Source organism: Triticum aestivum, chromosome 7B (genome assembly GCF_018294505.1).
Source record: "Triticum aestivum cultivar Chinese Spring chromosome 7B, IWGSC CS RefSeq v2.1, whole genome shotgun sequence".
Taxonomy (NCBI): Eukaryota; Viridiplantae; Streptophyta; class Magnoliopsida; order Poales; family Poaceae; genus Triticum; species Triticum aestivum.
Genome location: NC_057813.1, coordinates 79416735 through 79488823, shown reverse-complemented (window position 1 = coordinate 79488823; position 72089 = coordinate 79416735). Strand labels below are relative to the sequence as shown.

The 72089-nt window shown below is 47.6% G+C and overlaps 1 long non-coding RNA gene across 1 annotated transcript; it reads left to right on the top strand.

Annotated features, from left to right (window-relative positions):
• Positions 1 to 35136: 35136 nt before the first annotated feature.
• Positions 35137 to 39939, top strand: LOC123157511 (uncharacterized). Its single transcript, XR_006479018.1, has 4 exons — positions 35137 to 35394; positions 35488 to 35885; positions 36099 to 36244; positions 36750 to 39939. It is a non-coding gene; the product is annotated as an uncharacterized lncRNA (long non-coding RNA).
• Positions 39940 to 72089: the final 32150 nt, after the last annotated feature.

Sequence of the window (72089 nt, the reverse complement as noted above, 5' to 3'; positions counted from 1 at the left end):
AAAACTACAAATGGTTTGCTTATAATTAAATAATAGAAAAGGAGGGATGGAATCTCCCTGTGCGGCTGCCGATCTATACTCCTATCGGCCGGCTCGCATGCGCTGCTTCACAAAGGCAACATGCTTGCGATCTCCTTCGTTTTCCAAGTCCTTCACGGTCCGCGGGGTAGCTCACATCCGAGGTATCATTGGACAATGGATATGGCCACCGTCGCCAAAAAGTTCTGGCCCGATCTGGCTGCGAACAATATAGCACAGCGCGATAGCACGGATTTTGCAAAAGAGAAAACATACACAAAATAGATCTAACTGAAAAAATATCACCTGGTCATCCCGTCGATCTATGACGATCATCTAGCAGGCTCTCAATGAAAGCACCAATGTCGGTTCTATATTTGGCATATCTCGTAGTAGGGGTCCTAAGCTAGGCGTCTTGGAGTGATGGTAACATGGAAACGGGATTTTACCCAGGTTTGGGCTTTCTTGATGGAGGTAAAACCCTACATTCTGTTTTTGATTATATTGATATGGGTGTAGTACAGGGTACATGTGTCTACCACACGAGATTGATCTAATGAATATGATGTCCCCCTCCCCCCTTTATTGACTAGTCTGGCCTCAGTTTATATAATGCACCGGAGGCCTAGGGTTTAGGAGAGCCCTTGTCTTGGGCGCCAAGTCTTGTGGAAACCTCCTTGTATGCGGCATGGGCTACTCGAAGTTCCCATGATTCAACCGCCCTGGGGGTCCTCGGCCCGATCCAGCTGGTCGGGAGACGACGTGATGAGTACGCCTTAGTCGAGGACGCCGTCAACATTCTCAAATAGTCTAATTATTCATCTAGACCAAATGCACAAGTTGTAGAACAAGATACCATGTCAAAGTGCCCGAAAACCCTGTCTGTGAAGATTTAAGTTTGAACAACTCCACATTGCCAACTGCCTCCTTTTGGTCTCAATTTTTATGAACATGCTCAAATCCTCAAATGATGACACTACACCAAGTCGTGCATCAAGGACAAAGGATTTGCATGACTAAATCTTGGAAAACTCATTTTTGTTGATTTCTAGGGTTTACCAAAGTTACATTGTAAACTTTCTTCAAATGGACACAAAATCGGTGATCAACCTTACTTTCATGGGCTATTTGATCCTGTTAATTCTCAAGTCAAGGAGGGTCCATTTTCTTTCCCAAATTTGCATCAAACACCTTTTGTCATTTTTCCAAAATCACCATTTTGACCACTTACACTGTTATTCTTGAGCTCAACTTTTTACCAGAGCTTCATCTAGTCACCCTCTATCTCCAGTAACTCCCTCCCAACTAGAGCTCAGTGATTGAGGGGTGAAAACCCTCACTTTACCCCTCTGGACAGCCACTGTTCACCTCTTTCTCCACCTCCCACTACAAAAAAAAGACTCATCCGTGATATTTTGGGCCGAATGAATTTTTTTTCTGTCATGCTTATGACACTTCTATGACGATAATTGTGACAAAACTCGACATCATCATAGATGTGGTGTGTCCTACTTCTATGACAAAAAATAATGATAGAAAATGGGCTTTTCATCCCGGTCGGGCCGAAGACGCAGCTGCATGACATTCTTTGGGCCGTCCATGACGGAAAAAACCGAGGTAGAAGCAAGGGCGAGGAAAATATCAGGGAGTTCCCGACTATGGTGGCTGGTCGGGGGCCGAGCGATGCGCGTTTCTCTCGTACACGTACACGCGTGGGTGTGAGGCGTTGGGCTCTAACTAAACCCGAGTGAGGCATTCACCTAACTGAACCCGAGCGATTCCACTGCGGGCTACGCGTTTCTAAACCCGAGCAATCGATCGATGGCTGTTAACTGAACCCGATAGAGCGATTCGTTCGCTATTGCTGCTAACTGAAGCCGATCGATGCTGCCTCTGGATGAACAGTGAGCATTGTTGGGGGGGGGGGGTGGGGGTTGGATGAACAGTTCCTGGTGGGGGTTGGATGAACAGGACCCTGTGGTGTTGCCGCTGGATGAACACGACCCCGATCGATCGAGCCGGTTGGGCATGGTGAAGGAAATATGGCCTAGAAGCAATAATAAAGTTATTATTTATTTCCTTATTTCATGATAAATGTTTATTATTCATGCTAGAATTGTATTAACCGGAAACATAATACATGTGTGAATACATAGACAAACAAAGTGTCACTAGTATGCCTCTACTTGACTAGCTCGTGAATCAAAGATGGCTAAGTTTCCTAACCATAGACATGAGTTGTCATTTGATTAACGGGATCACATCATTAGGAGAATGAGGTGATTGACTTGATCCATTCCGTTAGCTTAGCACTTGATCCTTTAGTATGTTGCTATTGCTTTCTTCATGACTTATACATGTTCCTACAACTATGAGATTATGCAACTCCCGTTTATCGGAGGAACATTTCGTGTGCTACCAAACGTCACAACGTAACTGGGTGATTATAAAGGAGCTCTACAGGTGTCTCCGAAGGTACATGTTGGGTTGGCGTATTTCGAGATTAGGATTTGTCACTCTGATTGTTGGAGAGGTATCTCTGGGCCCTCTAGATAATGCACATCACTATAAGCCTGGCAAGCAATGTAGCTAATGAGTTGGTTACAGAATGATGCATTACGTAACGAGTAAAGAAACTTGCCGTTAACGAGATTGAACCAGGTATTGGATACCGACGATCGAATCTCGGGCAAGTAACATACCGATGACAAAGGGAACAACATATGTTGTTATGCGGTTTGACCGATAAAGATCTTCGTAGAATATGTAGGAGCCAATATGAGCATCCAGGTTCCGCTATTGGTTATTGACCGGAAACGTGTCTCGGTCATGTCTACATAGTTCTCGAACCCGTAGGGTCCACACGCTTAAGGTTTTGATGATAGTTATATTATGACTTTATGAGTTTTGATGTACCGAAGGAGTTCGGAGTCCCGGATGAGATCGGGGACATGACTAGGAGTCTCGAAATGGTCGAGACGTAAAGATCAATATATTGGACGACTATATTCGGACTTCGGAAAGGTTCCGAGTGATTCGGGTATTTTTCGGAGTACCGAAGAGTTACGGGAATTCGCCAGGGAGTATATGGGCCTTATTGGGCCATACGGGAATAGAGGAGAGAGGCCAAAAGGAAGGAGGCATGCGCCCCCCCTCTTGTCCGAATTGGACAAGGGGCGCAGCCCCCTTTTCCTTCTTTCTCTCCCCCTCTTTCCCCTTCTCCTACTCCAACAAGGAAGGAGGGAGTCCTACTCCCGGTGGGAGTAGGACTCCCCTTGGCGCGCCCCTCCTAGGCCGGCTGCCCCCTCCCCCTTGCTCCTTTATATACGAGGGTAGGGGGCACCTCTAGGCACAACAACAATTGATCCCTTGGATCTCTTAGCCGTGTGCGGTGCCCCCCTCCACCATAGTCCACCTCGATAATATCATAGCGGTGCTTAGGCGAAGCCCCACGACGGTAGAACATCAAGATCGTCACCACGCCGTCGGACGGAACTCTCCCTCGACACTCGGCTGGATCGGAGTTCGAGGGATGTCATCGAGCTGAACGTGTGCTAGAACTCGGAGGTGCCGTAGTTTCGGTGCTTGATCGGTCGGGCCGTGAAGACGTACGACTACATCAACCGCGTTGTTCTAACGCTTCCGCTTTCGGTCTACGAGGGTATGTGGACACACTCTCCCCGCTCGTTGCTATGCATCACCATGATCTTGCGTGTGCGTAGGAAATTTTTTGAAATTAATACGTTCTCCAACAGTGGCATCCGAGCCTAGGTTTTATGCGTTGATGTTATATGCATGAGTAGAACACAAGTGAGTTGTGGGCGATATAAGTCATACTACTTACCAGCATGTCATACTTTGGTTCGGCGGTATTGTTGGATGAAGCGGCCCGGACCGACATTACGCGTACGCTTACGCGAGACTGGTTCTACCGACGTGCTTTGCACACAGGTGGCTGGCGGGTGTCAGTTTCTCCAACTTTAGTTGAACCAAGTGTGGCTACGCCCGGTCCTTGCGAAGGTTAAAACCGCACCAACTTGACAAACTATCGTTGTGGTTTTGATGCGTAGGTAAGAACGGTTCTTGCTCAGCCCGTAGCAGCCACGTGAAATTTGCAACAACAAAGTAGAGGACGTCTAACTTGTTTTTGCAGGGCATGTTTGTAGGGTTTCATAGTAATTTCAAAAATTTTCCTACGCGCACACAGGATCATGTGATGCATAGCAACGAGAGGAGAGTGTTGTCTACGTACCCAACGCAGACCGACTGCGGAAGCGATGACACGACGTAGAGGAAGTAGTCGTACGTCTTCACGATCCAACCGATCAAGCACCGAAACTACGGCACCTCCGAGTTCGAGCACACGTTCAGCTCGATGACGATCCCCGGACTCCGATCCAGCAAAGTGTCGGGGAAGAGTTTCGTCAGCACGACGGCGTGGTGACGATCTTGATGAACTACAGCAGCAGGGCTTCGCCTAAACTCCGCTACAGTATTATCGAGGAATATGGTGGCAGGGGGCACCGCACACGGCTAAGGAATCGATCACGTGGATCAACTTGTGTCAACTTGTGTGTTTAGAGGTGCCCCTGCCTCCGTATATAAAGGAGCCAAGGGGGGGAGGAGGCGCCGGCCAGGAGGAGGTGGCGCAGGAGGAGTCCTACTCCTACCGGGAGTAGGACTTCCCCCCCCCCCCCAATCCTATTCCAACTAGGATTCCCAAGGGGGAAAGAGGGAGAGGGGTGGCCGGCCACCTCTCCTAGTCCTAATAGGACTAGGGGAAGGGGGGAGGCGCGCAGCCCCCTTGGGCTGCCCCTTTCTCCTTTCCACTAAGGCCCATGATGGCCCATATGGCTCCCGGGGGGTTCCGGTAACCTCCCGGTAACCCGGTAAAATCCCGATTTCACCCGGAACACTTCCGATGTCCAAACATAGACTTCCAATATATCAATCTTTATGTCTCGACCATTTCGAGACTCCTCGTCATGTCCGTGATCACATCCGGGACTCCGAACAACCTTCGGTACATCAAAATGCATAAACTCATAATATAACTGTCATCGTAACCTTAAGCGTGCGGACCCTACGGGTTCGAGAACAATGTAGACATGACCGAGACACGTCTCCGGTCAATAACCAATAGCGGGACCTGGATGCCCATATTGGCTCCTACATATTCTACGAAGATCTTTATCGGTCAGACCGCATAACAACATACGTTGTTCCCTTTGTCATCGGTATGTTACTTGCCCGAGATTCGATCGTCGGTATCCAATACCTAGTTCAATCTCGTTACCGGCAAGTCTCTTTACTCGTTCGTAATACATCATCTCACAACTAACATATTAGTTGTAATGCTTGCAAGGCTTATGTGATGTGTATTACCGAGAGGGCCCAGAGATACCTCTCCGACAATCGGAGTGACAAATCCTAATCTCGAAATACGCCAACCCAACATCGACCATTGGAGACACCTGTAGTACTCCTTTATAATCACCCAGTTACGTTGTGACGTTTGGTAGTACCCAAAGTGTTCCTCCGGTAAACGGGAGTTGCATAATCTCATAGTCATAGGAACATGTATAAGTCATGAAGAAAGCAATAGCAACATACTAAACGATCGGGTGCTAAGCTAATGGAATGGGTCATGTCAATCAGATCATTCTACTAATGATGTGACCTCGTTAATCAAATAACAACTCATTGTTCATGGTTAGGAAACATAACCATCTTTGATTAACGAGCTAGTCAAGTAGAGGCATACTAGTGACACTCTGTTTGTCTATGTATTCACACATGTATTATGTTTCCGGTAAATACAATTCTAGCATGAATAATAAACATTTATCATGATTATAAGGAAATAAATAATAACTTTATTATTGCCTCTAGGGCATATTTCCTTCAGTCTCCCACTTGCACTAGAGTCAATAATCTAGATTACACTGTAATGAATCTAACACCCATGGAGCTTTGGTGCTGATCATGTTTTGCTCGTGGAAGAGGCTTAGTCAACGGGTCTGCAACATTCAGATCCGTATGTATCTTGCAAATCTCTATGTCTCCCACCTGGACTAGATCCCGGATGGAGTTGAAGCGTCTCTTGATGTGTTTGGTCCTTTTGTGAAATCTGGATTCCTTTGCCAAGGCAATTGCACCAGTATTGTCACAAAAGATTTTCATTGGACCCGATGCACTAGGTATGACACCTAGATCGGATATGAACTCCTTCATCCAGACTCCTTCATTTGCTGCTTCCGAAGCAGCTATGTATTCCGCTTCACATGTAGATCCCGCTACGACGCTTTGTTTAGAACTGCACCAACTGACAGCTCCACCGTTTAATGTAAACACGTATCCGGTTTGCGATTTAGAATCGTCCGGATCAGTGTCAAAGCTTGCATCAACGTAACCTTTTACGATGAGCTCTTTGTCACTTCCATATACGAGAAACATATCCTTAGTCCTTTTCAGGTATTTCAGGATGTTCTTGACCGCTGTCCAGTGATCCATTCCTGGATTACTTTGGTACCTCCCTGCTAAACTTATAGCAAGGCACACATCAGGTCTGGTACACAGCATTGCATACATGATAGAGCCTATGGCTGATGCATAGGGAACATCTTTCATATTCTCTCTATCTTCTGCAGTGGTCGGGCATTGAGTCTTACTCAATTTCACACCTTGTAACACAGGCAAGAACCCTTTCTTCGCTTGATCCATTTTGAACTTCTTCAAAATTTTGTCAAGGTATGTGCTTTGTGAAAGTCCAATTAAGCGTCTTGATCTATCTCTATAGATCTTAATGCCTAATATGTAAGCAGCTTCACCGAGGTCTTTCATTGAAAAACTTTTATTCAAGTATCCCTTTATGCTATCCAGAAATTCTATATCATTTCCAATCAGTAATATGTCATCCACATATAATATCAGAAATGCTACAGAGCTCCCACTCACTTTCTTGTAAATACAGGCTTCTCCGAAAGTCTGTATAAAACCAAATGCTTTGATCACACTATCAAAACGTTTATTCCAACTCCGAGAGGCTTGCACCAGTCCATAAATGGATCGCTGGAGCTTGCACACTTTGTTAGCTCCCTTTGGATCGACAAAACCTTCTGGTTGCATCATATACAACTCTTCTTCCAGAAATCCATTCAGGAATGCAGTTTTGACATCCATTTGCCAAATTTCATAATCATAAAATGCGGCAATTGCTAACATGATTCGGACGGACTTAAGCATCGCTACGGGTGAGAAGGTCTCATCGTAGTCAATTCCTTGAACTTGCCGAAAACCTTTTGCGACAAGTCGAGCTTTGTAGACAGTAACATTACCATCAGCGTCAGTCTTCTTCTTAAAAATCCATTTATTCTCAATTGCTTGCCGATCATCGGGCAAGTCAACCAAAGTCCATACTTTGTTCTCATACATGGATCCCATCTCAGATTTCATGGCTTCAAGCCACTTTACGGAATCTGGGCTCACCATCGCTTCTTCATAGTTCGTAGGTTCATCATGATCTAGTAGCATGACCTCCAGAACAGGATTACCGTACCACTCTGGTGCGGATCTTACTCTGGTTGATCTACGCGGTTCAGTAGTATCTTGATCTGAAGTTTCATGATCATTATCATTGGCTTCCTCACTAACTGGTGTAGGTGTCACTGAAACAGTTTTCTGTGATGAACTACTTTCCAGTAAGGGAGCAGGTACAGTTACCTCGTCAAGTTCTACTTTCCTCCCACTCACTTCTTTCGAGAGAAACTCCTTCTCTAGAAATGATCCATTCTTAGCAACGAATGTTTTGCCTTCGGATCTGTGATAGAAGGTGTACCCAACAGTTTCCTTTGGGTATCCTATGAAGACACATTTCTCCGATTTGGGTTCGAGCTTATCAGGTTGAAGCTTTTTCACATAAGCATCGCAGCCCCAAACTTTAAGAAACGACAACTTTGGTTTCTTGCCAAACCACAGTTCATAAGGCGTCGTCTCAACGGATTTTGATGGTGCCCTATTTAACGTGAATGCGGCCGTCTCTAAAGCATATCCCCAAAATGATAGCGGTAAATCAGTAAGAGACATCATAGATCGCACCATATCTAGTAAAGTACGATTACGACGTTCGGACACACCATTACGCTGTGGTGTTCCGGGTGGCGTGAGTTGCGAAACTATTCCACAGTTTTTCAAATGTACACCAAACTCGTAACTCAAATATTCTCCTCCACGATCAGATCGTAGAAACTTTATTTTCTTGTTACGATGATTTTCAACTTCACTCTGAAATTCTTTGAACTTTTCAAATGTTTCAGACTTATGTTTCATTAAGTAAATATACCCATATCTGCTTAAATCATCTGTGAAGGTGAGAAAATAACGATATCCGCCACGAGCCTCAATATTCATCGGGCCACATACATCGGTATGTATGATTTCCAACAAATCTGTTGCTCTCTCCATAGTACCGGAGAACGGTGTTTTAGTCATCTTGCCCAAGAGGCACGGTTCGCAAGTACCAAGTGATTCATAATCAAGTGGTTCCAAAAGTCCATCGGTATGGAGTTTCTTCATGCGCTTTATACCGATATGACCTAAACGACAGTGCCACAAATAAGTTGCACTTTCATTATCAACTCTGCATCTTTTGGCTTCAACATTATGAATATGTGTATTACTACTATCGAGATTCAATAAAAATAGACCACTCTTCAAGGGTGCATGACCATAAAAGATATTACTCATATAAATAGAACAACCATTATTCTCTGATTTAAATGAATAACCGTCTCGCATTAAACAAGATCCAGATATAATGTTCATGCTCAACGCTGGCACCAAATAACAATTACTTAGGTCTAATATTAATCCCGAAGGTAGATGTAGAGGTAGCGTGCCGACTGCGATCACATCGACTTTGGAACCGTTTCCCACGCGCATCGTCACCTCGTCCTTTGCCAGTGCCCGCTTATTCTGTAGTCCCTGTTTCGAGTTGCAAATATTAGCAACAGAACCAGTATCAAATACCCAGGTGCTACTGCGAGCTCTAGTAAGGTACACATCAATAACATGTATATCACATATACCTTTGTTCACCTTGCCATCCTTCTTATCCGCCAAATACTTGGGGCAGTTCCGCTTCCAGTGACCAGTCTGCTTGCAGTAGAAGCACTCAGTTTCAGGCTTAGGTCCAGACTTAGGTTTCTTCTCTTGAGCAGCAACTTGCTTGCCGTTCTTCTTGAAGTTCCCCTTTTTCTTCCCTTTGCCCTTTTTCTTGAAACTAGTGGTCTTGTTAACCATCAACACTTGATGCTCCTTCTTGATTTCTACCTCCGCAGCTTTCAGCATTGCGAAGAGCTCGGGAATAGTCTTGTTCATCCCTTGCATATTATAGTTCATTACGAAGCTCTTGTAGCTTGGTGGCAGTGATTGGAGAATTCTGTCGATGACGCAATCATCCGGAAGATTAACTCCCAATTGAATCAAGTGATTATTATACCCAGACATTTTGAGTATATGCTCACTGACAGAACTGTTCTCCTCCATCTTGCAGCTATAGAACTTATTGGAGACTTCATATCTCTCAATCCGGGCATTTGCTTGAAATATTAACTTCAACTCCTGGAACATCTCATATGCTCCATGACGTTCAAAACGTCGTTGAAGTCCCGATTCTAAGCCGTAAAGCATGGCACACTGAACTATCGAGTAGTCATCAGCTTTGCTCTGCCAGACGTTCATAACATCTGGCGTTGCTCCAGCAGCAGGCCTGGCACCCAGCGGTGCTTCCAGGACGTAATTCTTCTGTGCAGCAATGAGGATAATCCTCAAGTTACGGACCCAGTCCGTGTAATTGCTACCATCATCTTTCAACTTTGCTTTCTCAAGGAACGCATTAAAATTCAACGGAACAACAGCACGAGCCATCTATCTACAATCAACATAAACAAGCAAGATACTATCAGGTACTAAGTTCATGATAAATTTAAGTTCAATTAATCATATTACTTAAGAACTCCCACTTAGATAGACATCCCTCTAATCCTCTAAGTGATTACGTGATCCAAATCAACTAAACCATAACCGATCATCACGTGAGATGGAGTAGTTTTCAATGGTGAACATCGTTATGTTGATCATATCTACTATATGATTCACGCTCGACCTTTCGGTCTCCGTGTTCCGAGGCCATATCTGCATATGCTAGGCTCGTCAAGTTTAACCTGAGTATTCTGCGTGTGCAAAAACTGGCTTGCACCCGTTGTAGATGGACGTAGAGCTTATCACACCCGATCATCACGTGGTGTCTGGGCACGACGAACTTTGGCAACGGTGCATACTCAGGGAGAACACTTCTTGATAATTTAGTGAGAGATCATCTTATAATGCTACCGTCAATCAAAGCAAGATAAGATGCATAAAAAGATAAACATCACATGCAATCAATATAAGTGATATGATATGGCCATCATCATCTTGTGCTTGTGATCTCCATCTCCGAAGCACCGTCATGATCACCATCGTCACCGGCGCGACACCTTGATCTCCATCGTAGCATCGTTGTCGTCTCGCCAATCTTATGCTTCCACGACTATCACTACCGTTTAGTAATAAAGTAAAGCATTACATCGCGATTGCATTGCATACAATAAAGCGACAACCATATGGCTCCTGCCAGTTGCCGATAACTTGGTTACAAAACATGATCATCTCATACAATAAAATTCAGCATCATGCCTTGACCATATCACATCACAACATGCCCTGCAAAAACAAGTTAGACGTCCTCTACTTTGTTGTTGCATGTTTTACGTGGCTGCTACGGGCTTAAGTAAGAACCAATCTCACCTACGCATCAAAACCACAACGATAGTTTGTCAAATAGACTCCGTTTTAACCTTCGCAAGGACCGGGCGTAGCCATACTTGGTTCAACTAAAGTTGGAGAGACAGTCGCCCGCAAGCCATCTCTGTGCAAAGCACGTCGAGGGAACCGGTCTCGCGTAAGCGTACGCGTAAGGTTGGTCTGGGTCGTCTCGTCCAACAATACCGCCGAACCAAAATATGACATGCTGGTAGGCAGTATGACTTGTATCGTCCACAACTCACTTGTGTTCTACTCGTGCAAATAACATCAACATCAATAACCTAGGCTCGGATACCACTGTTGGGTTTCGTAGTAATTTCAAAAATTTTCCTACGCGCACACAGGATCATGTGATGCATAGCAACGAGAGGAGAGTGTTGTCTACGTACCCAACGCAGACCGACTGCGGAAGCGATGACACGACGTAGAGGAAGTAGTCGTACGTCTTCACGATCCAACCGATCAAGCACCGAAACTACGGCACCTCCGAGTTCGAGCACACGTTCAGCTCGATGACGATCCCCGGACTCCGATCCAGCAAAGTGTCGGGGAAGAGTTTCGTCAGCACGACGGCGTGGTGACGATCTTGATGAACTACAGCAGCAGGGCTTCGCCTAAACTCCGCTACAGTATTATCGAGGAATATGGTGGCAGGGGGCACCGCACACGGCTAAGGAATCGATCACGTGGATCAACTTGTGTCAACTTGTGTGTTTAGAGGTGCCCCTGCCTCCGTATATAAAGGAGCCAAGGGGGGGAGGAGGCGCCGGCCAGGAGGAGGTGGCGCAGGAGGAGTCCTACTCCTACCGGGAGTAGGACTCCCCCCCCCCAATCCTATTCCAACTAGGATTCCCAAGGGGGAAAGAGGGAGAGGGGTGGCCGGCCACCTCTCCTAGTCCTAATAGGACTAGGGGAAGGGGGGAGGCGCGCAGCCCCCTTGGGCTGCCCCTTTCTCCTTTCCACTAAGGCCCATGATGGCCCATATGGCTCCCGGGGGGTTCCGGTAACCTCCCGGTAACCCGGTAAAATCCCGATTTCACCCGGAACACTTCCGATGTCCAAACATAGACTTCCAATATATCAATCTTTATGTCTCGACCATTTCGAGACTCCTCGTCATGTCCGTGATCACATCCGGGACTCCGAACAACCTTCGGTACATCAAAATGCATAAACTCATAATATAACTGTCATCGTAACCTTAAGCGTGCGGACCCTACGGGTTCGAGAACAATGTAGACATGACCGAGACACGTCTCCGGTCAATAACCAATAGCGGGACCTGGATGCCCATATTGGCTCCTACATATTCTACGAAGATCTTTATCGGTCAGACCGCATAACAACATACGTTGTTCCCTTTGTCATCGGTATGTTACTTGCCCGAGATTCGATCGTCGGTATCCAATACCTAGTTCAATCTCGTTACCGGCAAGTCTCTTTACTCGTTCCGTAATACATCATCTCACAACTAACATATTAGTTGTAATGCTTGCAAGGCTTATGTGATGTGTATTACCGAGAGGGCCCAGAGATACCTCTCCGACAATCGGAGTGACAAATCCTAATCTCGAAATACGCCAACCCAACATCGACCATTGGAGACACCTGTAGTACTCCTTTATAATCACCCAGTTACGTTGTGACGTTTGGTAGTACCCAAAGTGTTCCTCCGGTAAACGGGAGTTGCATAATCTCATAGTCATAGGAACATGTATAAGTCATGAAGAAAGCAATAGCAACATACTAAACGATCGGGTGCTAAGCTAATGGAATGGGTCATGTCAATCAGATCATTCTACTAATGATGTGACCTCGTTAATCAAATAACAACTCATTGTTCATGGTTAGGAAACATAACCATCTTTGATTAACGAGCTAGTCAAGTAGAGGCATACTAGTGACACTCTGTTTGTCTATGTATTCACACATGTATTATGTTTCCGGTAAATACAATTCTAGCATGAATAATAAACATTTATCATGATTATAAGGAAATAAATAATAACTTTATTATTGCCTCTAGGGCATATTTCCTTCAATGTTGTGATGTGATATGGTCAAGACGTGATGCTATATTTTATTGTATGAGATGATCATGTTTTGTAACCGAAGTTATCGGCAACTGGCAGGAGCCATATGGTTGTCGCTTTATTGTATGAAATGCAAACGCCCTGTAATTGCTTTACTTTATCACTAAGCGGTAGCGATAGTCGTAGAAGCAATAGATGGCGTAACGACAATGATGCTCCAATGGAGATCAAGGTGTCGCGCTGGTGACGATGGTGATCACGACGGTGCTTCGAAGATGGAGATCACAAGCACAAGATGACGATGGCCATATCATATCACTTATATTGATTGCATGTGATGTTTATCCTTTATGCATCTTATCTTTCTTTGATTGACGGTAGCATTTTAAGATGATCTCTCACTAAATTATCAAGAAGTGTTCTCCCTGAGTATGCACCGTTGTGAAAGTTCTTCGTGCTGAGACACCACGTGATGATCGGGTGTGATAGGCTCTACGTTCAAATACAATGGGTGCAAAACAGTTGCACACGCGGAATACTCAGGTTAAACTTGACGAGCCTAGCATATACAGATATGGCCTCGGAACACGGAGACCAAAAGGTCAAACATGAATCATATAGTAGATATGATCAACATAGTGATGTTCACCATTGAAACTACTCCATCTCATGTGATGATCGGACATGGTTTAGTTGATTTGGATCACGTGATCACTTAGATGACTAGAGAGATGTCTATCTAAGTGGGAGTTCTTAAGTAATATGATTAATTGAACTTTAATTTATCATGAACTTAGTCCTGGTAGTATTTTCCAAATTATGTTGTAGATCAATAGCTCGCGTTGTTGCTTCCCTATGTTTTATATGTGTTCCTAGATAAAACTAAGTTGAAAGATGTTAGTAGCAATGATGCGGACTTGGTCCGTGATCTGAGGTTTATCCTCATTGCTGCACAAAAGAATTATGTCCTTTATGCACCGCTAGGTGACAGACCTATTGCAGGAGCAGATGCAGACGTTATGAATGTTTGGCTAGCTCAATATAATGACTACTTGATAGTTTTGTGCACCATGCTTTATGGCTTAGAATCGGGACTACAAAAACATTTTTGAAACGTCATGGAACATATAAGATGTTTCAAGAGATGAAATTGGTATTTCAGACTCATGCCCGTGTCAAGAGGTATGAGACCTTTGACAAATACTTCACCTAAAAGATGGAGGAGAATTGCTCAACTAGTGAGCAAGTGCTTAGATTGTCTGAGTACTACAATCGCTTGAATCAAGTGGGAGTTAATCTTCCAGATAAGATAGTGATTGGCAGAGTTCTCTAGTCACCATCACCAAGTTACTGGAACTTCGTGATGAACTATAATGCAAGGGATGACGAAAACGATCCCCGAGCTCTTCATGATGCTGAAATCGACAAAGGTAGAAATCAAGAAAGAGCATCAAGTGTTGATGATTGACAAGATCACTAGTTTCAAGAAAAGGGCAAAGGGAAAGAAAGGGAACTTCAAGTAGAATGACAAGCAAGTTGTCACTCCCGCGAAGAAGCCCAAAGCTGGACCAAAGCCTGAAACTGAGTGCTTACACTGCAAAGGAAATGGTCACTGGAAGCGGAAATGCCCCGAATATTTGGTGGATAAGAAGGATGGCAAAGTGAACAAGGGTATATTTGATATACAGGTTATTGATGTGTGCCTTACTAGTGTTTATAGTAGCCCCTGAGTATTTGATACTTGTTCGGTTGCTAAGATTAGTGACCCGAAACAGGAGTTACAGAATAAACAAAGACTAGTTGAAGGGGAAGTGACAATGAGTGTTGGAAGTAGTTCCAAGATTGATATGATCATCATCGCACACTCCCTATACTTTCGGGATTAGTGTTAAACCTAAATAAATGTTATTTAGCGTTTGCGTTGAGCATGAATATGATTTGATCATGTTTATTACAATATGGTTATTCATTTAAAGTCAGAGAATAATTGTTGTTCTGTTTACATGAATAAAACCTTCAATGGTCATACACCCAATGAAAATAGTTTGTTGGATCTCGATCGTAGTGATACACATATTCATAATATTGATGCCAAAAGATGCAAAGTTAATAATGATAGTGCAACTCATTTGTGGCACTGCCGTTTGGGTCATATCGGTGTAAAGCGCATGAAGAAACTCCATTAAGATGGAATTTTGGAATCACTTCGTTATGAATCATTTGATGCTTGTGAACCGTGCCTTTTGGGCAAGATGACTAAAACTCCGTTCTCCGGAACAATGGAACGAGCTACTGACTTGTTGGAAATAGTACATACTGATGTATGCGATCCAATAAGTATTGATGCTCATGGCAAGTATCATTATTTTCTGACCTTCACAGATGATTTGAGCAGATATGGGTATATCTACTTAATGAAACACAAGTCTGAAACATTTGAAAAGTTCAAAGAATTTTAGAGTGAAGTGGAAAATCAGCGTAACAAGAAACATAAAGTTTCAACGATCTGGTCGTGGAGAAGAATATTTGAGTTACAAGTTTGGCCTTCATATAAAACAATGTGGAATAGTTTCACAGCTCACGCCACATGGAACACCACAGCGTTATGGTGTGTCCGAACGTCGTAACCGCACTTTATTGGATATGGTGCGATCTATGATGTTTCTTATCGATTTACCACTATCATTATGGGGTTATGCATTAGAGACAGCTGCATTCACTTTAAATAGGGCACCATCAAAATCCGTTGAGACGACGCCTTATGAACTGTGGTTTGGCAAGAAACCAAAGTTGTCGTTTCTTAAAGTTTGGGGCTGCAATGCTTATGTGAAAAAGTTTCAACTTGATAAGCTCGAACCCAAATCGGAGAAGTGCGTCTTCATAGAATACCCAAAGGTAACTATTGGGTACACCTTCTATCACAGATCCGAAGGCAAGTTATTCGTTGCTAAGATGGATCCTTTCTAGAGAAGAAGTTTCTCTCGAAAGAAGTGAGTGGGAGGAAAGTAGAACTTGATGAGGTAATTGTACCTTCTCGCTTATTGGAAAGTAGTTCATCACAGAAATCAGTTCCAGTGATTCCTACACCAATTAGTGAGGAAGTTAATGATGATGATCATGAAACTTCAGATCAAGTTGCTACCAAACCTCGTGGGTCTTCCAGAGTAAGATCCGCACCAGAGTGGTAAGGTAATCATGTTCTAGAAGTCATGTTACTAGACCATGACGAACCTACGAACTATGAGGAAGCGATGATGAGCCCAGATTCCGCGAAATGGCTTGAGGCCATAAAATCTGAGATACGATCCATGTATGAGAACAAAGTATGGACTTTGATTGACTTGCTCGATGATCAGCAAGCCATGTTAAATAAATGGATCTTCAAGAGGAAGACGGACACTGATAGTAGTGTTACTATCTACAAAGCTCGACTGCGAAAGGTTTTTGACAAGTTCAAGATGTTGAATACGATGAGATTTTCTCACTTGTAATGATGCTTAAGTCTATCCGAATCATGTTAGCAATTGCCACATTTTATGAAATCTGGCAAATGGATGTCAAAACTACATTCCTTAATGGATTTATTAAAGAAGAGTTGTATATGATGCAACCAGAAGGTTTTGTCAATCCTAAATGTGCTAACAAAGTGTGCAAGCTCCAACAATCCATCAATGGACTGGTGCAAGCATCTCAGAGTTGGAATATACGCTTTAATGAGTTGATCAAAGCATGTGGTTTTATGCAGACCTTGGAAAGGCCTGTATTTACAAGAAAGTGAGTGGGAGCACTACAGCCTTTCTGATAAGTATATGTGAATGACATATTGTTGATCAGAAATGATGTAGAATTTTCTCGAAAGCATAAAGAAGTGTTTGAAAGGAGTTTTTCAAAGAAAGACCCCAGTGAAGCTCCTTACACATTGAGCATCAAGATCTATAGAGATAGATCAAGACGCTTGATAAGATTTTTCAATGAGTACATACCTTGGTAAGATTTTGAAGTAGTTGAAAATGGAATAGTCAAAGGAGTTCTTGCCTGTGTTGCAAGGTGTGAAGTTGAGTAAGACTCAAAACCCGACCATGGCAGAAAATAGAAAGAGAATGAAAAGTCATTCCCTATGCCTTAGTCATAGGTTCTATAAAGTATGCTATGCTGTGTACCAGACCTATTGTATACCTTGCTCTGAGTTTGGCAAAGGAATACAATTTTGATCTAATAGTAGATCACTGGACAGCGGTCAAGAATCTCCTTAGTGAGGACTAAGGAGATGTTTCTCGATAAAAGAGTTTGTCATAAAAGTTACATCGGTGCAAACTTTTTACACTGATCCAGATGACTCTAAGTCTCAATCTGGATACATATTAAAAGTGGGAGCGATTAGCTTGAGTAGCTCTGTGTAGAGCATTGAAGACATAGAATATTTGCAAAATACATACGGCTCTGTATGTGACAGACCCGTTGACTAAACTTCTCTCGCGAGCAAAACATGATCATACCTTAGTACTCTTTGGGTGTTAATCACATACCGATGTGAACTAGATTATTGACTCTAGTAAACCCTTTGGGTGTTGGTCACATGACGATGTGAGCTATGGGCGTTAATCACATACAGATGTGAATATTTGTGTTAAATCACATGGTGATGTGAACTAGATTATTGACTCTAGTGATCAAAATTACGCCCCTGCCTCCAGGTCGCGAGATTCGTCGCGCACACACACATAGACATAGACATGCATATTCGTGTTTATGTAAATTCCATCTCCATCTCCATCTCCATCTCCAATCATATTTGTCCAACTAGCACATTATTTACGTTGTTAATTCTATATGCAGCAATATTAACGTACATCATCTCTTGTTTGCGAGCGTCTGAACCAATGCCACGCCCGCTCCTGACCAACCCGAACCCTCTTCATCACTCGCGCGTGCTTCCTGCCTGAAATGGTCAGTGCCGCATTCATGCCTGGCCAGAGCGGACGCGACCTCTCACTGGTGCCGACATTGAAGCGGCGTGCCGGCCGAGAGAGTGTCGCCCGCACCACTTCCCGGTGCACGCGACTACCCCGCGTTCAAAGGACGCAATAGCCGGCCACAGCATGCATGTAAAAAGGTCTTGGGAGTCCGTGCTACAACTAGCTGTCCTCCCCCAACTCGTCAATCTCTTCCAGTAGTGCTAGTATTATCAGAGTAAATGACCACGGGTAGCCTTATCGCCCCCCCTGGCTTTTCAAAACATTGGGCCAACTGTGCCCCTCAAACATCCAAGACGAAGGGCCGCCTTCCCATGGCCGGCTGGTCCTGGGGCCGGCTGCAAGAGGGCGGCAAAGCTCAACAAGCTACCCCAAAGCAGGCCGACTCCTAGCAAGTGGCCACCAGAGTGGCCGACATCTAGTAGGCGGCCCACCCCATGTGCCCTCAAAGTCCGCACCCACATAACAGCAATAAGACAGGGCATGGCAACAGTGGATCCCGTCGCCCCCGAATCCTGGAGCAAACATGGCCACAGTGCACCATACCAGGTGGCCATCCCTCGCCTGGCGCGACACTGTTGCCATGTTGACCATGACATCATCCACGACGGGTTGTTAGTACAGACCGCAGATGGTGGGCCCTACCTAGCAGGAACCACTCCAAGGTGGCACGACCAGCCTAGCCGGCGTATGGAGAAGCCGGTTCCCAATAGTCGGCCTTCCCCTCCTCTTGGGGCTTGTGCGCCATTAACCAGATAAGACGGGGTGAGGCTACAGTGAGCGCCCGCCAGGCAGCGGCACTGTAGCCATGCCCGCCCCGATAAAGCCATCGTCAACAGGGGCAAGGCTACAGTAATGAGAAGCCGACAGGGCCCATAGGCGGTGGGCCCAGCATGTCGGCCAAGAGGCCACCAGCCGGCGGGACCCACCAGCCGGCGGGCCCCAGTGGACGGCGGAGAAGCCGGCGACCACAGACACTGACGGCCTGGGCCGACACCCAGCCGGATTACCATTGCACCCTTGGGGGGTAGGCCTATATAAACCCCCAGGGCACCCATGCAATGGGTTGATCCATTAGAACTACACACACCACATAGAGAGAAGAGGAGAGCTAGCCTTGCCCTTCTTCTTCCTCTAGCCGAACAGCTCAAGGAGCCTCTTGTAGCTACTTACTGATTTAGTGACCATGCGGAGACCCTGCAGAGCAGGACTACGGGTGTTATCTCCTCGGAGAGCCCCAAACCCGGCGTGCATGTCTTCGCCTCATCCCATTTCCAGTTACCGGCGATGTCTTACTGGCTTCAACTATGATTAGCCATCCTTTGGCATATGTCATACCTACCACCTAACATTTGGCACGCACCGTGGGCCAGGTGCACTGTCGTCTGGAGACATGCTCTCGAAGGGAACCTTGTTCCTTCCCAGTGAGCATAGCCAGCCCGACACGCCCGATGGCAATAGCCTCGATGTGCTGCATGGCATCGATGCCACCTGTGTAGCAAGCTGCCTCGCCGATCTTGTCTGTGAGGTTCACCTCTCCGATAAGTCCACGCTAGACACGGGCGCAACCAGCTCCGAGGGCTGCCTCATCGACCTCCTTGGCAAGCTCGACATCACCAGTAAGCCCACATCCGACTTGGAGTCGATCCGCTCCACCGACACAATGCTTGTCGACTCCGACACGGCTTCCCTCGACGCCTTCCCTGCCAACATGGTGGTGATCAATGACCCTCTTCCTCGCGCCGATAGCGGCGACAGCACCGTCACCGAGGTGCTGGTCATCAGCCACGACGTCGCGTCCGGTGAGAACCTCCATGACACTCTGCAGACGGTGTTGCACGACCTGTCCGTGCCCATTCCGGCGGACACCGACGCCGAGACACTGGAGGCTCACCGCCTTGCCCTCATCGAGAACAGCAAGAAGATAGCCACCATGAGATGCCTCACCAAAGCCTATCAACGCGAGGTTGATCGTGCCGCCTCCGGCATGCCGGCTGCTAGCGGCCCTAGCCGTCTTGGCGCTATCAAGAAGCGCGGCTCGGCCATTGCTAGAATGCTGGGGGCCGACCGCTCGGTCTACACCACGCCACTCGAGAACCTGCGTGCCGTTTAGGTGGCATCAGATGAGCTGGAAGGCTTGGACGGAGACGAGCTGCGCTGCATGACGAGATGCGTCCAGCAGCTCATCGACGCGGCCGCAGAATGGCAAGAAGACGGCGCCTGCGCTGGGAGTCCTCCCCCTCGCCGAGAGCACGGTGTGACCTCTCGGAGGCCGACTGCGGGCGGCGCCCGTGAGCGAAAGGATAAGGAGCTGGCTGCTAGCCGCAGTCGGACGCGCTTCACCATCGAGGGTGAAGAAGAAGGCCGCCCACGAGCCGTGGAGCGGCGAGGTGACAACCCGCCTCCTCCTCCGCCACGCAGGGAGAGATATCCCTCCTCGCTGCCTGTTGAGCACCCAATGATCAGCGGCCGACTGGGCCGCTGCGAAGGAGTAGGCGAGAACGATGCCCACCATCGGATCGACCGCCTGGCGTGATCCCTGGTGCTAGAAGAGGAGGATGACGTCGGCCCGCCTTGTTTCGGCCCCCGCATTCACGACGAGCCCTTTTCGAAGGGGTTCTCGCTCCCAAGAGACACGCCCAAGTACAATGGTTCGGTGAAGTCGGAAGACTAGCTGATAGACTACTCCACTGCATTCAGCATCGCAAATGGTAACAGGCGCATTGCCATGCAGTACGTCCCCCTCATGCTTCAAGGCACGACACGCACCTGGTTGAAGAGCCTCAAGCCCTACAGCGTCAATAGCTGGCTGGATTTCAGGAAGGTCTTCATCTGCAACTTCACCAGCACATACAAGCGGTCGCCCAAGCCGTGCCAACTTTCTTTGTGCGTCCAAGGCCCAACCGAGTCCAGCCGCGACTACCTGAAGCGCTGGGCTGAGCTCCGCAACTCCTGCGAAGGGGTGCATGAGGTGCAAGCCATAGAGTACTTCACCGCGGGCGCAGAGAAGGCACCCTCATCAAGCATCGCCTCCTCTGCGATGAGCCGGCCACACTCGACGAGCTCCTGACCATAACAGACAAGTACACCAGTGCCAACTCCTCGATGAAGTCGGAGCTTCGGGTGGACGCCTTTCGAAAGGTGCTCCCTCCGGCTGGCGACACCCGTCGGCGCCCGCATCAGAACGACCACAAGCACAAGGCCCCGATGCCGACTTCCACCAGCCAGCTGGTGGTAATAGTTGAAGACCAGCAGCCAGAAGGGCACCCCACACCCAAGCGTCAGAAAGGCTGGCCGGCTTGGTAGCCCGCCTTCTCCTATGAGCAAACCCTTGATGCGCCCTTCAAATTCTACAGCGGCGCGAAGCCATGCAACCACACCACCCGGAAGTGCCATTGGCTCACCCGAATCTCCAAGGGTGAAGGGCTGCTGCCTCCTCCGCCTGCTGACCAGCCGCCTCCGGTTCCTCAACAGCCAGCCGCCCGCCCAGCAGTCGGATCCATTCAAGACGACTTCCCTGAAGAGCACGCAGCCTATGTCGTCTTCACGAGCCAAGCTGACGACCGGTGCAGCCGGCGCCGGCAGCACCAAGAGGTCAATTATGTTGCCTCCAAAATTCCAGAGTTCATGCACTCGTCTGAGAAGCCCATCAGCTGGAGCCGAGTGTCGGTGTCAAAACCGGCGGATCTCGGGTAGGGGGTCCCAAACTGTGCATCTTACGCTAATGGTAATAGGAGACTGGGGACACGATGTTTACCCAGGTTCGGGCCCTCTCAATGGAGGTAATACCCTACTTCCTGCTTGATTGATCTTGATGATATGAGTATTACAAGAGTTGATCTACCACGAGATCGTAGAGGCTAAACCCTAGAAGCTAGCCTATGATCTGATTGTCCTTGTCCTACGGTCTAAACCCTCTGGTTTATATAGGCACCGGAGGGGGCTAGGATTACACAAAGTCGGTTATAGAGAAGGAGATCTAACATCCGAATCTCCAAGCTTGCCTTCCAGGCAAAGGAGAGTCCCATCCGGACACGGGACGAAGTCTTCAATCTTGTATCTTCATATTCCAACAGTTCGGCCAAAGTATAGAGTCCGGTTGTACGGATACCCCCTAATCCAGGAATCCCTCAGTAGCCCCTGAACCAGGCTTCAATGACGATGAGTCCGGTGCGCAAATTGTCTTTGGCATTGCAAGGAGGGTTCCATCTCTGAATACTTCATAGAAGATTTTGAACACAAGGATCGTGTCCGGCTCTGCAAAATAATTTCCACACACCATCGTAGAGAGCACAATACTTTATAAATCTAATCTACTAACAATTTTCCACAGCGTGTTCCCATGCCGCGGCCTGGTTTAATACGAACCGTTTTTCTCAACCTGCCACGACACGCACTACAAGGCGGTCTTATAGGCACGCCTTGTCGAAGCAGAGATCGTGCCCCCCTTATCGCGGGATTCTCATCAATATGGGTGTGGGTAAGCCAACCACGCCCATTGGCATGACTCTGTGTTTTTAGGCAAGTCCCAAACGGTTATGATGAGGACGCTTTATATTCACCCCCCTTTATAGAGGGATCGAGTCCTACCCCTTTCTTACCATGCTTGCGCCTTTTTGCATCTCGAGTTCCAATACCCGAAGCTCAAGCTTAGGCACTTCGGATCTCCAATCATGTCCGGATCCAACCTTCAAGGTCGGTGGATGGCCTCCTCTGTCACAGAGGAGGACATTCCGAAGCTCAGGGAGGCCAGATATCTGACCGCCGATGTCAAGCACATGCTTCCTGCTCCAGGGCAGGTCATCCCCACTCCCGAACCCAACGAGAGTGTTGTATTCGTTTCTCACTTCCTCTGAGGCTTAGGTTACCCTAGATCCCTTCGTGAGAGGGCTCATGTTCTATTATGGGCTAGATTTTCATGATCTAGCTCCGGATTCCATCCTTCACATCTCGTCGTTTATCATCGTGTGTGAAGCCTTCTTACACATCACCCCACACTTCGGCTTATGGCTCAAGACCTTCAATGTGAAGCCGAAGGTGATCGAGGAGCAACACGCGGAGTGCGGAGGCGCTGCAATAGGTAGAAACGCCAATGCCCCATGGCCAGAGGGTTCCTTCCCGGAGGTATCCGATCTGTGGCAACGGAGGTGGTTCTATGTCACAGCTCCCCGAGGCACAAAGTGGGCGGCTGCCCCCGCGTTCCGCTCGGGCCCTCCGCCTCAACTGGTGTCGTGGGCCAACGTGGGACTGGACTGGGGGACTGCTAATGACGTGCCGATATTGCAGAACCGCATTCGGGAGCTTCTTGAGAGGGATATCAGTCTTGTCAGAATCATTTAGGAAATGCTAGTTCGATGGGCCCTGCCGTGCAAACATCGACCTCTCCGGATGTGGGAGTTCAATCCAGAACATCCGCGAACCATACGGCACTTCTTCGGCATGATGCTCGAAGGGATGTATAAGTTTTTCTTTGGACCACGAGTAAAGTGTCCGGACACCACCGAGGATGCGGGCATGAGCTGCAACCGCCCAGATACCCAAGTAAGTAACCCTGTACCCGAACACTTTGTTTATTTATCACAACATTTTCTGAAGACCGTCCGCGGCCAGGATTGGCTTAGCAAGGCGGAGAGTATCAGGTGTCCGGCCCCACTTCCCAAAGGCTCGCCTAGTCCGGCAACAGCCAGGATGCTTAGACGTGCGCTAAGCCAAGTGCCCTCGGGGAAAGGGGAAGAGAAGAATAGAGTAGCCGAGCTTCACACATTGCACATCCAAACCAGGGGAATTACTGTCTCCACGAAGGAGGATAATCGGGGAGGTGAATCCAAGGTTTCCTCCCCCCGCGGGAAGAAAAGGGACGCCTCCGAAGACTTGGAAACAAAGGTGCCTAAACAAGGGAAGAAAGCTTCACCAGGGGGCCGTGCCCCGAAGGGCATCCTCACCGCATCATGCCCGCAAACGGGCCAGCCCTCCATCGAGCTGTAAGTTAATCGTACATAAAAAGCTATTGCTTTTTCCTCTGAGAACAATAACCAGGATCTATCTTTTACAGTCCGGCTAGTAGCTCGTCTCAACAGAGCTCGTCTTCGGGGGATCTTCTTCCGGAGATGATGGAGAGTGAAACCCCAGCTGCCTCTCCACCCCATGGGGCAGGCGACCCTGAAGTGTCGTCACGGAGGAGTCCAGATCCGCCGAGGCCGGAAGCTAACACTTCGGCCACCCCGAGCCGGCATGTTCGTCTCCCATGGAGGGCAGTGAGAAGGGTCTGGGACAGTCTGGCGCCCGGCCGAACATACTGACAGGCCTCCTGGAGCAAGCTGCTCTCTCGGAGGATCACCGTACGTTAATGGGTACGGTGTTGGAGAAGATTTCATCTGCCACAACCGGGCTGAATGAAGCTTTTTCAAGCCTGCTCAAAGGCTTTGATGTACGCACGTAATTTTTCGGTTGTACCACACGCGCTAGGTGTGCTCCATATAGATGGTAGCCCCTGAGACTCTGGTTGCTAGCCATAGGCGGCAAACGGAGGATCATACTCCCAGGTAATTATCGGACTGCACTCATGCGCAGGTGGATAAGGGTCCGGCAATAGACCGGACCGCTGAATTCGCTGAATTGAGGCAACAGATTGATGTTGTGGATGCCGACATCACGCTTGTAAACAAGCGGTTTGACGAGTCACAGAGTATGTGCTCTTTTCTCCTCATTTGTTTAGAAAATATTAAGAGGAGTGTAATGTTAATATGATATGCTTTGGCTGCAGGCGGAGCTGCTACCGTGGAGGCCCTAAGGGCGGAACTTGCCCTAGCCAAGGAACAAGCCCAGGCTAGCAATGCGGCTGCCCTAAAGGCAGCCTAGGAATTGAAAGCCGAACAGGCTGCTCATCGCCGAAGTGAAGATAAAATTGCCGAGATGGCGGTGGAGCTGAGGTACTCCATTAGCCGGTATGAGCTCCTTGAAAAGGAGAATCAGGCGAAGTCGGCTGACCTGAAGAAGGCCCTGGATGCGGCCAAGGAGACGCGCTCTAAAATTAGAGCTGCGGGGGAGGAGCTTCGACAGGCCGGAGACATCGTGGCTGGAAGCCCCTATCTTTTGCGGATGAAGTTTGGAGACCCAAAGTACGCTCCCCTGGATCAGTGTTGGAGTGCTTAAGATGCGCATGCTGATCTAGCAAAAAGTGCGGCTGATGCGGCCAAGTTCTTCAAGGATCAGAAAGATAATGACATAGAAAGGCTGTTTTGGTCGCAATTCAATGCTCCGACTCGCCCGCTGCCATTGAGTGAGAGGATGGCCGCTATGGCCGTGCTCCATTGTTCTCCGGTCTTGCAATGAGGTATGTAATAGACCATCTATGGCCGAAAGGACCAGGGCCGGGCAGTTATTTTGGTTTAGTGCAACAATTCCTTGGTGTCGTATTGTGAATCGATGCCATGAAGAGGTCGGCATGCATAGAGGGTGCACGGATGGCTCTTCCCCGTGTTAAAACATACTCGGCGGATATGGAGGCTACCAGCATTGCAACCCAGAGTCCGGCAGGAGGCCAGGACCCAGCCGAGCACTATTTTGAGTAGGTCATAGAGGGTGCTGATATAATAGAGGCTCAGTGCTCGAAGAATGTCATGTTCGAGTGAGAAGTCGTTTAATTGTAAAAACAATTCTATGTTAATTATAAAGGCCGTGTTTATACTTTTGCCTGAAAGTGTTATAGTGCCTCCTGTGTGGCTGTTTATGTATGTATATAACCAGAAAGTTAGCAGTCGTTCGCTTCAGCCCCCACGTATATAATGTGGGGGTGTTCGAGAAAATGTGTGTAATCACGCTTAACCCAACGTCTTGGTCCATTAAGGAGGTGATCGCACGTCGAACTAGGCAACCGGACAATATAGCTCTAACACTTTCACTTAGCCATAGGAGTTTGACGGTGGGGCTACTATGTAGCCCCTTGTACATCCGCGTGCATACGGATAGGGGCGCGTATGTACATGACCGGAAAACGGTCCTTCGTTAATGCGGAGGAATCCTAAAGATTCCGATGAGTCATCGACTGGTTGACCAGTCTCTCGTTGTATCATGACAGTCAGTTTTCGGCTTTCTCTACTGAGGTGCTCATCCGGAATAACCAGGGCACAATCGCAGTAGTTCTCCTTTGGCTGCCTTAGCCGATAGAATGGTACGTATGGCAGCAAACCCAGGAGCCGGGCAAACCCAATATTTGACCAAAGACATGATTCGGAGCTGATGCATATAAGGCCAAACTCGCGACGCCGAACACTCCCAAAGGTATTCGGACTTTATAACAATACTGGGCTGAGAAATGCCCTCGATTATGAACCCTGTATTTCCAGGTACGTGCATTGATCTGTCGTGGCGAAATGCCTATAACGCCAGTATCCCCTGTGGGTGTATTGAATACCCATGGGATGTCGAGCAACAAGAGACAATAAACAAGGTTTACACAGGGGCTTAATCTAAAGAGAAACCTTTGAGCGGGGCCCTGCTGCCCGTCTGCGCCTTTGTCTCCGTTGTGCCGTATCCTGGAAGGGTGTCACACGAATAGTGTGTGTAAAAACGAAAACTCAGGTAAAAGAGTAAGCGTGCGAAAAGTTGATTATTCTCAATGTATGTTTAGAGATGTGAGATATTGGCATATTAATAAGGTCAAGCCGAATTGTGGGCCTTGTTACATAGTTGCAGCCCCTGGTACCATCTATGGGGGTATATGTATAGCACCCAGTTCAGGTTTATCAGGGCTGTTACCGATGGTGGTGCATCAAACTCGTCTAACCGTGTGCATGGTCTTAACGACCGATCATGCATTCTAATAGGAGAGGCCGCTTAGTGTCCGGCTGCTAAAGCCGACGTATACTCATCCGTGCGCAAGGAACGATCTGTGGTTCTACTAACAGTGATGACGCCACGTGGACCGGGCATTTAGAGTTTAAGGTAGGCATAGTTCGGTACTGTGTTGAAGAGAGCGAATGTCGTTCTTCCGAGTAATGCATGATAATCGCTGCTGAAGGGAGCGATGTCGAAGAGTAATTCTTCGCTTATGAAGTTGTCGGGAGAACCGAATGTCACCTCTAATACGAGGGAGCCCCTGCAGCGGGCCTCAACGCCTGGTATCACTGCTTTAAAGGTGGTGTTACTTTGGCTGATTCTGGATGGGTCTATCCCCATCTTACGAACGGTGTCCTGATATATCAGATTAAGACTACTGCCGCCGTCCATGAGGACTGGAGTGAGATGGTATCCATCGATTATTCGGTCGAGCACCAAGGCAGCCGATCCTCCGTGCCGGATACTAGTCGGGTGGTCCCTGTGATGAAAAGTGATCGGGCAGGCCGACCAGGGGTTGAATTTAGGAGCAACGGGCTGTACAACGTATGCGTCTCTGAGAACGCGTTTGCGCCTTCTCTTTGGTATGTGAGTCGCGTAGATCATGTTTACTGTTTGTCTTCTGGTGGGAATTTTTTCTGTCCCCCAGTGTTCGGCTGGCGAGGCTCATCCTCATCTTCACTTGGTGTTTCCCTTACCTTGTGTTCGGCATTTAACTTGCCGGGCTGCTTGAAAACCCAGCATTCTTTGTGAGTGTGTTTCACAGGTTTTTCGGGGGTGCCATGAATTTGGCAGAACCTGTTCGGGACTTTGTTCAGGCCGGACGGTCCCTCTTTGCTGCCTTTAAATGGCTTCTTTCTTTGACCGGGTCTGGAGCCTCTGAATCCGGTGTTGACCGCCGTGTTGTCTGGACTTTCTTATTGTTTCGACGCTTGTTCTTATTGCACCGTGGCTTCCCGTTGTCATCCCTGATTTCGGATGTGCCTGGGTCACTGGTGCCTCTACGGACCAACCAGCTGTCCTCACCCGCGCAAAAGCAGGTTATGAGGCTTGTTAAGGCCGCCATTGTCCTTGGCTTTTCTTGGCCGAGGTGTCTGGCGAGCCACTCGTCCCGGATACTGTGCTTGAAGGCCGCTAGGGCTTCGGCATCCGGACAGTCAACAATTTGATTCTTCTTAGTGAGAAATCTGTTCCAAAGCTTGTGGGCTGACTCTCCGGGTTGTTGTATTATGTGACTTAAATCGTCTGCATCTGAAGGTCGGACATAGGTCCCTTGAAAATTGTCCCTGAAAGCATCCTCAAGTTCCTCCCAACTTCCGATTGAATTTTTGGGGAGACTTTTCAACCAGTGCCGAGTTGGCCCTTTCAACTTGAGGGGAAGGTATTTGATGGAGTGGAGGTCATCCCCACGAGCCATGTGGATATGAAGGATAAAGTCCTCAATCCAGACCCCAGGGTCAGTTGTTCCGTTGTATGCCTCTATGTTCACGGGTTTGAATCCCTGTGGAAATTCATGATCCAGCACCTCATCGGTGAAGCACAGAGGGTGCGCAGCCCCTCTGTATCTAGACATGTCGTGGCATGTTGTCGACTGTTGTTGTGTCCGGTGTTGATTCCGAACTAGTATTCGATCAATGTGATTGTTTTGGTGACCATAGTCCCGCATCGGAGCATGTCCTCTGGATCCATAGATGGACCTGGTAGCGCCGACCTTTTTGTCCAGGATCTCATGTAAATCATGTGCTGCTCTATCGCGGTCATGAAGTGGCTGGTTCGGCCGATTGGCCGTGTTGTTCTTTGGCGGAATGGGCTCTGCGGCCTCATCGTCAAATTCGGGCAGCAGCTTGCATTTTGGGTAGCTCTTTGTGTGGTGATCATTGCCATATTTTTCTTTAGTGTCTAGTACTTTATTCCATCTGCGATTGAGCGTATCCTGTGCAGCCTCAAGCCTTTGCTTCTGTTTCTTTAGGCTCCTCGCAGTGGCCATAAGCCTTCTGCAGAGGCTATCTTGTTCCAAACGTTTTTGCGGGATGATGAATGCAATGTCGACCGGACTGTCCTCCTCTCTGGAGGCAGTTTGATGAGTTCGGCCCTCGGGATCGCTGTGATCGGCCGTCCGCTCCGGGCTGTGTTCAGCGTGGCCTGGCTCATCCTGCTCCATCGCTGGGTCCATATGGTCGTTGTTGCCGTTGGAGTCGACCAGAGTGTTGACTTTTCTTGCGCTGTTATCGCTATTTTTACTATGACTGGACTTAGAGCGGCGCCTGCGCCGTCGTTTTGGCTTTTGTCCGGGGGGTTTATCCTCCGTTGTGTCCCTTTTGTCGCCGTTGTCCTCCTTAGGCGTGTCCACCATGTATATGTCATGTGATGAGGTGGCAGTTTAGTGCCCCATGGGCGGTGGTTCCAGATTGTCCCCTGTATCGACGTCCATACTGTCGATGTCGTCGGAGTCGAAGTCAAGCATGTCTGTTATATCATGGAGAGTGGCTATGAAGTGGGTGGTGGTTGGGCTGCGATTTTCCTCGTCGTCCGTATCCCACTCGAGCCAGACATAGTTCGGCCAAGAGTCTTCTGACAAAGAGAGAGACCTTAAAGAGTTTAGCACGTCACCAAAGGGCGAGTCCTGAAAGATATCCGCGGCAGTGAATTCCATGATTGGTGCCTAATCGGCTTCGATGGGCAGGGATGCGCGCGGCCCGGGACCCGCGCCGGAAACAAGTCCGGGGGTCCGGCGACACATATTTCCTTAGAGGTGGAGTCTGTGTTCGGATCAAAGGCTGGTGAGTATGCGGCCTCCGTGGAGGGGTCCATGCACCCGTCCTCGGATGACACGATTTGCCCCGGATTTAGGTCCAGAGCTGCTGCAGGTGCGATATCCCGAATACTGTCCGACAGCAGATCTAAGTCATGCTCATCGTGACTGTTCGATGCTCCTGGCGTAGGCCCGAATCCATCAAAGATCAAGTCTCCGTGGATGTCGGCCGTGTAATTTAAGTTTCCGAACCTGACCTGATGACCAGGGGCGTAGCTGTCGATCTGCTCTAGATGGCCAAGCGAATTGGCCCGTAGTGCGAAGCCGCCGGACACGAAGATCTGTCTGGGGAGAAAGGTCTCACCCTGGACCACGTCGTTGTTGATGATTGAAGGAGCCATCAAGCCTTACAACAATGACATAGAGGAACTCTCAATGAAAGCACCAATGTCGGTGTCAAAACCGACGGATCTCGGGTAGGGGGTCCCGAACTGTGCGTCTTAGGCTAATGGTAACAGGAGACTGGGGACACGATGTTTACCCATGTTCGGGCCCTCTCAATGGAGGTAATACCCTACTTCCTGCTTGATTGATCTTGATGATATGAGTATTACAAGAGTTGATCTACCACGAGATCATAGAGGCTAAACCCTAGAAGCTAGCCTATGATCTGATTGTCCTTGTCCTATAGACTAAACCCTCCGGTTTATATAGACATCGGAGGGGGCTAGAGTTACACAGAGTCGGTTACAGAGAAGGAGATCTAACATCCGAATCGCCAAGCTAGCCTTCCATGCAAAGGAGAGTCCCATCCAAACATGGGACGAAGTCTTCAATCTTGTATCTTCATAGTCCAACAGTCCGACCAAAGTATATAGTCCGGCTGTCCAGATACCCCCTAATCCAGGAATCCCTCACCGAGCGGATCACCCAGAGGTGATGACTTCTCCGGGTTCTTATACCATGGTGTTGGATGCCAACTTTGCAACAAAGCGGCAGGCTGCGCGTTTCTCCCGAGTCCTGATTGATGGCGGAAGCATCATCAACATCCTGTACCGTGACACCATGGAGAAGCTGAACATCAAGACGGAGCAACTCTTGCCCAGTCGGACCGTCTTCGATGGCATTGTACCCAGCCTTTCATGCTCACCAATCGGCAAGATCAAGATAGATGTTCTCTTCGGAGACAAAGATCACTTCTACCGTGAAGCAGTCTGGTTTGAGGTGGTGGATCTGGAGAGCCCCTATCATGCTTTACTTGGCCGACCTGCTCTGGCCAAGTTCATGGCTGTGCCCCATTATGCCTACCTCAAGATGAAGATGCCAAGCACCAAGGGAATCATCACCATAATCGGAGACTACAAGAAATCCTCCGCCTGCACCGCAGCCAGTAGTCGGCTGGCCGAGTCCCTCGTGATTGCTGCTGAGAGAAAGATCCTTGACCGAGTCGTGGCACTGGCCGGCAAGCAGCCGGACCTATCGCCTGATCCCAAGGAGTCGGAAGCTCAGGGCTCTTTCCAGCCGGCCAAGGAAACAAAGAAGATACCTTTGGACCCAGAGTGCCCGGAGAGGTTTGCCCTTGTAGGAACAAACTTGGACAGCAAATAGGAAAGTGAGCTCATCGATTTCCTCCATGAGAATTGGGATATCTTTGCATGGTCCCCCGAGGACATGCCGGGTGTTCCGACGGATTTCGCCGAGCACAAGCTACATGTCCGAGCAGATGCAAAGCCAGTGAAACAACCCCTCCGCCTACTGTCAGAGGAGAAGAGAAGAATTGTTGGTGAAGAGATAGCCCGGCTTCTGGTAGCCAGCTTCATTATGGAAGTGTTCTTTCCAGAGTGGCTCTTCAACCTGGTCAAGAACAAGAAATGGCGCATGTGTATAGATTATACCAGCCTCAACAAAGCTTGCCCCAAAGATCCATTGTCTTTGCCCCGGATTGATCAAGTGATAGACTCCACAGTCGTATGCAAGCTGTTGAGTTTCTTAGATGCCTACTCAGGATACCATCAGATCAAGTTGGACCCAGCCGACCGCCTAAAGACTGCCTTTATCACACCATTCAGAGCCTTCTGCTACCTGACTATGACACTCCGCTTGAGAAATGCCAGTGCCACTTTTCAGCGTTGCATGCAGAAGTGCCTCCTCAAGCAACTCAGCAGAAATGCCCATGTCTATGTAGACAATATTGCGGTGAATACGGAGAAGCACGACACCCTACCGGAAGATCTTAAGGAAACATTTGACAACTTGCATCGCTTTCAGATCAAGCTCAACCCTGAAAAGTGCGTGTTCGTGGTACCAGCCGGCCATCTTCTTGGCTTCCTGGTCTCTGAACGTGACATTGAGTGCAACCTAGTGAAGATCAAGGCTATAGAGAGGATGGAGATTCCCATCCGGCTGCGAGACGTCCAGAAGTTCACCGTGTGCTTGGCTTCCCTTAACCGCTTCATTAGCCGGCTAGGGGAGAAGGCTCTTCCCGTGTATCAACTCATGAAGAAAACCACTCACTTCGAGTGGAAGGACCAGGCGGATGAAGCCTTTCACCTGTTGAAGAGGATGCTGATCACGGCGCCTGTTCTGGTGGCTCCGACTGACAAAGAGCCCATGCTCCTTTACATTGCCGCAACTAGCCGGGTGGTCAGCACTGTCATCGTGGTTCAACGCCCAGAGGAAGGCAAAGCTCAGCTAGTCTAGAGGCCGGTGTATTATTTGAGCGAAGTATTGTCAACCTCGAAGCAGAACTACCCCCACTACCAGAAGATGTGCTATGGCGTGTACTTTGCCGCCAAGAAGCTCAAGCCCTACTTTCAAGAGCACCCCATCACGGGCGTTTGCACTGCCCCGCTTGCCGAGATCATGGGCAGCCGGGATGCATCTAGCCGGGTGGCCAAGTGGGCCATTGCGCTGGCTCCTTATACCATCTTCTACCAGCCTCACACCGCCATCAAGTCCCAAGTGCTGGCCGACTTCCTTGTTGACTGGGCCGAGACCCAGTACCTGCCGCCAACACCTAACTCCACCCATTGGCGGATGCACTTTGACGGATCCAAGATGCACACTGGTTTGGGAGCCGCCATTGTCCTCACCTCTCCCAAAGGCGACAAGCTCAGATACACATTGCAAATCCATTTCGCCGCCTCCAACAATGTGGCCGAGTATGAGGCGCTCATACATGGGCTCCGGTTGGCCAAAGAACTCGGCATCCGCCGAATCTTGTGTTATGGCGACTCAGACTTGGTGGTCCAACAGTCGTCTAGTGATTGGGACGCCAAGGACGCAAACATGGTGAGCTATCGCTTCCTCGTTCAGCAACTCAACGGATATTTTGAAGGGTGCGAGTTCCTTCACGTCCCACGAGCCGACAACGATCAAGCAGATGCCCTGGCACGAATCGGCTCCACCCGGCAAGCTATACCAACCGGCGTGTCCCTTCAACGCATCCTCAAGCCGTCTGTCAAGCCGTCTCTAGAATCAGATTATATCTTTGTGCCGCTTGACCCCGATGAAGTCGGATCCGACTTGGGGACTGTGGCAGGCGGCTCGGGGACTTCGGCAGGCGGCTCGGGGACTGCTACGGTCGTACCTAGCCCGGGGACTTCAGAACCCGGCCCGGTGAATGCAGCAGTCGGCCCGGGGACTTCAACGACACAACAGGCTGTGGCCGACTCCGACCCACCACCTCCCAACCCAATCGCCCTAGTCGTAGTAGCCGTGTTGGCAATAGAAGAAGTCGCAGCCCCATCATGGGCCCAGCCCATCCTCAACTTTCTGGTGAACAGAGAGCTGTCGACTGACGAGATCTCAACAATGCAAATTTGATGTCTACTACACAACCTTCTTCTTGTAGACGTTGTTGGGCCTGCAAGTGCACAGGTTTGTAGGACAGTAGCAAATTTCCCTCAAGTGGATGACCTAAGGTTTATCAATCCGTGGGAGGCATAGGATGAAGATGGTCTCTCTCAAACAACCCTGTAACCAAATACCAAAGAGTCTCTTGTGTCCCCAACACACCCAATACAATGGTAAATTGTATAGGTGCACTAGTTCGGCGAAGAGATGGTGATACAAGTGCGGTATGGATGGTAGATAAAGGTATTTGTAATCTGAAATTACAAAAACAGCAAGGTAACTAATGATAAAAGTGAGCCTAAATGGTATTGCAATGATAGGAATCAAGGCCTAAGGTTCATACTTTCACTAGTGCAAGTTCTCTCATCAATAATAACATAGATAGATCATATAACAATCCCTCAACATGCAACAAAGAGTCACTCCAAAGCCACTAATAGCGGAGAACAAACGAAGAGAATATGGTAGGGTACGAAACCACCTCAAAGTTATTCTTTCGGATCAATCTATTAAAGAGTTCATACTAGAATAACACCTTAAGACACAAATCAACCAAAACCCTAATGTCACCTAGATACTCCATTGTCACCTAAAGTATCCGTGGGCATGATTATACGATAAGCATCACACAATCTCAGGTTCATCTATTCAACCAACACAAAGTACTTCAAAGAGTGCCCCAAAGTTTCTACCAGAGAGTCAAGACGAAAACGTGTGCCAACCCCTATGCATAGGTTCATGGGCGGAACCCGCAAGTTGGTCACCAAAACATACATCAAGTGGCACATGATATCCCATTGTCACCACAGATAAGCACGGCAAGACATACATCAAGTGTTCTCAAATCATTAAAGACTCAATCCTATAAGATAACTTCAAAGGGAAAACTCACAAGAGAGTAGAGGGGGAGAAACATCATAAGATCCAACTATAATAGCAAAGCTCACGATACATCAAGATCGTGCCACAGAGGGAACACGAGAGAGAGAGATGAAACACATAGCTACTGGTACATACCCTCAGCCTCGAGGGTGAACTACTCCCTCCTTGTCATGGGGAGCACCGGGATGATGAAGATGGCCACCGGTGATGGGATCCCCCCTCCGGCAGGGTGCCGGAATGGGCTCCCGAGAGGTTTTTGGTGGCTACAGAGGCTTGCGGCAGCGGAACTCCCGATCTATCTTCCCCGTGGATGTTTTTAGGGTAAGTGGGACTATATAGGCAAAAGAAGTCAGTTGGGGGGGGGGTGCTCGAGGGGCCCACGAGACAGGGGGCGCGCACAAGGGGGGGTGGACGCGCCCCCACCCTCGTGGCCTCCTCGAGGATCTTCTGACGTGAACTCCAAGTCTCCAGGATCATATTCTTCCCAAAAATCACGCTGCCGAAGGTTTCATTCCGTTTGGACTCCGTTTGATATTCCTTTTCTTCGAAATACTGAAACAGGCAATAAAACAACAATATGGGCTGGGCTTCCGGTTAGTAGGTTAGTCCCAAAAGTAATATAAAAGTGTATAATAAAGCCCATAATCATTCAAAACAGATAATATAATAGCATGAATTTAAAACAATAATGAGGCTAGCCAACTCGCATGGAGAAGGCTCCCTCGATCGGTTCCTTCGCTGGCCGTCGGATCGAGGTAAAATTCCCACCACGCCTCTCCTCCACCGTTGGATATTCACTGCATGTTTCACCATGTTATTTCTTCCCCATATGCATGACCGGTGGGCCGCTTCATTGGTGGGGTCGCCATGTATTGGCTGGGTTCATCGGTGTGAGGGTCTAATTGGTTGAGCCTCCTGGAAAGCCTATTGGCCCCCCAATCCCCACAGGCCACAGCCGCCCGCCTGCACCTCTCCCTCCTCCGGTCCTCCCTCGTCTCAGCCGCCACCCCCACGAACCCTAACCGCGCCCTCCTGCACCTGTCCTCCTCCCCCTTCCTGGTCCGCCCCAAGTCCCTCCTCGTCTCATGATCTAGCCAAGGAAAAACAGGGTGGCGTGATGCCCTGGTCGTCGACCGGCGGGGAGCCTACGTAGAGGCGGTGGCGGAGACGACCCTAGATGGTGCCCCGCGAGCCGCCCGACCTCCTTCCGTGGATCTGCTCCTCCCATTTCCTTTCCGTTGATTGACTTTTTTTGTTCGTGTTTAATCTTCAGGGCCAAGATCTGGACAGGGCGCCTCAACCTCGCCTTCCTCTTCCACGTACTCGCTGATAGAGAGACAGCAGCAGCGGTGGGAGGAGCCTGGGCATAGAGGAGAGAAGTGGAAGAGGGGGTGCAAAGCCAGGAGATGGGGTCGCCGGATGAGCACAGCCGCACAGGGCCTGATCCCGCCGCTGCCAGAGCAGAGTGGAGGACCACACGGGGCCCGATGGGGTGGCCGGGAGCGCGCGGCACCCGGCTCCCAAGAAGGGAATGCAGCGGTGCTGGCCTCTCCTCTCCCCGCGCCTCTGTCCTGCGTCGTCACCACCACCACGACGTTGCTCGCCATTGACCTCCCCAAGTGCTTCTCTCCACAAATGGTGCCGCCATGTCCAGATCAATTCAAGCGCCAGGTACCTCCTGATTTGATTTTCTTTAGGATTTGTATGGAGCTTGAATCAGATAAGCGTAACTTGGAGATGTTTTTTTTTCTGCACGAATACTTGCAGATATATGGAGGAAGATTAGTTAGTAATGCCCATATGAAGTTTGAATGTCCAATTCATAGACGTCCTTCAATTTCATTACAATGATGACATGTTTGTTGTTGTTCATATTTCCAACAGGAAAGTACAACACGTGCACATAACTTGTTTGAGGAAATTTCATCTGGAAGCAATATTTGATCATGACTTGTGTTCTTGATGCTTCATCTGCGGCTAGCTGACTACAACATCACATATGTAAAGGGAAACCATCATAAGAAACACAGGTAAAAAGGCATTTTCCTTGTTCTTATAGTTTTGGATCAAAGTTCACTTTTACCTTGAGTGACTGATTTTTTGTTATAGAATGGATTCAACAATAATCAATAAGGAAGTGCAAACTGAGAGGGGTGGGCAAAATAACCTGAGCAAAGAGCTAATTCTATGAAATGCTACTTTCAAGTGATTTGTTGTGACCTGTTAATTTTAAAGTATGGAGCTTGAAGTTTATATGCAGATAGGAAGTTTCATTTTATTCTTATCCACATGCTTACTAAATTTACATTTTTATTTCATTTCTGGAAAGAGGCAACCTTAAATAATTTAGATTTTTTACTAGAATCCCTCTAAAACCAACCAGCTACAAATACGAAATGGCATTGCATTGTTACATCAGTGGTAAGTTCCTATGCGCGCTCTCTGTTTCTAGGGAATTGGTTGACAGTGTTTCTTCTGCTATTGACTCTCTCACTAGGCTTGTTGTCTTTGTTACTGAATTTTGCATTGCTACAGGAAGACATTGCATTGTTGAAGGAGTACATTGGGGACTGGAGTCGATGGCCTACGACATGGGCAGACACGTGTGCTTCATGATTGTTGTTGGTTAACTCGGAGTATATGATGCCTTGAAGGAATGATGTGCATAATTCAGACTAAATCTTGCTGGTGATAGTGAGGAGTTTATTTGGCTGTAGCACTTTGATTCTTTCTCACTGTCAAAGTTTGTTCATTTCTTCTCTCTCATATTTTTCTGTTTGTTTCAGTGTGCTATGTGCATTTTGCTGGTGGCGGGAGTGGCGGCCAAGATGATGGGCGCGGGAGTGGCGCACGTGTGAGCAATGACAAGCGTGTCTGCTGCCAACATGCGAAGGTTAGCTCTGCCAAACCCTGCTCGGCTCACATTGCACCATGGCCATTACCATCTACGGCTTCACAATAGTGGTGAGATGTCCATATTCATGGAATTTTGGGTGATTGTAAGGTGTTGTGTTGCCATTAAATTAGATTGACTTATTAAAACTGAAGGACGGTCGATTTGCTGATCATGCACTGGTAGAAAAATATCAAAAACTGTAACATACTTTGCATGGTATTAAATTTACTTCTCCAGGATGTTTTTGTGCCCTTCATGGGTGAATCTGTAACTGATGGAACCCTTTCCAATTTCTTAATGCTACTATACAAATGTAGTCGAGTAGATCTTTAGGTGTTTCAGAATGAACACACCAGTTGCTTTCTTAGATTCATTTCAACCAAAAGAATGGGTAATATGTTTTTCTGAAAACATGGATACACTTGGTGTTGTATAATGGAATATGTAGTTATTGACATAGTATTTATTTTATACTAATGATTCATACAGCTTGGAGGGGAATTAGTATCTAACATCTTGGTAAATGTATGCTAGGGATTTTTTGCCATTGTAAAATCGATACAAAGCCCGTATTTTTGATGATGCACTATGATAATAGAAAGCATTTCTGAAAATTGTGTTATTGTAGATGTGGCATCGTTCTCGAGAGCAGTCCCAGGCCGTATTAATTCAGAAGAATAAATTCTTCTACTTCTGTTTATTGTGCTTTTAAATACTGCTCCTGTACAGGACGGCTGCGAGAATGGGCTCTCTGAGGCGGCTGTATTATGTTCCTTGCTTTCTCCATCTTCACCCCTTACGTCCTTGATGAAATAATTTATATATGCAAATTAAGTGCCACACATCAGTTGCAAGTGGTCATGCATCCTCCTTGTCAATTTCTCCCAGAGAGCGAGTGTTTACAAGTCCAGTGCTTATGGCAGTTATTAATTAGTCAAGATTCAGTTCTGATGTAGAATATTCAGTTTAGTTGGTCTGCATTTGTCCCAGAGAGCGAGTGTTCATAGGTGCAGTGCTTATGCAAGTTATTATTTAGTCTAGATTCTGTTCTGGTGCAGAATGTCTAATAACTTGCCACTTAAGTTTTTCTACAAACTAAAATTTGAAATTTAGAATTGATCTAGCCATAGTTTTTGAAGCAAGAATACCATGACTTCTTTATATCTTTTTCGAGCTGGAACACTCAGCTATCGTGATTCTTTTGTAGACCTTCTTGACTGGACAAAATGTATGTTGTGGAGAAATTATAAATCGCCTTACAAATTGCAGTGATGTTGTGTAGAAACTGAACAGGGAAGAGACCCATGGCCCAGAGTAGTACATGAAAATGAAGGATACCAGACTGGCCCATGGAGCATGAGATCCCCACCTTACTTGTATGGCCTCAGGCTGAGGAGACCCTTCTAATTAAGGTGGTCACCACTTACTTGCATATTTGAACCTATTTGCTGACCAGTTGCGAGTTAGTACCTGGGAAAATGAACATTTTTCTACCTCAAATTTGCATATCCGTATCCTTGTCTAATTTAAGATTGCTTTTCTTACTATGAAGAAGATTTGTGCTGCTGTAGTGTTCTTCAGTTTCTGGTGTTTAGATGTCAGTTCATTGTTGAGACAATTCTGCTATGTCCGTCTTCTGGAAGATGGAGTAAGTAAATTTTGTTTTCTGTACATTTTCGCAGATCCTATTCGCAAAAGGAAAAAATAAATAGATATAGAGAGGTATAAATTCAACAAAAAACATTTTTTGATTAAAAGGCTATTCCATTTGTCACCTATTGTACTTGCCCATGACTAAAACAATTAATGCATGGTTTTCTTTTCAAAGCATGCACGGAATTAGTAGGCCTTTGCGTAACGGGTATAGTGCTGCCAGGAGATTAAGTATATTCATGAAGTTGTGCAAAGTTTAAAATTGGTTGCGGTATCTCACATTTGTCTAATCCTCATATGTTGCTGGTAGGCATGCTTATGCCCAGAATATTAAGTAAGCTTGTGTTGTGCTGTGACTAAATAAAGCAATGTTCAGACTTATCTTTTGTTTGCTCTACTTAAAGTGTTTAGGGTTTACCTAGAGGGATATTATATGTTTCCTACTGCCGTCTCCCGCGTGACGTCAAGAAAATCCCTGATGTTTATGTTTTACTTGGCCTAAATTTTGGTTTTCAAATAGTTCTGCCTCTCAATTTGATATTTCTACTTGCTTTTGCTTAGTAATATGATGTACTGTTTTCTAGCTCTAGGCCTACTTGCGTTGAAGGTTCAGTTGATTGTTTCTCTTAAGGGTGTTTTTTTAATTAGTGGCATCAACATGTGGCACTAATTCCGTTATGCATTGTATTGTGAATTTTCCAAACAACACCATTATGGTAAATAGAGATGCTAATGAGAATAACAGAGATGCTAAGAGGCAACCTTTTGGGGATATAAACAACAACATGGCTTATGAGTCCGAAGAGAGCTCGAGTGGTGTCTTTTGGTCCTTGAAGCCCTGCACTTTCCTGGTGGAGTAGCAGCAAAATAATTCAGAGACTTTAAAGCTACTGCGCTTCATGTAGTTAGGATCAATTCTTGGTCTCGGTTTGAAATATTCCCCACTTCCTCCTATTTGATTGATTCGTCTGACGGACATTTTGTCAAGAAAATAAACAGAAGGCATATGTATTATTACGAGTGAAGCCATCCATACAAGTTAAGATATTAATAATCCCATATGTGGAATTCGATACATAGAGAAATGTTATTATTCTTTTGCTAATTGGTTGCTTGACCAAATGTACTGTAAATGACATTATTATTGTTCAAGATATACATAAATGTTGTTCTTCATTGTAGTGGATGATATCCATCCCAATTATTGAGATGATGGGAGTACTACTAAGGAGTTTTCTCTCCGACTGAATGAAGCTGCTGTGGAAGAAGGGATAAATAAGTGTCGAGGAAGAAGGGATAAATAAGTTGCTCCATTCATGAGCCGAACTGGCTGCCATACGTCTGCTTTGAAATATACATGCGGTTAAGTGGCACATAAATATTTTTTTTCAAACATACGAATACAAATTGATAGAAACACTACTCTTTTTAAAATAGTGTAAGGCCTCATTAACTGATTTCATACATGGTGTTAAGTATGCATATGTTCTTAGGCAAAAATATACGCACTAATTTTTATATGAAAGGGTCTAAATTTTTACCGCGAGTGCTTGCTCAAATAAAAGATTATTGAAAATACATATATTTTCAATGCGATGTGGATTTGAATAAGACTCTCCGCTACCAAAGTAAAATGTGCATGTACATCGTATTGTAGACAACAAACCTATACTTTTATTTTATCAAAGGGGGTTAAATTTGTTACCGTATGTGCATGCTCACAAGTAAAACAACTAATACATGTTTTGTCTACATGCACACATGGATTAAAAAAGATACACGTATTTCCAGCGGCATAACTTTGAATGGGACTGTGTGCTACCAAATTAGAATGTCTATATGCATCTCATTATAGACACCAAAATACCTTAGTTCCATACTAAATGGGATTAGCTTTGTTCTATGCTACTAAATTTAAATGTGTATATACATCTATTGTAGACAACATGTCCCCGCTTTCCCTAACTAAAAGAGATAAAATTTGTTGTTATATGTGATTGCCCATAACAAAATCAACTAAACCATGGATTTCTTTTCATCGCTAACATGGAATCAGTAGGTCTCTGCGCCATTTGGCGCAACGAGTCCACTAGTGCTTCATAAATTATAGATACGTTGGAGACGTATCAGCATCCCCAAGCTTAATTCATGCTCGTCCTCGAGTAGGTAAATGATAAAGAAAGAATTTATGAAGTGTGAATGCTAGAGGTGCACAAGTTTGATCAATGATAAATTCAATCACCTTTACTAGCATCATTATATGTCATAACAGTAGTTCATCTCATAAAACTTTTCATAATCAAGTAACAAGCTATTCACATGTTAAAGCATAGACCATAAACTTTCTTGAAAACTAGCAAACTTCATTCTTAGTCATCAGACAATTGCAATTCATCCTATTTTCAGGAAGGGTCTATGTCAAAGCTTTGATTTAGCAAACTTCACATACTCAACTATCATATAGTCTTCTACAATTTCTAACACTCATGCAATACTTGTGGTTATGGAGTTTTAATCAGACACAGAGAAAGATAGGGGCTTATAATGTTGCCTCCAAACGCATTCACCTTTGGGTGATGTCAATAATAATAGTTCATGCTATCGTACATCCAATTGGATATATATATCAGGATCACCCCAACACAAAGTGCTTGCCAAAGGATAAAATGAAAAAGGGAAAGGTGAAGATCACCTTGACTCTTGCATAAAGTAAAAGACATAAAGTAAAAGATAGGCCCTTCGCAGAGGGAAGCAGAGGTTGTCTTGCGCTTTCAGGGTTGGATACACAAAATCTTAATGCAAAAGAACGTCACTTTATATTGCCCCTTGTATATGGACCTTTATTATGCAGTCCGTCGCTTTTATTGCTTCCATAACAAGATCGTACAAAGCTTATTTTCTCCGCACTAATAAGTCATGCATATTTAGAGGGCAATTTTTATTGCTTGCACCAATGACAACTTACTTGAAGGATCTTACTCAATCGATAGATAGGTATGGTGGACTCTCATGGCAAAAAATAGGTTTAAGGATATTTGGAAGCACAAGTACTATCTCTACTTGGTGCTATGAATTTTGGCTAGCATGAGGGGGAAAGGCAAGATCAACATGTTTGAATGATCCATGACAATATACTTTAACAGAGATGTGAGAAAACATAACCCATTACATTGTCTTCCTTGTCAAACATCAACTATTTAACATGTCATACTTAATGAGTGCTCACAATTATAAAAGATGTCCATGATAATATATTTATATGTAAAATCTCTCTTCCTTCAATATTCTTTCATGAATTGTTCAAATGACCAATACAATGCTTGCTAACCGTCAATAAATTTACAACCTCTACCTCTTAGATGTGAAGTTATTAGTCCCCATGGATTAAGAAAATGAAACATATATAATTTCATATTTATGACATTCAACTCATTCAACCATTTACTCATAGGATATAAGTGAAGCACACGAGTAAATGACAAACTACTCCAAAAAGATATAAGTGAAGATCAATGAGTAGCTAAATAATTATGTAACTATGTGAAGACTCCCTCTCATTTACGAATTTCAGATCTTGGTATTGTATTCAAATAGCAAGCAAAGCAATACAAAATGACATTGCAAGGATATCACAACTCATGTGAAGAAGTAAAAACTTAGGTTCAACCGATACTAACCGATAGTTGTTGAAGAAGAAAGGTGGGATGCCTAACGGGGCATACCCAAGCTTAGATGCTTGAGACTTCTGAAATATTATCTTGGGGTGCCTTGGGCATCCCCAAGCTTGAGATTTTGTGTCTCATTAATTCCTCTCATATCAAGGTTTCTCTTTTTATCAAAAGCTTCATCCACACCAAACTCAACAAGAACTCGTGAGATAGGTTAGTATAAACCAATGCAAAACCTTATCATTTTCTACTGTAAAAAATCACTAAGATTATTATTCAACATTTAATACTAAATGTCTCGGCATATTTAATACTCGTATCCTAAAATAGAATCATTAAACAAGCAAGCATATGCAAACAATGCAAACATAACAGCAATCTGCCAAAACAGTATAGTCTGTAAAGAATGCAACATTCATCATACTTACCTAACTCCAAAAATTATAAGAAAAATACTAAGCTGTAAAAGATTTATCAGATCTCATTATGAAAAAATATTCAACATTATATCCTTCTCTGACCTTTCTAGGGAATTTTTGCAACAGCGGTAAACTTTCTGTTTTCAAATAGCAACATGTATACTAGCAAAATAAGCATGGTAAAGGCTATCCTTGACATTTTTATTGAAAATAGAGATGCAAAACATTATTATAAATAACAGCAAGCAAATACTAACAAAATAAAATGACGCTCCAAGCAAAACACATATCATGTGGCGAATAAAAATATAGCTCCAAGTAAAGTTACCGATGAACGAAGACGAAAGAGGGGATGCCTTCCGGGGCATCCCCAAGATTAGTTGCTTGGTTTTCCTTGAATATTACCTTGGGGTGCCTTGGGCATCCCCAAGCTTATGCTCTTACCACTCCTTATTCCATAGTCCATTGAATCCTTACCCAATACTTGAAAACTTCACAATAAGAAACTCAAAACAAAACTCGTAAGCTCCGTTAGTACAAGAAAACAAACCACCACTTTAAGGTACTGTAATGAACTCATTCTTAATTCATATTGGTGTTAAACTTACTGTATTCCAACTTTTATATGGTTCATACCCTTACATACTAGCCATAGATTCATCAAAATAAGCAAACAACACATAGAAAACAGAATCTGTCAAAAACAGAACAGTCTGTAGTAATCTGTAACAAACGTATACTTCTGGAACCCCAAAAATTATGAAATAAATTGGTGGACCTGAGGAATTTGTCTATTAATCATATTAAAAAAGAATCAACCTAAAAGCACTCTCCAGTAAACAATGGCAGCTATTCTCGTGAGCGCTAAAGTTTCTGTTTTTTACAGCAAGATCATAAAGACTTCATCCAAGTCTTCCCAAAGGTTCTACTTGACACAAACACTAAGTAAAACATAAAACTACATCTAACCAGAGGCTAGATGAATTATTTATTACTAAACAGGAACAAAAAGCAAGTAACAAAAATAAAATTGGGTTGCCTCCCAACAAGGGCTAACATTTAACTTTCCTAGCTAGGCATGACGAAATGATGCTCACATAAAAGATAAGAATTGAAACATAAAGAGAGCATCATGAAGAATATGACTAGCACATTTAAGTCTAACCCACTTCCTATGCATAGGGATTTTGTGAGCAAACAACTTATGGGAACAATAATCAACTAGCATAGGAAGGTAAAACAAGCATAGCCTCAAAATTTTCAACACATAGAGAGGAAACTTCATATTATTGCAATTCCTACAAGCATATGTTCCTCCCTCATAATAATTTTCAGTAGAATCATGAATGAATTTAACAATATAACCAGCACCTAAAGCATTCTTTTCATGATCTACAAGCATAGAAAATTTACTACTCTCCACATAAGCAAAATTCTTCTCATTCGGAATGGTGGGAGTATCATAAGAGACTTGAATACTATAAACTGTTTCCATATTAAAAGAGTAATATTCAGAAAAAGGGTAATCATAATCATGACAAGTTTTATAAATATAATCATCACTACTTTTTTATAGCATAAGTTTCATAACAATAATCATCACAAGTAGCAACTTTGTTATCATCATAATCGATTGAAACATCTTCCAAGATAGTGGAATCATCACTAAATAAAGTTGACACTCTTCCAAATCCACTTTCATATTCATCACAATAAGATTCAACATCCTCCAAAATAGTGGGATCAATACTACCTAAAGTTGACACTCTTCCAAACCCACTTTCATCAATATAATCATCATAAATAGGAGGCATGCTTTCATCATAAAAAATATTCTCATCAAAGCTTGGGGGACAAAAAATATCATATTCATCGAACATAGCATCCCCAAGCTTGTGGCCATGCATATCATTAGCATCATGTATATTCAAGGAATTCGTACTAACAACATTGCAATCATGCTCATCATTCAAAGATTTAGTGACAAACATTTTATAGATTTCTTCTTCTAGCACTTGAGCACAATGTTCCTTCCCATCATTCTCATGAAAGATATTAAAAAGATGAAGCGTATGAGACAAACTCAATTCCATTTTTTGTAGTTTTCTTTTATAGAATAAACTAGAGATAAAACAAGAAACAAAAAGATTCGATTGCAAGATCTAAAGATATACCTTCAAGCACTCACCTCCCCGGTAACGGCGCCAGAAAAGAGCTTAGTTGACGGGGTGTGAGTACCGCTTACCTAGCCTCCTCGGCAACAGCGCCAGAAAAGAGCTTGATGTCTACTACACAACCTTCTTCTTGTAGACGTTGTTGGGCCTGCAAGTGCACATGTTTGTAGGACAGTACCAAATTTCCGTCAAGTGGATGACCTATGGTTTATCAATCCGTGGGAGGCATAGGATGAACATGGTCTATCTCAAACAACCCTACAACCAAATAACAAAGAGTCTCTTGTGTCCCAACACACCCAATACAATGGTAAATTGTATAGGTGCACTAGTTCGGTGAAGAGATGGTGATACAAGTGCAGTATGGATGGTAGATAAAGGTATTTGTAATCTGAAATTATAAAAACAGCAAGGTAACTAATGATAAAACTGAGCGTAAATGGTACTGCAATGATAGGAATGAAGGCCTAAGTTTCATACTTTCACTAGTGCAAGTTCTCTCAACAATAATAACATAGATAGATCATATAACAATCCCTCAACATGCAACAAAGAGTCACTCCAAAGCCACTAATAGCGGAGAACAAACGAAGATATTATGGTAGGGTACGAAACCACCTCAAAGTTATTCTTTCGGATCAATCTATTCAAGAGTTCGTACTAGAATAACACCTTAGGACACAAATCAACCAAAACCCTAATGTCACCTAGATACTCCATTGTCACCTCAAGTATCCGTGGGCATGATTATACGATAAGCAATACACAATCTCAGATTCATCTATTCAACCAACACAAAGTACTTCAAAGAGTGCCCCAAAGTTTCTACCGGAGAGTCAGGACGAAAACGTGTGCCAAACCCTATGCATAGGTTCATGGGAGGAAACCGCAAGTTGGCCACCAAAACATACATCAAGTGGCACATGATATCCCATTGTCTTCACAAATAAGCACGGCAAGACATACATCAAGTGTTCTCAAATCATTAAAGACTCAATCCGATAAGATAACTTCAAAGGGAAAACTCAATCCATTACAAGAGAGTAGAGGGGGAGAAACATCATAAGATCCAACTATAATAGCAAAGCTCGCGATACATCAAGATCGTGCCATAAAGGGAACACAATAGAGAACACGAGAGAGAGATATCAAACACATAGCTACTGGTACATACCCTCAGCCTCGAGGGTGAACTACTCCCTCCTTGTCATGGGGAGCGCCGGGATGATGAAGATGGCCACCGGTGATGGGATCCCCCCTCCGGCAGGGTGCCGGAACACGCTCCCGAGAGGTTTTTGGTGGCTACAGAGGCTTCCGATGGCGGAACTCCCGATCTATCTTCACCATGGATGTTTTTAGGGTGCATGGGACTATATAGGCGAAAGAAGTCGGTCGGGGGGTGCGCGAGGGGCCCACGAGACAGGGGGGCGCACCTAGGGGGGGTGGGCGCGCCCCCACCCTCGTGGCATCCTCGAGGATCTTTTGACGTGAACTCCAAGTCTCCAGGATCATATGCTTCCCAAAAATCACGCTGCCGAAGGTTTCATTCCGTTTGGACTCCGTTTGATATTCCTTTTCTTCGAAATACTGAAACAGGCAATAAAACAACAATATGGGTTGGGCCTCCGGTTAGTAGGTTAGTCCCAAAAGTAATATAAAAGTGTATAATAAAGCCCATAATCATTCAAAACAGATAATATAATAGCATGAATGCTTCATAAATTATAGATACGTTGGAGACGTATCAAAGTTCAACGCCGAGCTGGAGCCTGCACACTAGTAAACATAGAGCTCGTTAGGCGCAGCGTGACTGGAGACTTCCAACACTGCGTTGAACCAGAGAAGGGCATTGCAGTCCTCAAAGACATCCATCAAGGCGAGTGCGGTCACCACGCGACCTCAAGGTCACTTGTTGCCAAAGCTTTCCGCCACGGTTTCTTATGGTCGAGTGCTTTGGAAGATGCCAAAGAGTTCGTCAAACATTGCAAAGGATGCCAAGTTTTTAGCTCCAAGCAACACCTGCCGGCTTCTGCACTCAATACCATCCCCCCTCACCTGGCCCTTTGCCGTCTAGGGGCTGGGCATGGTGGGCCCATTCAAGATGGCATGCGGCGGCATGACACATCTGCTTGTTGCCGTAGACAAGTTCACCAAGTGGACTGAAGCAAATCCAATCAAGAAGTTGAATGGGCCGACTGCTGTGACCTTCATAACAGATATCACCATCCGGTATGGCATACCACACAACATCATCACCGACAACGGCACAAACTTTTCCAAAGGGGCATTGGCTCATTTGCGCGACGCAGGGCATCCGACTGGACTTAGCGTCCGTTGCCCATCCGCAATCAAGCGGCCAAGTCAAGCGAGCAAACGGCCTCATCCTCTCCAGCATCAAGACCCGACTGGTTGAGCCACTGGAGCGTTCGGCCAGGTGCTGGCTCGAGGAGCTGTCAGCCGTCCTCTGGAGCCTGCGTACCACTCCGAACAAATCAACCAGTTTCACTCTTTTCTTCCTTGTGTATCGTGCAGAGGACATCAACCCAACTGACATCGAGTTCGACTCATCTTGTGTCACCACGTACACAGAAGCGGAGGCGAAGGAAGCGCGAGAAGACGGTGTTTATCTGCTGGAAGAGGGCCGGCTGTTAGCACTCAGTCGGTCCGCCATCTACCAGCAGAGCCTGCGCTACTACCACAGCCAGAAGGTCAAGCCGAGATCTTTCCAAGAGGGCGACCTTGTGCTCCGGCTGATCCAGCGAATAGTCGCCCAACACAAGCTCTCGACCCCTTGGGAAGGCCCCTTTGTCATCAGCAAGGCCTTGGGAAACAACTCCTACTACCTGATTGATGCACAGAAGCCCAAGACACGCAAGAGAGATAATTTTGGCAAGGAGTCGGAACACCCATGGAACGCAAATGTCCTTCGAAGATTTTACAGTTTATGCAGTATGTACCATGCTACCTTTTGTATTAAGTACAAGACATCAGGGCCCCCAAGGAACACTCGGGGACTACCCTGCTTTATCTATATGATAAGTATTATGCCTATGAATGTGTTAGTACATTTGTTCTTTCGTACTACACCGGGTTCGACCAGTCGGCCCGGGGACTTGCCGCCTTGAATTATGTTAGCACTACCTACAGTCGGACAAGTAGTGTGCCGGTGTCTAAGCCCTCTCTTGCCAAAAGTCGCAACTCGCAGAAGCGGCTGTTCGGCTGGCAAGAGTCAAAGGCAAGAAATGATGCCCACATGAAGAATGGCTAAGGACCAATGAGCTTACATAACACAAGCCGGCTCCCCTCCTTGCCGACCGACTGCTAAGCAGCCGGCCGGCCGGCTTCCCACTCACCTTGCCACAATCTAAGAAGGCTGAAGTACTTGCCCTCCCAAATGGCCAAGTATTTTCCCAGCCACAGACTGCAGAGCAGCTGTTCGGCTGGGAAGACGGCGACCAAGGGAGGGCGGCAAAGGAAAAAGCCGGAAAAAGATTAAAAGCAAGTAAAGTCGGAATCCGACATCAGCATAGCACATGCAGGATAATATTTACACAAAATGCCTTCAAAAGCCAGAGTTCAACATAGTTTGAATACACGCGCAGTTGGTGGAACCGCGCAAATTTAACGGACATTGTTCAAAAGATTGACGAGAAGGAAGACAAAGATAAAATTGGTCGCTTAGACCAAGGGAGCAACAGGCGAGCCCGGCAGGTCGGCGGAGACGGCGGCGCTAGCTGGTGGAATGGCTGGGTGGCGAGTCTCGGCTTGGTCATCGCCAGCAGCAGTCGGCGTGTTCACACGCGCCTCATTGCTGGAGGCACGGTCAGACTGAGGCTGGCCTTCTGCTCCATCATCTGGTGTAGCGTCTTCATCGTTCTCGTCCTCCTCGTCCTCGCCCTCGTCGCTGAAGTCAATCTCCTCCGCCGAGTCCTCGCCGTCCGCCGGGTTCAGCCCAAACTAGTCCGCCGGCACCTCAACACCGTCATCATTCAAATCAGGGATGAAGACGCTGGTGTCGGCGTAGTTGGTGATCGCCGTGGCACGATGAATGATGGCCGACCGCACCTCCACCAACTCCTTGTTGGCCTCCTGCCGGAACATGGCCAACTGCGCTAAATCCAGCCTAGGGTACCACGGCCTGACAAAATCCAACGCCCGCCTGGCGCCTGCCCGGGTCTAAGAAGCCATCCATGCCTCGAAGCGCCCGACTGCCACTTCCAGCCAGTCGGCAGTCCGACCAGGAGTGCGAGGAATTGTGGCGTCGGGCCGGAGGGCAGAAAGTACCTGAGCTCCAACATGCTGGAGACGGCGGAGCATCCGGTGGGCCGGCTTGAGACGGGCCTGGATGGCCAAGAGCTGCTCCTCAAGTGTCCAACGAGTGTTCGGCGCAACCTCAACACCAGCCTGCCTCCGTGCGTCGCAGTGGGCCTCGATGGCCTGACTGGCAGTGACGGAGTAGCCAGGGAAGTACTTTGCGCAAAGAAGAAAAAGGGAATACAAAGTCAGAAGCCGGCCCAAATAACAGGCAGCAAACAAAGGGAAAAGGAGGAAGGCAACTTACCGTCAATCATATCCTCAATTCGGCCATAGCCATCGCTCAGCGCCTACTCCGACTCGGCCCAGTTTGCCACCTAGGTCTCATACTCAGCTTGGAGGGCGGCTTCGCTGTCATTCAGTGCCTAGAGGGCCGCCTTGTGACTCTCCTCCTGGTTAGCCAGCCGCTTGACCAGGCGGTCGCGCTCCTGAGCAACGGTGCTGCACTCTGCCTCCTTGGCAAGCAGCGCGGTCTGGGCCTCACCCAGTTGTTGCTGCAGGGTGGCGTTGGCCTGTGCGAAAGCAACAAAGGAAAATAATCAATAAGCAAGAAGTCGCCAGAAGATATCCAGCCCGACTGCTCAGCAGTCGGCCCGAATCTTGGGGACTACACCCAGTGGGTGCGCTGACGCGCCCCCACGAGAGAAAGAAGGAGAAATACTTACTCTGGCTTTTAGACAGGTCAGTGGTCCGTTGAGTCAGCTCCCGGACGTGGGAGTTGAAGGCGGCCGCACGGAGGTTATGATAGTCCTGCCAAAAGGACAGACGAACAAGAAGAAACAAGTCAACACCCAAACCTGCTTAGAAGTTTCAGGTCGCCTGCTTAGCAGCCGGCCCGGAACTCGGGGATTGCACCCAGTGGGTGCGCTGACGCGCCCCCACGGAAGAGTACAAGAATAAAAGGCTAAAAAGCAAGATGCTTACCCGGATGGCCGTCCGCGTCGCCAGGAACTCCTGGTTGTAATTCTCCAAGGCGGTGGCTTGAGATTGAAGCCAGGCCCAGACGTCCTACGCCGCCTCGTTCAGCACGGCCGTCCCGCCCCATAGCGCCCAGTCCGGCGAGTTGACGCTAGCCACCTCTAGCTCCTGGGTCGACGAGCCGGAACCCCTGGCCTCCTGCGGAGGCGGCACTGAGGCCGCCTTCCCTGCGCGCTGGCGTGCCGGAGACCGGACCACAAGGTCAGCCCCTGCAGCCGGCTCACCTCCAGCCGGCGGCATGGGTGGCGCATCAGGCTGTCCGCCTTGGTCCGCTACAATCGGCTCTGGCGGAATGACCTGCGTCTCCGGGGTGATGCCGTCGCCCCCTTCCCTCTCCATGACCGGTTGGTCGCCGCTGGCACCTTCAGGTGGCACCACCGAGGCTTTGGATGCATGCGCCATTGCATGGAGGGGGATGACGAGCTGTGGGGGTTGTCCACGTGAGGTTTCCCTTGTCTGCGCAGCAGCCACGATGTCCGCCTGTGCCTTGGCCACGACGCCAGTTGCGCCCTCGCGGCCTCGTCCGCCTCCTGCTGCACCGCCTTGGCGGCGGCCGCCTTCTGCCACTCGGCCTCTTGCTCTTCACGCGCCTCCCGCACGTTCCTCTCCATCGCCGCCTGAAGCTCGGCGCGCGGGTCTACGCGGTGGGCGCTGGCGGAGCCCCCCCGCCGCCCCCACAACGGAGTCGATGACCGACCGCTCCAGAGAGAGCGGGGACCTGCTTAAGCAAAAGGAGGAAAATTCATAAGAATGATCGAAATAAAGGAAGGAGAAATACGATCAGAGGCCGACACTTACGCAGAAACCATTTGGGGTTCCTTCACGACCTTGCGGAAGCGGTTCGCCTTTGCAGCCGCTTCCTCTCGCTTGGTCGCTGCGGCTGAGCTCTTAGGCTTCTTCGGCCGACTGCCGAACATTGACGGTGTAGCTTGGCGCTTTTGGGAACCACCTCGGGCAGCCGGCATGGAAGATTAGCTCGCGCCCGCCTGGTCGGACAACGGCTGGCGGCGCGGGACAGCTTCTTCTTCGTCATCGTCGGGCCAGTCCTCAAGGACGCCTCCAGCTCCGGAGCCGCCTGCCTCACCGCCTCCACCTAACACATCGTCCTCCAGAGCGGCCGTCCCCCAAGTCGGGGTCGTCCGTATCGCTCTCCTCCCGGTCGGGGAGGAACTAACGCTCTGGCCCTACGGCGCCGGTTGCTGGCTGCAGAAGGGCGCTCTATTTCATAGACGATTGGTCAAGACGGCCAAAGAGAACTCGACAACTAAAGCAAAAGAAGAAATGAAGATTTACCCCTGGCAGTGGATTTGCGCGCGAGTACGGCTCCTTGCCGAGCCGCCATTCTGCCTACGGGAGCTTGCAATTTAAAATGTAGTTCACCAAGTGAGCTACCTCCAAGTGCAACATCTCCTTGGTGCACATTCGGCTTGGGTCATGGTGCCCGCCCAGCTGGCATATCGTGTGAGGCCGGCCTTGGATCGGGAGCACCCGGCGCGCCACGAAGGCGGTTAACAAGTCGGGCCTGGTGAGGCCTTCTGACTTCACCATCACCTTAAGCCGAGCGACGGCAGCAGCACCGGCGACCGACAGCATCCTGGGCCGGTATGACCAGTTAGGCCGCGTTCCAGTCGGCAAGCCGGCTACGTAAGTTGGCAGGTTGACCCAGTCGCCTTCCGGGTGAATGCTCTTCACATAAAAGTACGACTGCTGCCAAATCTTCACCGACTGTATCAGTGTGATGGAGGGAAACGAGTTCTCAACAGTCGGCCTCCGCACCGCGATGAAGGCGCCGCACTGCGCCGCCACTCCCTTGACGACGGTGCCAAGATTCGTATAAAAGAACTCACCACAAAGTTCAAGGGTGGGGAGGACGCCAAGAAAGCCCTCCCAAAGGGTGACGAAGGTGGACAGCAGCAACACCGTGTTTGGTGTTAGGTGGTGCGGCTGAAGGCCATAGAACGAGGAAGGTGTAGAGGAAGCCGCTTGCCGGCAAGCCGAGGCCACGCAGGCCGTGCGACCTGAAGATGACGCATTCGCCCTCCTCCGGTGCCGGCGAGATCTCCTTCTCCGCCGCCAGGCGGACCCTCATGAAATCCTCGCTGGACAGCCGCCGCGTCCGGAAGAGGAAATCAACATGGTCCTCATGGACATTGGAGCCATCCCACACTGTGGCGTGCGCCATGGGGTCGAGGAGCTTGATGGAGGGGTGGCATGGCTACGGGCGCGCGACCTTGCGGTGACGAGGTGCGACGCGGCGAGGTGGCTGGATGCACGGTGTGGCGGCGGATAGCAGCAGTAGCAGAAGGAAGAAGAAGAAGAGAATGGCATAGGAGGAGGTAGGCTCGCGTGCGTCTGCTGCCCCCCTCCTCCCCCTACTTATAGCCTCAGAGTGGCGAAGCCGAGGGGGCGGGAAGTGGGGATCATGGGATTAACTGGGCCCACTCCCCACGACCCCGCGATTATCACGCCTTAATGGTGTGTATTAACTTTGGCCAGAACGCCAACTGCCCGCCTCGGCCGCATAGGATCCATGCGTGGGCCGAGGCGTGGTAGTGGCGGGCCTGAGCCCGCGGCGACATCCCATCGCACGTGTGGGCTGGCAGGCTGGCCCAGGCGGCTGGTGCCGCGTGGTGCACAGGCAGAGGGTGGCCGTCCCGATGCCCGGCATGTGTGCCACCTGGTTCCCGCCTTCAGACTTCAGAACCTTCCAGACGGTGCATCTGGCCATGGCCGACTCCGAGCTGTCAGCTCTTCTGAGTAGGAAGCTGTTTAGGCTTCTCGTTTCCATTCAGCCGCGAAGCCCGACTAGCTTCGCGGACTACTGTCAGAGTAAATGACCACGGGTAGCCTTGTCGTCCCCCTGGCTTTTCAAGACATCAGACCGACTGCGCCCCTCAAACATCCAAGACGAACGGCTGCCTTCCCATGACCGGCTGGTCCTGGGGCCGGCTGCAAGAGGGCGGTAAAGATCGACAAGCTACCCCAAAGCGGGTCGACTCCTAGCAGGCGGCCACCAGAGTGGCCGAACTCTAGCAGGTGGCCCACCCCATGCGCCCTCAAAGTTCGCACCCACATAATGGTGATAAGACAGGGCATGGCAACAGTGGATACCGTCGCCCCCGAATCCCGGAGCAAACATTGCCACAGTGCACCGTACCAGGCGGCCATCCCCCGCCCGGCGCGCCACTGTTGCCATGTTGACCATGACATCATCCACGACGGGTTGTCAGTACGGCCCGCAGGTGTGAGGACCTACCTGGCAGCGAACCACTCCAAGGCGGCACGACCTGCCTAGCCGGTGTATGGAGAAGCTAGATCCCAACAGTCGGCCTTCCCCTCCTCTTGGGGCTTGTGCTCCATTAACCAGGTAAGACGGGGTGAGGCTACAGTGATCAGCCGCTAGGCAGCGGCACTGTAGCCACGCCCTCCCCGACAAAGCCAACGTCATTAGGGGCAAGGCTACACTAATGAGAAGCCGACAGGGCCCACAGGCAGTGGGCCCAGCATGTCGGCCAAGAGGTCAGCAGCCGATGGGACCCTCCAGTCGGCGGGCCCCAGTGGACGGCGGAGAAGCAGGCGACCACAGACACTGTCGGCCTGGGCCCACACCCAGCCGGATTACCATTGTACTCTTGGGGGGTAGGCCTATATAAACCCCCCCAGGGCACCCGTTTCCAGGCACCGACGATGTCTTATTGGCTCCCACTATGATTAGCCATCCTAAGGCATATGTCGTACCTACCAACCGGCAAGTACTCCATGGCGCGATCCATCGACAAGCAGGCGGGAAAGTTATCACATACTCGGTTTGTGGTGAGTGGCATGCCGAACGACCGTGTGGGGTCGAGCCATGGAGGAGGGTGAGACACGAACTCGACATACATGATTTAAATGTTGGTTTTGCTCGATGGCGCGATCCAACGGAACGAAACGTTGGTTTCTCTCCATTTCCATTTTTCTCCGAAAAAACAGAAATTTTCCACTCCATTTTAATTCCTACTCCAAGGCTGGCACGTTACAACATTCCATCAAATACAAAGGAAAACTAACACGCATGCTGATGCATCTCAATGATTCACATATCATAGCCAATATTTACTTCACAACTAAAGACAAAAGTTGTGAGAGCATGTACAAATGAAAAACTACTGATGGGGTCACTACGACTTAAACCCTAAACCCTAAACAGGATTTAATTTCCTGGCTAGGTAGAACCTGTCGAAGGAAAGACGGCTGGCAGCCTCGGATCATACGACGCTTTTGTGCAGTTCCACTAAAGTCGAGCTGAGCATCCCTGATGGCAAAGATATTGAAGAAGTGTGATTAGAATAATAGTACTAGCACTAGTTCATGAGACAGAAACTCATCACAAATAGAAGCCTGTAGAAGTAGAGAAAGATCGACATGGAGATGGAGCTACGTGGGGAGCTGCGACAGTGGAGCAAGCCGGCTCCAAAAGGAAGATATACGACCTAGGATGTCGGGCTGTAGCTAGAAGGGCGATTGGGTCGCGACATCAGCCCATCCGCGGGAACCCCCGATTGGGACGCATCGACTGTGGATTTTCTCCCTCGCTGATGTAGACCGCGTCTACCAGAACATTGTTCCCTTCCCCCAGCGGCGGGATCAGGCCAGATATGTGACCAGCGGTGTGGCCACCGTCGTTCTATGCTTGTGAAGAGAGCAACCCAATGAAGCAGGCTTGTAGTTTAGGCTTCTGCTAGTGTATATATAGGGGTTTTCTTTTCTCTCTCCATATCAACCATTTTATATTGCGTATGTGTCATTGAAGAGTGAAATGATGGTTGCTTCTTCCAACAAACTTACCCTGTGATTTGACTGCTCCTTAGTGGCCCCTAGACATACTGCCCCTACGTGTATGACCGTTCCTGAGTCTCACTTGTACGTATCTTTATTTTCTTGCATGCCATGTAGACAGGATGCGCATATAGTAATTTTGTTGCTACAAATTGTTACGTAGTACTCACTACTGGAATCTGCTTCTTTGCCGTCCGCCACGGCAAAGGCATACAAGGCGGACGACCAAGACCTTTGCCGTCCGTCAGCTGACGGCAACAGGTCCGACTGAATAGGCTGCGGCAAAGGCTTCTTTGCCATCAGCTGGCGGACGGCAAAGATGAAACGATCTTTGTCGTCTGCCGGCTGACGGCAAAGGTCCTGGATGGCACACGTGACAACGTCTAGCCATTAGGTGGCTAACGGTGAGCTTTGCCGTCAGCTGGCGGACGACAAAGTAACCAAATAGGACAGCCCCCATATTGTACAGGGAGCTGCCAAGTGGCATCTTTGCCGTCTGCTCGCGGATGGCAAATTTCTTTGCCGTCCGCCAACGGACGGCAAAGATCATGTATAGCCCCTGTTTTCTCTGTTTTTTCTTAAATTCATTCAATTTGAACACACAAGTTTCAACACACAAATTTGACAAAAGACATATCCAACACACAAGTTTCATCATATATACATACATTACCAACACATAGTTCCATCCATACATATTACAAAAGTTTCACATTGTTCATCCAACACCGTTATCCATGCATACATATAACAAGTTCCATCCATGCAAGTTCATCGATACAAAATAAAAGCAGAAAGGGAAAAGAAGCACTCCATCCATGCAAGCTTCCGTGAATTAAATGAGATCTACACAATGAGAAACAAGAAAGTTAGAAGAAGAAGAAGAACATGAAGAAGAAGAAAATGAAGAAGAAGAATAAGAAGACTGGAATAAGAAGTAAGCATACTTAGGTAAAATGGAGCTAACCTAGCTAATTATGCCATCTTTGAGTGAACTAAGCATATTATGCCATCTTGGTCATTTTGGAGCTAACCTAGGTAAACTAGGTCATTTTGGAGCTAACCTAGGTAAACTTGGTCATTTTGGAGCTAACCTAAGTAAACTAGGTCATTTTGGAGCCAACCTAGCTAAAGTGGATCATATTGGAGCTAAGCTAGGTAAACTTGATCATTTTGGAGCTAACCTAGCTAAAATGGATCATATTGGAGCTAACCTAGGTAAACTTGATCATTTTGGAGCTAAGCTAGCTAAAATGGATCAAATTGCAGCTAACCTAGATAAACTTGATCATTTTGGAGCTAACCTAGCTAAAATGGATAATATTGGAGCTAACCTAGGTAAACTCGGTCATTTTGGAGCTAACCTAGGTAAACTAGGTAATTTTGGAGCTAACCTAGCTAAAATGGATCAAATTGGAGCTAACCTACGTAAACTTGGTCATTTTGGAGCTAACCTAGGTAAAATGGATCATATTGGAGCTAACCTAGGTTAAATTGGTCATTTTGGAGCTAACTTAACTAATTATGCCATTTTTGAGTTAACTAAGCATAATTATGCCATTTTTTACACAAGTAAGCCAAGTGTATGTCATTATTGAGCAAACCTAGGAAACTAAGCATATTAGAGACAACTTAGCATATTAGAGCTAACTTATGTCATTTCGGAGGAAACAAAGCTAAGTATATATAGATCATTCTGGAGATCTGACATACCTGACATAGTTCACTCCTCATTCTTCTTCTCTTTCTCCTTCCTCATCCGGATGCACCAAGAGCGGCGAGGCGCTGCCGGCCTGTCGCAGCTTCACATTCTTTGGCCGATGGCCGTGTAGGATCGTCATAAAAGTGTCAGGCAGACTCTGCAGTTCGGGACAAGGAGTGATGTATCAAACAACAGAGTTATCATAATGAGATGAGTGAAGGGGATATCTCTCCTTTTATATACCTGCCTCTTGGAGGAAGTCCCAAGTATGATACTAAAGAACTCGAAAGCGTCCAACTTGTACTCCGGTGTGGCAGAGCAGAACCTGCGGTGACGACCTCGCCCCATCTCTAATAAGTAGCAGAAGAGACCAATTAGTATCTAGAAGCATATCTATAAACATAGAGCCAAGTTTCTAGACATGAAAGAAAACTGAGAAAAAAAGCAATGCACTTGTGCTCAACAACATCAACAACACTTAATTAATTTGGTAGGTTAGTTGGCAATGGCAATTGGCACCCTTCAAAACTAGGGATTTCTTTAGACATGAAAGAAAACTGAAAATGTTGAAAAAAGAGCATAGTAATCTAAAAATAGGGAAAAATACACTTCTTCTTCCTCCTCTTTAATTATCTTCTTCTTATTATTTTTTTCATCTTTCTTCTTTCTTCTTAACCAAAACTAAACCTGAAGTTCCTTGTGGTGTGATCACATTGGAATACTTGTGGCAACAATCATAGTTGCACCATATTTTAGGTGGCTCTAGGTGCCACACACCAAGCAAACTAACATACCTCAAATCAGAAACTAAGGGTAGTGTCCTAAAATCAATTTACTTTGTATGCAAATCAGAACAAGTACCACATCACATTACCATAGGATCCTATTACAGAAAAGGTATGTAAATGCAAGATGGGGTAAGACATTATAACCATACTGCAATCTTATACTTGCTCAACAATGATCACAGGAGACGCAACTAAGAACTTCCAAGTTTGGATGGAGGATGTGTGTATCAGCAAGCTAGCAGAGTCAACCTAGCTATCAGGTTCTATTTGCACGGACCCTAAGAACTTCCAAGTCTGGATGAGCTATCATAATCAATTCTTGCATTGCAATATAAGGATCTCTGCTCTAAACCTAAACTAAAGTAAACCTAAACTAAACCAAACCTAAACTAAACTTAAAATACAGAAACAAAAACAAAAAAGATACAAAGAGGTATCACCGGGCGGAGGAGGGGCGCCGGAGGGGTGGGGCGGCCGCGATGGTGGAGGAGGGGGCGCCGGAGCAGCGGGGTGACCGCGGTGGTGGAGCAGAGGGGCGCCGGGGCCGCCAGGGTGGAGGAGGGGGTGCCGCAGCAACGTGGGTGGCATGGGGCGGTGGCTCGGGCACGGGGCGGGCCGGGGCGGCGCGGCGCGATGACGGGGATGGCGCGGGGCGGGGAAGGGGCTCACTGGGGCTGCTGGGGCAGCACGGCGACATGGGTGGCGCGGGGCGGCGGCGTCACGGGGGCGGGGTGGCTCGGGGCGGCGGCGGCTCGGGCGCGGGTGGAGAGGGAGAGGGGACAGAGAGATGTGGGGCGCGGGCGGGCGTCGATGGATTTTAGTTAGGGCACGGTTCTTTGCCGTCTGCTAGCAGACGACAAAGATCCTAGCTAACGGACGTTAGTTTGGCAACTTTCTTTGCCGTCTGGTAGCGGACGGCAAAGAAAGTGTCCGTTATGTGGTACTCGGTAGTGGGCTACCCTAATTCTTTGCCGTCTGATTCTATGTCGTCCGCTAGCGGACGACAAAGAGTTGGCTGAAGGCAAACATTGTCTTTGTCTTTAGCTCTTTCTTTGTCGTCAGCTTCTATTAAGTTGAGGGCAAAGATCTTCTTTGCCGTCAGCTAGCAGACTGCAAAGATCTAGCTGACGGTAAAGATCCTGATTCCAGTAGTGACTGTACTACTAGTACCTACTCCCTCCTTCCGGTTCACTACTGGTACTCCCTCCGTCCTGGCTTATTGGTCCCCTTTGTACTCAATTCATGGGCTCGTTTTCCTCAAGAAAATTGACTTTACCAACGTACTAATATCCGGAATGCACGCATGAATAACGAATGATTAAACCTTGCATGGAACGTTTTGACAAAGCATTGACTTATGAACATGTGAATGTAAGGCACTACAACCTCATGCATGAATGCAACAATCACACGTACACATGGATGCAAAAACGCACGCGATGCCCTAATGCATGAAAGTCCGAGCACACGTCGGAACACACACGGTCACGCTCAAGTGCTCAACCTACACATGCATGCACACACATACTCAGCCAGGTTGAGCTAGTGACCGTATAAACACCGGAAAATGTATATATTGAGTGTAATGAGCGTATTATGAAGTCCACTGACCATATTTTTACAAATATACAGTGACAGATAGTGTATTTATCTCGTTTGAAATTAAGCCATATTAACCGGAAAGGAGGCAGTATGGACTAGCATTACTTTGTTGTGTCAACTTGCCGAACGTGGAGAAGCTTGCAGGACAGGAGAAGCTTGCGCTCGGTGGCTCGCAGGACAAGGAGAAACTTTTGACTAATGCAAGCTCTCCCTCGCTCAGGCGGTGGACGTGCAACAGTTAATTCGGTGTCAGATTGCGAGAAGCATACACTATAGTAGTACTATTGTTGTTCGACTTCCCGAAGAGGCGAACAACCAAGTGCAAAGTTTACCAGTACTAGTACTACTACTATAGAGGTATGTACTATACTACTAGGAACCGGATGGAGGAGCGTCTGCACTCTTATTATATTTTAAAAATGTGATAAAGCAATCTTCAACACATTTGGTTCTCTTCGAGGGTTCTCGCATGTGAGAATGGAAGTTGATTGCATGGAACACTAGCCACAATTCTCGCTTAAATCTGGCTCATATCCTATTATAAATAGAAGCGCTCAGTAATATTTCCTCTTTTTTCCTATTCAGCGTGTAAACAGGTCAGCAAACCTTGCGACGCATCTTTGTGCGAACCATGCTTGCTGCACTTTGAATGTGGCCGAGTGTTGGCTTGATGAAACACCTCGCTTCCTTCTTATTTTATTGCGGGGTACCTCGCTTCCTAGTGACCAGTCTCTTGGCTTATCATCCTAAGAATTCTTATATATGAATAAAGCTCTCTCATTGACCCACAAAAAAGATTAATCCATATTAACCGAAAAGGAGGGAGTATGGACTAGCACTACTTTTTGGTGTGTCCCATCAACTCGCAGAACAAGGAGAGGCTTGTAGGACTAGGTGAAGATTACTTATGCCTTTTGACTAATGCAACCTACCCTCTCCCAGGCGGTGGACATGCATCAATTCATTCGGTGTCAGATTGCCAGAGGCATACACTATAGTACCCAACGTGCGGAGTACCATCATTGTTCGACTTCATGAAGAGGCGAAGAGCCAAGCGCAAGGTTTAGTAGTACGAGTAGTACTACTAATGCATGTACACTATAGTACGAGTAGTACGAGTAGTACTACTACTAGAACCGCATGGTGCAGCATTCGTACTCTTATTTTATTTTAATCTCTGATAAAATACTCCCTCCGTCCCAAAATTCTTGTCTTAGTTTTGTCTACATATGGATGTATCTATTCACATTTTAGTGTTAGATACATCCGTATCTAGATAAATTCAAGACAAGGATTTTGGGACGGAAGGAGTACACATTTATTCGGGAGAAGGGCGGAAAACGACATCCCAATAGTATAGTATTAAAAAACATGGAACAGGTAATGATGATATCGATCAACCATGCTCGAATATATCTTGGCCTCTGTGCGAGCCCGTCTGTGTGTTCTTGCTCCTCGTCTCTCTCAAGGAATGGCGGGTTGGCCATTTTGCCATCAATTGAGATCGGTTTTCTCACACTCCGGTCCCACATGTCTGTGATATGCCAAGAGGAGGTGCGTTGACCGACTGGCCATACACGTACTTGGTTTTGCACCTTCATACTACTCCTCCCTCCATCACAGTTTACAGGGCGCGCTTCATTCTGATGCATTTCTCTCAGTGAATTTCCACCACCAGAGAGACTTTAGACGCGTTTGGTTTAATGCTCAATTAATTAGGGCGTGGTAACCGCAATCAAGTCCAAAATTTTCTCTCAAGGTACTACGGAGTGGAGTAAGTGCATGCATGTGTGTACCTGGGGTGGAAGCACTGCATGCATGTGTGTACGCATTATTTCCTCTAGTAATAGACGTAGTGCTATAACTACTAATGCTATTTTTCAGGCCGATTGCTAGTCGCCTTGGTCCTAGAGATTTTTTTTGAAGCGCGCTCCATAAACAGTGATGGATGGAATAGTATGAGTGGATTCAAAGACGAGCGTATTGATGGTTGCTTCTTCCGAGCAACTTACAGTGGGAAAGGTGGGGCTTATGATTTGACTGCTCATTACTCACTATTAATGTGGCGCAACGACCGGGATGAGTCTCCCATGCGGTTGCGCACTACTCCATCAGTTCTTAAATATACTCTGGAGTATTTGTCTTTCTAGAGATTTCAACGAGTGACTACATACGAAGTAAAATGAGTGAATCTACACTCTAAAATATGCCCATTTGAAATTTGTAAAAAGACAAATATTTAGGAATGGAGGAGTATAATTTTGTGCATGGCACATGGACCCGGATGCTGAAGAATCTTCTGGCAATGCTATCAAGCTTCCAGCATTTGTTTACATAGTTGACATACTATACAGATAATATTCCAGCGATATGAAATTGTACAATGCTCTGAGATGTCAGCTTTTGTTTCGTGTGTCTTGCCATCGATGCTCTTTCGGAAACAATAAAAAACTAACTTCCTTGCTAATGCATCTCAATGATTAGCAGATCAGAGCTAATATTTACATCACAACTGAGACAAAGTTGTGAGAAGGTATTAAATTAAAATTGATACATACTTTCATTGACAGGAATGTCCCCCCAGCTCTGTCTAAATCAACAAGGCATGTTGGGAAAAAAGTAGCTGTCTGGAGCATGCAACATTCCGATCATTTTGTGCAGTTCCACTAAAATAGAGCTGAGCGTCCCTGTTCCAAAGATATTTAGTGTGATTACGATAATAGAGGACTGCCAATGAAACAACAAACACACAAATAGAAGTCGGTCACCTTTGCAATCTCTCTTAAGACTAACTAGTTGGAGAAGATTAGGCTCGGAGTTGGATGAGGAGGATAGAGCAAAACCAATCTCCCTTTGTGCAGTCGCACTGAAATGTAGAGATGTTGCCGATGTGAAATTTTAGTACAACTGCACAAAACACTCTTAAGAAAAAAGTGATTTGTGCAGTTCACCAAAAGGTCGCAATAGCAACAAGGTGAAATGGATAGCCCTATTTGCAAAAAAGAGGTAGAAAGGAAACTATTACTGGCCAATAACAGTTGATGACACATGCAGTGACAAAAAAGAAGCATATTCCTTGTCCTAAGGGAAGATAACAACACTGTTGTGTTTGTCTAAAATGGTGTGAGGACGAGATTGCAATATGGAAAGTTCGTCGGACGTGCTACGTATTTAGCAAAGAAGTATGGAAGATCCAGATGCAAGATTTTCCACATGCAACGGCGTGGGAAGACGGGAAGTGGAGCAAGGCTGGAGGGGATACCTGGGGGTCATCGGGATATAACTAGGTGAGCAGCGGCAGGCGGGATCTGTCCATACTGCGGCAGCGAGCAGGTGGTGTAGGCCCTACCGCGCTGGAGCTTGGTCAGAGATAACGACAGGTACCGCAGATCGAGATGTGCTGCCTTGGTGCCGTTGAACGGAGAAACGATGCACATCCTCCCTTTTCGCCGACGGGCGGGATGCGGTCGGATCAGTGACCAATGGTGAGAGAGAGAGAGGCCACCGCCGACTTGTGTGAGATACTCTGAATAGAGACAAACCCAACCAGGCAGGCTCCATTGTATATAGTGGAGCGGACTACCTTTTTCTCCATAAAAATTGTTTTATATTCTATGTACATGCCATTGAGCGATATAACTTTATTTAAAAATAACGCGCCAATGCATCAAGTCAAACTTTGTTTCGTGCACGCGTGGTACACGACCTCCGTAGGTAAACAACCGCTACACGCGTTCAAATTAGCACGTGGGCTGCCATTTCGTATAGAGAAGAGCTCCACCATGTACCCACGCGGGTGTGGCTGGGCACGAAGCGTGAGTACGTGCACATATTCTCTTCGTGTACGTACACCACCTACATGGGGTTGTGTGAGAGAGATACAAACGTAGAGAGATATAGTGTGTGTGTTCGTGAGTGTTTTTTTTTGGGAGGGGGGAGGTCAATCAAAAAATGTAACATATGCAATGTGTGTGAAATAGAGTCCTTGATATATCATATATATAGAGGGGGTGATCCATGAGAACAGAGTGGAGGTATCATTGGCTTGAGGTATCCATAGAATCGAAGAGAGGGATGATGTGTGTGTGCGCGCGCGATCGATAAAGAGTGCCATCGAATTTGTGTGTGCCCACATCAAAGATATAGAGTGGGTGGCCTACTGGAACGTGAGAGGGGACATGTGCAGTTTTTATCTATGGCATGGATACCTACCTACAACACACAACTATTGGTGTGTGGTGTGTGGGGGGGAGGCCTAATTAACTATAGAGGTACAATGGCTGGTATATGTGTGGAGGAGGAGAGAGGCCTACCTTATGTATTAAGGGAGATCGATCGGAATCCATGCATATGTGTAGGAGAGGAATAAGGTTGGGAGAGAGACAGATCTAGAGTGTTGGAGGGGGTGGTAGTGGAGTTGCTTCTAACAAATGGTGGGAGAGGCTTGCTAGACAAACGGAGGGCATGACGATGCCATGAACCTAGGGTAGGTTCATAGGCCTGACCTATACGCCCTACCCAAGGTCACTAACCTAGAATCAAGGACATTCAAAGTATAACAAGAAGTACCGACTGAAGCCATCGAGTGCAATCCACTCGACCAATCACCTCACTCGGATACCCCAATTTCACTTGACCTGGATGGAGTCATTCAACCATACAGGAAACCACTCGGAGTACAGAAGACCTAGAGTAACACAAGATGGCAACGGTCAGGCATTCACTTCGTAGTCTTAAAGAACATTAATAGGACTTTATAGCTGGCGTTACCAGTAATGCCCTATCTTAATGTACATTGAACCCCTGTAACGGAGGACGGCTGGGGTCCTGGCGCACTCTAGATAAGCCACCCCCTATTCTGAGACAAGGGTTCGCACCCCTTGTAACACACACCCATATTCCAGTCGACCGCCTCAGGGCACCGAGACATAGGGCTTTTACCTCTTCTGAGAGGGTCCTGAACTCGTAAACTCGTGTGTACACCCTCAACGTAGCTAGGGCCTTGCCTCCTCATACGTACCCCCTACTCTTACTGTCAGACTTAGAACCACGACAGTTGGCGCCCACCTTGGGGTAAAGCGTCTTAGCAACTTCCGGCGAGGTTGCATTTTCTTTGATCTTCATCAACATGGTTTCTAGCAGCGGTTTGGTCATGGGCCGCGGGTTCCGACTCGGCGCACTCACTTTCATCGCCGATGACTCTGGCTGGCTCCAAGAAGCCCCCCTCAATGTCAAAGCTCTCCTAATCTGCGGGGCGTCGCACTTCCGCGTGAGTGCTTGCGGCATCATCCTACGACAACCGTTAACTCCGTATCGGTTGGTCTTCGCGTCGCCTGCTCACTCTGCTGGATGCCGCCGCAAGTGATCTGGTCGTTCGCAGCTCCAGCGGTGCGTGAAGCATGCAGTGGCTCGCCAGATGGCCACCCCTCAAGTAGCGGCGATCGAGCCCAATGAATTTCACTGCGGTCCAGTCGACCCGTCGACTGGTTCCGCAGATGCGTTTTCTGAGAGCGGGAGCTGTGACCCCGAGGTAGAAGTTCTCGTGGTCGACTCCCGTCGCAGCCCACCCGGGTTTCGCCGCAACGGCCGCAACGGTGATGGTGATGGCCCGTCATTCAGCCACGAGGAGTGCGAGCCCGAACCTCTCAATTTGCAGTAGAGGGAAGAGTTGCACTGCCGCAATGTGGAGGCCCTCCAGACCCCATCATAGGGGAAACCGCCGAGGGTCGGGCCTTGTAGGCCGCGCTCCTGGCCATGCTGGCTGAGCGCACACGTTTGGAGAATCTCCAACATTCTCTCGATGAACGCGCCCGTCGACTGATCCTCGAATCTAGTCAACGTCAACGACACTTGTTTCCGCCTGAACCTCAGGTATACCGCACTTCGATCCAGAATCTTACAGCTGCTGCACGTATAGCAGAGTCCATTTAGACGTCCCATTCAGAAGCTAGAAGAGTCTTGGAACAGATCCGAGCACTGCTCCGAGCAGCAGGAGAGTTGAACTTCGACGCTTCCCAGTCACGGAACATGATCCACCATAGGTCAGTAAGGGCAGATACAGTTCAGTTGGCACACAGTCTTGGGTCACCTTTGCGATGTGAAGATCATGATCATCGTCGAGATAGGCACCTGGGAAGAGATCATGGAGAGTTTGATCGTGAGTACGCCCGTGACAACTACCATCGAGTGCCTTCGCCCCTTCCGAGGGACGGATCGTACGCGCCCCGGTGGTATGACGACAAGCACCCGTATGGTAATGACCATAGACTTCCAGTCGACCCAAGAGAGCCTAGGTTCGATGCAAGGTTTGTCCTTCTACAAGGTTTGGTCGACCGGAACAGAGCATACAGAGAAGGGTTGGATAGAGACAGGCCCGGTGGAAGCAGGGTACACATTTTCGGACCTGAGTGTTTCGGAAGAGCCATCTGAGCCGCCGAGATTGGCGACTGGCGTCAGTAAGTTCACAGGGGATTCAAAGCCTGACACTTGGATGGAGGACTACCGAGTGGCTGTGCATATTGGTGGCAGCAACGACGAGGTGGCCATGAAGCACCTCCCTTTGATGCTTGAAGGTTTTGCCCATGCTTGGCTAAATCAGTTGGCCCCCGGCAGCATTTTCAATTGGGTTGAGTTCGCCCGATTGTTTACCAAAACATTTGAGGGCACCTACAGGAGACCTGCTGGTTTGACAGAATTGCAGCATTGCATGCAGAAATAGAATGAGACCTTGAGGGACTATATCTATAGATGCACCACTCTTCACCACACAGTGGAGAATGTGTCGGATCACCAAGTAGTTTGTGCCTTTAAAGAAGGCGTTCACTACAGGGAGCTCAATCTGAAGTTCAGTCAGACCGGAGACATGACTCTGACTCGGATGATGGAGATTGCCACTCGGTATGCTAATGGCGAAGAAGAGGACCGACTCCGGAGCGGAAAGAACAGAACAGTCGCCCAGGACACCGGAGGAGGAAACTCCAGTCGGAAGCAGAAACGAAAAGCTGAGGTTGCAGGCCCTGCTGAGGTAGCAGTTTTGAATCAAGGGAAGTTCAAGGGGAAGCCTAAAGGGCCTTGGACCCCTAAAAAGGTGAAAGATCAAGCAGTAAATGATGTGTTTGATTTGCCGTGTCATATACACACCAAAAAGGATGAAGAGGGGAATCTGATTCTTCCCAAGCATACCACACGACAGTGTCGACTCCTGATTCAGAGCTTCCGAGAGAGCTAGCCCAATGAAAAGGACAGAGTCTGATAAGGAGGAAGACAAAGAGGAAAATGGTGGGTATCCCAATGTTAATGCCACCTTGGTGATTTTTGCTGACCTCGAGAGCAAAAGTTGACTGAAAGTTATTAACAGAGAGGTGAACATGGTTGCTCCGGCAACGCTAAGACATTTGAAGTGGTCAAAAACCCCTATTACATTCGACCAGTCTGCCACCCGCCACAAATTGCTACCCCCGGGCAGCAAGCGTTGGTGGTTGACCCAGTCATCGGGGGCACCCGACTGACCAAGGTTTTGATGGACGGTGGCAGTGGATTGAATATATTGTATGCTGAGGCCCTCTAGGGGATGGGCGTTCCGATGTCCAAGCTCAGTGAGAGCAACATGAGATTACATGGTATCATCCCAGGAAAGAAAGCCAATTCACTCGTTCAGATCACTCTTGATGTGGTTTTTGGTGATTCCATAAATTACTGCAAGGAAAAGTTGATGTTTGAGGTAGTGGATTTTGATAGTGCCTATCATGCCATTCTAGGCAGACCTGCTTATGCTAGTTTCATGGCTCGACCGTGCTATGTGTACCTCAAGTTCAAGATGCCTGGCACAGAGGCGTGATCACGGTTACTGGAAATTGGCACAGAGCAAAAGATTGTCTCCAGAACGATTCAAAGATCGCCGATGAGCAGATGGCAGTAGTAGAGTTTCAGGAATAAAAGAAGAATGCAGATCCGAGTGATTTCCTGCGTGCCAAGAGGCCTTCCTCGGAGTCCGCATTTTAGTCGGCCGGCGAGACAAAGCCGGTTCGCATTCACCTGACCGATCCCAATGCTGCTCCAACAACAAATAGGACATCTTTGCATGGAAGCCATGTGACATGCCAGGTGTACCCAGGGGATTGGCTAAGCACCGTTTTCGAGTTGATTGAAAAGCAAAACTCGTTAAAGAGCATCTCCACCAGCTCGCCGCAGAAAAGAGAAAGGCAATTGGCGAGGAGGTGGCTCGGCTTCTGGCTGCCGAGTTCATCCGTGAGATATACCACTCTGAGTGTATCGCCAATGTAGTTATGGTCCCCAAGAAAGATAAGTCACTTTGAATGTGTATTGATTTCAAGCATATCAATCGCGCCTGCCCGAAAGATCATTTTCCTCTGCCCCGCATCGACCAGATAGTCGACTCAACTGCGGGATGTGAGCGATTGTCCTTTTTGGACGCTTATTCCGGGTACCATCAGATCCGACTGTATGGGCCTGACGAGATAAAGACATCTTTCATCACCCCATTCGGGTGTTTTTGCTACGTTACTATGCACTTTGGCCTTAAGAATGCTTGTGCCACATTCATGCGCATGATCTAGAAGTGCCTGCTCAGTCAAATCAGTCAAGATGTGGAGCATACATGGACGACATAGTGGTCAAGTCATGCAAAGGTTCCAACCTACTGACTGACCTCGTTGAAACCTTTGCCAACTTAAGAAGATATGATATCAAGCTCGATCCATAAAAGTGCACATTCAGGGTCCCATGTGGAAAGTTACTCGGTTTCCTCGTTTCCGAACGGGGGATCGATGCTAACCCAGATAAGATTGGCACAATCCTCTGAATGAAATGCCCTGTGCGTGTGCACGATGTTCAGAAGCCTACTGGTTGTTTGGCTGCATTGAGTCGATTCATCTCACACCTCGGTGAAAAGGCATTGCCTCTTTACCGACTGATGAAGAAGGCTGACAAGTTCGAGTGGAATGACGAAGCTGAAGCAGCATTTGAAGAGCTCGAAGCTCTGCTTTCCACCTAGCCGGTGCATGCCGCTCCAGTCAGCAAGGAGCCTTTACTGCTTTACATCACAACCATTGGACATGTTGTCAGCACAGTGCATAGTGCTCAAAGTTCAGCGCCCTATGTATTAGTCTTGACTCCGTCCAAGCAGAGATATCCTCATTATCAGAAGCTTTTTTTATGGAATTTACTTGACCATGAAGAAAGTTGCACACTACGCGAGGGCTTAGGTACGACCCCGTACTCACCTAAGTTAAAAAACTACTCCAAATGTAGAGCAATCCTCCCACTCAAGGGCTTAGCTGCGACCCCGTACTCGCCTAAGTTAAAAAAAACTACTCCGAGTGGAGAGCAATCGTCCCACTCGGGGGCTTAGCTGCGACCCCGTACTCGCCTAAGTTAAAAAAAACTACTCCGAGTGGAGGGCAATCCTCCCACTCGGGGGCTTAGCTGCGACCCCATACTCGCCTAAGTTAAAAAACTACTCCGAGTGGACAGCAATCCTCCCATGTGGGGGCTTAGCTGCGATCCCGTACTCGCCTAAGTTAAAAAACTGCTCTGAGTGGTGAGCAATCCTCCCACTCGGGAGACTTAGCTACGACCCCGTACTCGCCTAAGTCACGAAGATCCTCTAAGCTGCGTCACAAGTACAACGTACGCTTCATCCCGATCCGCAAGGACGACGAGGTGTTGACCGAACACATTGTCAGAGCTACATCACAAGTACAACGTACGCTCCATCCCGATCCGCATGGACGATGAGGTATCGACCGAACACATTGTCCGAGCTGTGTCACAAGTACAACGTCTACTCCAAGTGGGAAGTTAGGTCCCACTCGGAATTGGAAAATATCCAAAAGTGGTAAAGGCAAAGCCACCATATTCAAGAAAAACCAAGTTCAGATAAACCCCGCAAAGTTCAGAACTGCAGTGAGCAGAAGTACTCAGACATCAGGCCTAAAAGAGTTTAACAGTTACAAAATCACTTGGCATTCCAAGGCAAATAAGGTGGGGCATAAAGCTTGTTCACTCTTCAGGAGGAGGGCTTGCTGGTTCTACGAAGCTGTCAAGGTCGATGCCATCTGCAATACGAGTGGCTACGTCGATGAAGGTCTCCATGAAGGATTGGAATTGGAGCTTCTTGGTGTTGCCAACCTTGATGGCCGCCAGCTTATATTCCCCGACCTCCTTGAAATGAACTCGGACCAATGACAGAGCCACATCAGCACCACATCAAGCATACGACTTCTTCCATTGTTGCACTCGACCAGGAATTTCTTTGATTCAAGTCATCAGAGACTTGAGATCATTCTGGAATTCCACTCGGGGCCAGAGCTCAATGTCAATCTGCGACATCTCCGCTTTCAGACGAGCAAGATAATCCACAACGCCACTGAGATGAAACTCCAGCCGCAGCATGTTCATCGCGATGTCGTCCTTGATGGGAGAGTTTATGGGATCAAGATCCATCTCGACCCACCCAGTCTCTACTTTGAAGTCTTAATAGAGTTCTGCACAGTCGGAAAGGTGGTGAGTCGACAGTTGTATAATAAGTCGGCAATCGCAAATCAGTCGGACGAGAGGAATTACCTTCAAGCTTTAGGACTAGCTTCTCAGCAAGTCTTCCCAGATAAGCCTCCAGTTCACCCTTCTACCCTGTGAGATCTCCAACCTTCTCGGCCAGGGTCTCCTTGTCCTTCTTTAGCTTCGCAACCTCCTTGTTGGCTTCAGCAACAGCAGCCTTCAGCTTGGCGTTCTCCTCTTCTAACTTGCTGACTGAAGCCAGCTTCTTGTCAGCAAGCTCTATTTTCGTTCGCGCTTCTTTCTGTGCTGCGGCAAGGTCATTGTCCTTCTGCTCTAGAGCCTGCTTAATTTTGACCTAAGAAATAACATTCTTCAGTCGTCCTTGGAGTTGGCGGTTTTCACTATGCACATCTGTTCGAGTGGAGTCACTCGGTTCAAAAGACTAAAAAGGAAGAACTATAAGGCGGACAGTCGGCGAGATATTACCTCCCATAGCAGCAGCATCGTCCTTGGCCTTCTGAAGATTCTTCTTGGCCAACTCCAGGTCAAGGTTGAGGCTGATCTGTTTCTTCTCCAACTCAACGAACCAAGCCCCAAGCTCACAAGATTTCTAGGTCAGCAAACAAAATACATCATTCGAAAGAAACAAAGGTTAATCTCAGCCAAAAAGTGTTCTAAGACTACTACTGAATCAAAACATTCAACAGTAGTCTCAGGGACTACACCCAATGGGTGCACTTGGCGTGCCCCCACTGGTCCAGTTAACCACTCAGCATGGTCTGCCCAGCGAGAGTATAAAAAAAGAAGAAGATGAGAGATTCTCAGACCCCAGCCGACTGCCCGCAGTCGGCCATGGTCACGGGGACTACACCCAGTGGGTGCACTCTGCGTGCCCCCACTGGTATGCATTCCACTTGGATCAAACTATTACTCTGAGTGAAATAACAATGAAGTGACATTCAACAAAGACCCCCGCCGAGTCAAACATCCGATGGCGGTCTCGAAGACTACACCCAGTGGGTGCACTTTGCGTGCCCCCACTGATTCAGAGATACACTCGACTCAACTTGGTCGACTCAAATATAAGAGCTATTCAACACTAAGTTAAAGCACCCAGTGGGAGAATGGATGCAAAATGCAGACTCATGATAGATGCACACAAAAGGTTCCAAAACACTCATTCAGGGACATCCGTGGACAATGAAGCAGCAACTACAACTACAACATCGTAGCAAGGTAAAAATCAAATTGAGAGATCAGTCGGAAATCAACTGACCCTGACATTAACATGTAGAGCAGAGGTCGCATTGTAGGCAGCCTGGCTAGCCTTGTGCTCCACCTTCATCTGCTCCATCATAAGGTTTTCTTGGAGTATGGCTTCCTTGGCGGTACCCGCCGGGTCATCTGGAGTGTGATGAGCAGCAAAGAGCGACGATGGCAGTATAGTTGGAACAATCAGAGGATCTAAAGCATGGAGTTGTGCAGGCGAAGCTGGGACTAGAGCAATCGACGCTAAGGGACGGTAAGTCGACACAAGATTGGCAAAAGAAACAGTGGCCCGAGTCGGATGTCCGGACTGCTGGACCACCGTCTCCGGTGCTGATGTCGACTAAGGCTCCTGGCCTACAGCCGTCCTCCTGCTCGAAGCCCTGCCACTCCTTCCCATATTCGTCTGAGGCGCTTCTTCGTCATCGTCTGGAAGTTTAATGACGTCTCGTGGGGCTGCACAAAATGCAACCATAGGGGCTCAATCAACCGACAATTCAATCGACAAAACAAGCAAAAGATTACAGGATCGTACCAGCTTTGGAAGTAGCCACATCTTCAGTCTATTCGTTATCTTGAGCCTTGTCAATATCCATGGAGGTCCCAGAAGTTGCAGCACTGAAAAATTCATAACCCACTCAATCAGAGCAGAAGTATGAGTCAGTAGGAAAACACAGAAAGACAGAACACTCACGCAGAAGCGATGGGAACGTCCATATTGATCTTGGGCAAGGTTTTCCGAGGCTTTAAAGGGGCAACCTTTGGATGCTTGGCGACCTTTTCTAACGGTTCCGGAGTCGAAGTCCGAGTGCGCTTATGCACTTGCGTGCTCGGAGCCACAGCCTTGCTGCGCCTGCCTGCTGGATCATGAGACTGCTTGGATCGACGCTCTATGCGGGGTGGTGAGTCGACCTCCTCTTCTTCATCATCCGACTCATCACTTTTTTCCTCCTCATCATCATCAGGAGATTGCCAATCGGCGCTCTCTTTTGCGCTGTCCGCTCCCTCCTGGGCTTCCTCCTGGGCTTGCTCTCCGTTCGGCATCGAATACATCTCAGTATAAATCTGCAAGGCAAGAA